The following is a 72089-nucleotide window of genomic DNA, read 5'->3' on the forward strand; positions in this document are numbered from 1 at the left end:
TTGTTAGCTTTCTTTTCTTTTTATTTATTTCCTTTTCTGTTTTATTTCAATTTAAATTATTTAGGCATTTTATCAAAATGTGTTTACTACACCATATTTACTTATGCAAAATATGGCACCTCCCAAACATTTTTGTTGTAAATTTTGAAAAACTTTTATTGTTGACATTAATTTGAATTTGAATTTTGAAACGGTTTGACCTAACGGCAGATTAGCAACAGTAACTGTGGTGACATGGCACCATTAGCGTGGGATTACTGTAGCATGATTATCCGGGCGTTACCATGATCGGGGCCAAGCGATGCACTGTGGTTTGCGCGTTTCTCTCATGTACGCGCGTGTGTGCGAGGCGTTGGCTAACTGAACCCGAGGGATCGCAGTAGCTACGTTACTAAACTTGAGCGATCGATCCCTTGGATGTTAACTAAACCCGAGCGATTCATTCGCTGCTGACTGAACCCGAGCGATTCATTCGTTGCTGACTGAACCCGAGCGATCCCTTGGAGATGATGAAGTTCTTCATCCCAAACTGACGATCCACCTTGCCAACTTCAACATTGCTACATGTCTGCTTTCGCACAAAATTGAAGTAAGCTTCTTCCACCACCTGTCTAGTCTTAAACCCTCTGTGGCTGCTGTGTTTGTACCCTGAAACTTGTTCATTGAAAGCTTCCCATGAACTATAAACTCTTGGAGCCCTCCCGATGAACACCGCATACCACTTATCCTAGCACTGCACGAGAGCAATAAGTTGAAGCAGCAAGCAATGGAACGCAATAAACCGCAAGTAATGAAGCACACAAGCAGCAAGCAATGGAGCACTCCAGGAGCAAGCAATGGAGCGCACAACCAACAAGCAATGGAGCACTCCAAGAGCAAGCAATTAAGCACACAAGCAGCATGCAATGGAGCAGAAGAACAATAGTAAGCATGCATGATCATACCGCATAGCAAGTTCAACCTAGCACTACTTTGGTGTCATCATACCACCACATCCAAAAGAGGGTGTAATCCTACCACCCGCAAGTTCATGATCATCATGAGGATCACCGTGAAGGGTTAGTATATACCACCTCACCAATATATATAGACCATAAGATTGTTTTCAAGCCGTAGCTACACAAAATATACGTCGTCATTGTCATCGTCGTCCTTGTCGCCATCGCCGTCAAGGATCATGCACGTCGTCGCCACCAGCAGAAGCAGCACTAGTAGTAGTGCTCGCCCTGTCAGGTCCTCAGCCAGACCACGCTGTGGGCATCTCGCAGGGCAACAAACCCAACACCCTAAGCTTTGTTGTCCAGCAGGTGGCTGAGAGCCGCCATGAGAGCCTCTGGGATGAAGCCACGTTGCTCCATGACGGCGCCGCAGAGGTCAGGGTGGACGTCGACCGTCTTGTTCTCCCTGATGGTGCTGGCCACCTCCTTCACTGCCCAAGTCATGCTGCTGAAGACGGTCAGCTCCTCCTCCATGAAGCCCCCCCGCTTCCTCTTCCTATCAAGCACAGGAAAATGCTCACCATCCTTCTTAGGAGCATCAACATTGATGGTGTCTGACTCATGGGTGTCTGGATACTCGGGCATCGGCGAACCCAGCGGCAGAACCAAGCCCGTGGCATGCTTGTCGGTTGTCAGCCGAAAGGAGAAGATATGTGGCATCTGTGTTGGGAAACATAGCATGCAATTTCAAAAAAATTCCTACGCTCACGCAAGATCTATCTAGGAGATGCATAGCAACGAGAGGGGGAGAGTGTGTCCACGTACCCTCGTAGACCCAAAGCGGAAGCGTTTGACAACGCGGTTGATGTAGTCCAACTTCTTCTTGTTCCGATCGATCAAGCACCAAATGTACGGCACCTCCGAGTTCTACACACGTTCAACTCGATGACGTCCCTCGAACTCTTGATCCAGCAAAGAGTCGAGGGAGAGTTCCGTCAGCACGATGGCGTGGTGACGGTGATGGTGAAGTGATCCGCGTAGTGCTTCGCCTAAGCACTACATGAATATGACCGGAGGCGTAAACTGTGGAGGGAGGCGCCGCACACGGCTAGGAATCAATGTCATGTGTTCTAGCGGTGCCCCCCACCCACATATATATAGGTGGGAGAGGGAGAGGGGCAGCAAGGGGTGACCCAAGTAGGAGTAATCCTACTTGGGCGCCTCCTCCAAGTCGGCCTCCCCCCTTCCATAAGTGTTGGTGGGGGAAGGAAAAAGAGTGGGGAGAAGGAAAGGGAGAGGCCGAATCCTCCCCTTTCCTTTCTCCCTTCCGCTCCTTCCTTCTCCTCCTATTCGGCCTATATGGGGGCACACCAGCCCACTAGGGGCTGGTCTGTCCGGCCCTAGGCCCAATAAGGCCCATATCTTTGCCGGGGGGTGCCCGGAACCCCTTCCGATACCCCGACACGTACCTGGTACCCCCGGAACACTTCTGGTGTCCGAATACTATCGTCCTATATATGAATCTTTACCTCTCGACCATTTCGAGACTCCTCGTCATGTCCGTGATCTCATCCGGGACTCCGAACAACATTCGGTCACCAAATCACATAACTCATATAATACAAAATCGTCATCAAACGTTAAGCATGCGGACCCTACGGGTTCGAGAACTATGTAGACATGACCGAGACACCTCTCCAGTCAATAACCAACACCGGAACGTGGTCGCTCATATTGGTTCCCACATATTCTACAAAGATCTTTATCGGCCGTACCGTAATGACCGCATATGTTATTCCCTTTGTCATTGGTATGTTACTTGCCCGAGATTCGATAGTTGGTATCTTCATACCTAGTTCAATCTCGTTACTGGAAAGTCTCTTTACTCGTTCCGTAATACATCATCCCGCAACTAACTCATTAGTCACATTGCTTGCAAGGCTTCTTATGATGTGTATTACCGAGAGGGCCTAGAGATACCTCTCCGATACTCGGAGTGACAAATCCTAATCTCGATCTATGCCAACCCAACGAACACCTTTGGAGATACCTGTAGAGTATCTTTATAATCACCCAGTTAGGTTGTGATGTTTGATAGCACATAAGGCATTCCTCCGGTATCCGGGAGTTGCACAGTCTCATAGTTGAAGGAATATGTATTTGACATGAAGAAAGCAATAGCAATAAAACTAAACGATCAATATGCTAAGCTAACGGATGGGTATTGTCCATCACATCATTCTCATAATGATGTGATCCCGTTCATCAAATGACAACACATGTCTATGGTTAGGAAACTTAACCATCTTTGATTAACGAGCTAGTCTAGTAGAGGCTTACTAGGGACACTATGTTTTGTCTATGTATCCACACATGTATCAAGTTTCTGGTTAATACAATTCTAGCATGAATAATAAACATTTATCATGATATAAGGAAATATAAATAACAACTTTATTATTGCCTCTAGGGCATATTTCCTTCAGTCTCCCACTTGCACTAGAGTCAATAATCTAGTTCACATCGCCATGTGACCAACACTCAAAGGGTTTACTAGAGTCAATAATCTAGTTCACATCGCTATGTGATTAACACGCCAAGAGTACTAAGGTGTGATCATTTTTTGCTTGTGAGAGAAGTTTAGTCAACGGGCCTGTCACATTCAGATCCATATGTATTTTGCAAATCTTTATGTCTACAATGCTCTGCATGAGCTACTCTAGCTAATTGCTCCCACTTTCAATATGTATCCAGATTGAGACTCAGAGTCATCCGGATCAGTGTCAAAGCTTGCATCGACGTAACTCTTTATGATGATCTCTTTGTCACCTCCATAACCGAGAAACATTTCCTTAGTCCTCTTTAGGTACCTAAGGATAATTTTGACCGTTGTCCAGTGATCTACTCCTGGATCACTATTGTACCCTCTTGCCAAATTCATGGCATGGTACACAATAGGTCTGGTATACATCATGACATACTTTATAGAACCTATGGCTGAGGCATAGGGAATGACTTTCATTCTCTCTCTATCTTCTGTCGTGGTCGGGTATTGAGTCTTACTCAACTTCATACCTTACAACTGAGGCAAGAACTCCTTCTTTGGCTGATCCATTTTGAAATCCTTCAAAACCTTATCAAGGTATATGCTCATCGAAAGTCTTATCAAGCGTCATGGTCTATCTCTATAGATCTTGATGCCCAATATGTAAGCAACTTGACTGAGGTCTTTATTTGAAAAACTCCATTCAAACACTCCTTTATGCTTTCCAGAAAATTCTACATCATTTCCGATCAACAATATGTCTTTCACATATACTTATCAGAAAGGCTGTAGTGCTCCCACTCACTTTCTTGTAAATACGGGCTTCACCGCAAGTCTGTATAAAACTATATGTTTTGATCACCTCATCAAAGCGTATATTCCAACTCCGAGATGCATGCACCAGTCCATAAATAGATCGCTGGAGCTTGCACTCTTTATTAGCACCTTTAGGATCAACAAAACCTTCTGGTTGCATCATATACAACTATTCTTTAAGAAATCCATTAAGGAATGCAGTTTTGACGTCCATTTGCCAGATTTCATATAAAATGCGACAATTGCTAACATGATTCGGACAGACATAAGCATCGCTACGGGTGAGAAGGTCTCATCGTAGTCAACTCCTTGAACTTGTCGAAAACCTTTCACGACAAGTCGAGCTTTGTAGACAGTAACATTACCATCAGCGTTAGTCTTCTTCTTGAAGATCCATTTATTCTCTATGGCTTGCCGATCATCGAGCAAGTCAACCAAAGTCCATACTTTGTTCTCATACATGGATCCCATCTCAGATTTCATGGCCTCAAGCCATTTTGCGGAATCTGGGCTCATCATCGCTTCCTCATAGTTCATAGGTTCATCATGGTCTAGTAATATGACTTCCAGAACAGGATTACCGTACCACTCTGGTGCAGAACGTGCTCTGGTTGACCTACAAGGTTCAGTAGTAACTTGATTCGAAGTTTCATGATCATTATCATTAGCTTCCTCACTAGTTGGTGTAGGCATCATGGGAACGGTTTTCTGTGATGAACTACTTTCCAATTCGAGAGAAGGTATAATTACCTCATCAAGTTCTACTTTCCTCCCACTCACTTCTTTCGAGAAAACTCCTTCTCTAGAAAGGATCCTTTCTTAGCAACAAAGATCTTGCCTTCAGATCTGTGATAGAAGGTGTACCCAACAGTTTCTTTTGGGTATCCTATGAAGACGCACTTCTTCGATTTGGGTTCGAGCTTATCAGGTTGAAGCTTTTTCACATAAGCATAGCAACCCCAAACTTTAAGAAATGACAGCTTGGGTTTCTTGCCAAACCACAGTTCATACAGTGTCGTCTCAACGGATTTAGACGGTGCCCTATTTCAAGTGAATGCATCTGTCTCTAATGCATAACCCCAAAACGATAGTGGTAAATCGGTAAGAGACATATAGATCGCACCATATCTAATAAAGTACGGTTATGACGTTCGGACACACCATTACGCTTTGGTCTTCTAGGTTGTGTGAGTTGTGAAACTATTCCACATTGTTTTAAATGAAGGCCAAACTCGTAATTCAAATATTCGCCTCTGCGATCAGATCATAGAAACTTTATTTTCTTGTTACAATGATTCTCCACTTCACTCTGAAATTCTTTGAACTTTTCAAATGTTTCAGACTTGTGTTTCATTAAGTAGATATACCCATATCTGCTCAAATCATCTGTGAAGGTCAAAAAATAACGATACCCTCCGCGAGCCTCAATACTCATTGGACCGCACACATAGGTATGTATTATTTCCAATAAGTTAGTAGCTCGCTCCATTATTCCGGAGAACGGAGTTTTAGTCATCTTGCTCATGAGGCATGGTTCGCAAGCATCAAATGATTCATAATCAAGTGATTCCAAAAGTCCATCTGCATGGAGTTTCTTCATGTGTTTTACACCAATATGACATAAACGGCAGTGCCACAAATATGTTGCACTGTCATTATCAACTTTGCATCTTTTGGCATCAATATTATGAATTTGTGTATCACTACGATCGAGCTTCAATAAACCATTTACATTGGATGTATGACCATAGAAGGTTTTATTCATTTAAACAGAACAGCAATTATTCTCTAATTTAAATGAATAACGGTATCGCAATAAACATGATCCAATCATATTCATGCTCAACGCAAACACCAAATAACATTTATTTAGGTCCAACACTAATCCCGAAGGTAGAGGGAGTGTGCGATGGTGATCTTATCAACCTTGGAATTACTTTCAACACACATCGTCACCTTGCCCTTGACTAGTCTCTATTCATTTTGCAACTCCTGTTTCGAGTTACTAATCTTAGCAACTAAACCGGTATCAAATACCCTGGGGTTACTATGAACACTAGTAAAGTACACATCAATAACATGTATATCAAATATACCTTTGTTCACTTTGCCATCCTTCTTATCCGCCAAGTATTTGGGGCAGTTCCGCTTCCAGTGACCATTCCTTTTGTAGTAGAAGCACTCAGTTTCAGGCTTAGGTCTAGCTTTGGGCTTCTTCTCGGGAGTGACAACTTGCTTGTCATTCTTCTTGAAGTTCCCTTTCTTTTCCTTTGCCCTTTTTCTTGAAACTAGTGGTCTTGTTAACCATCAACATTTGATGCTCTTTCTTGATTTCTACCTTCGCCGATTTTAGTATCACAAAGAGCTCGGGAATCGTTTTCGTCATCCCTTGCATATTATAGTTCATCACGAAGTTCTAGTAGCTTGGTGATAGTTACTAGAGAACTATGTCAATCACTATCTTATCTGGAAGATTAACTCCCACATGATTCAAGCGATTGTAGCACCCAGACATTCTGAGCACATGCTCACTGGCTGAGATATTCTCCTCCATCTTGTAGGCAAAGTACTTGTCAGAGGTCTCATACCTCTCAACACGGGCATGAGTCTAAAATACCAATTTCAGCTCATGGAACATCTCATCTGCTCTGTGGCGTTCAAAACGTTTTTGAAGTCCCGGTTCTAAGCCGTAAAGCATGGTGCACTAAACTATCAAGTAGTCATCACACCGAGCTTGTCAAACGTTCATAACGTCTACATCTACTCCTGCAATCGGTCTGTCACCTAGCGGTGCATCAAGGACATAATTCTTCTGTCCAGCTATGAGGATAATCCTCATGTTTCGGACCCAGTCCGTGTAGTTGCTGCTAGCATCTTTCAACTTATTTTTCTCTAGGAACATATCAAAAATAAACGGGGAGCTACATCGCGAGCTATTGATCTACAACATAATTTGCAAATACTATCAGGACTAAGTTCATGATAAATTAAGTTCAATTAATCAAATTACTTAAGAACTCCCACTTAGATAGACATCCCTCAAGTCATCTAAATGATATGTGATCCAAATCAACTAAACCATGTCCGATCATCACGTGAGATGGAGTAGTCATCAATGGTGAAAATCTCTATGTTGATCATATCTACTATATGATTCACGTTTGACCTTTCGGTCTCTAGTGTTCTGAGGCCATGCCTGTACATGCTAGGCTCGTCAAGTTTAACCCGAGTATTCCGCATGTGCAAAACTGTCTTGCACCCATTGTATGTGAACGTAGAGCCTATCACACCCGACCATCACGTGGTGTCTCAGCACGAAGAACTTTCGCAACGGTGCATACTCAGGGAGAACACTTATACCTTGAAATTTAGTTAAGGGATCGTCTTATAATGCTAGCGCCGTACTAAGCAAAATAAGATGCATATAAAAGATAAACATCACATGCAATCAAAATATGTGACATGATATGGCCATCATCATCTTGTGCCTTTGATCTCCATTTCCAAAGCACCGTCATGATTTCCATCGTCGCCGGCTTGACACCTTCATCTCCATCGTAGCGTCGTTGTCGTCTCGCCAACTATAGCTTCTACAACTATCGCTAACGCATAGTGATAAAGTAAAGCAATTACATGGCGATTGCATTTCATACAATAAAGCAACAACCATAAGGTTCCTGCCAGTTGCCGATAACTTTTACAAAACATGATCGTCTCATACAACAATGTATATGACATCATGTCTTGACCATATCACATCACAACATGCCCTGCAAAAACAAGTTATACGTCCTCTACTTTGTTGTAGCAAGTTTTACGTGGCTGCTACAGGCTTCTAGCAAGAACCGTTCTTACCTACGCATCAAAACCACAACGGTGTTTCGTCAAGTTTGTTGTTTTAACTTTCAACAAGGACCGGCCGTAGTCAAATTCGATTCAACTAAAGTTGGAGAAACAGACACCCGCCAGCCACCTTTATAAAAAACTAGTTGCATGTCTGTCAGTGGAACCGGTCTCATGAACATGGTCATGTAAGGTTGGTCCGGGCCGCTTCATCCAACAATACCGCCGAATCAAAATAAGACATTGGTGGTAAGCAGTATGACTATCACCGCCCACAACTCTTTGTGTTTTTTTCTACTCGCGCATATCATCTACGCATAGACCTGGCTCTGATACCACTGTTGGGAAACGTAGCATGCAATTTCGAAAAAATCCTACACTCACGCAAGATCTATCTAGGAGATGCATAGCAACGAGCGGGGGAGAGTGTGTCCACGTACCCTCGTAGACCGAAAGCGGAAGCGTTTGACAACGCGGTTGATGTAGTCGAACTTCTTCCCGTTCCGACCGATCAAGCACCGAATGTATGGCACCTCTGAATTCTGCACACGTTCAGCTCGATGACGTCCCTCGAACTCTTGATCCAATAAAGTGTCGAGGGAGAGTTCCGTCAGCACGACGGCATGGTGACGGTGATGGTGAAGTGATCCGCGCAGGGCTTCGCCTAAGCACTACATGAATATGACCGGAGGCGTAAACTGTGGAGGGGGGCACCGCACACGGCTAGGAGTCAATGTTCTGTGTTCTAGCGGTGCCCCCCCCCACACACACACACACACACACACATATATATATATATATATATATATATATATATATATATATATATATATATATATATATATATATATATATAGGTGGGAGAGGGAGAGGGGCAGCAAGGGGTGACCCAAGTAGGAGTAATCCTACTTGGGCGCCTCCTCCAAGTCGGCCTCCCCCCTTCCATAAGTGTTGGAGGGGGAAGGAAAAAGAGGGGGGGGGGGGAGAAGGAAAGGGGGAGGCCGAATCCTCCCCTTTCCTTTCTCCCTTCCCCTCCTTCCTTCTCCTCCTATTCGACCTATATGGGGGTGCACCAGCCCACTAGGGGCTGGTCTGTCCCGCCCTAGGCCCAATAAGGCCCATATCTTTGCCGGGGGTGCTCGGAACCCCTTCCGGTGCCCCTATACGTACCCGGTACCCCCGAAACACTTCCGGTTTTCCAATACTATCGTCGTATATATGAATCTTTAGCTCTCGACCATTTCGAGACTCGTCGTCATGTCCGTGATCTCATCCGGGACTCCGAACAACATTCGATCACCAAATCACATAACTCATATAATACAAAATCGTCATCGAACGTTAAGCGAGCGGACCCTACAGGTTTGAGAACTATGTAGACATGACCGAGACACCTCTCTGGTCAATAACCAACAGTGGAACCTGGATGCTCATATTGGTTCCGACATATTATACGAAGTTCTTTATCGGTTGTACCGTAATGACAACATACGTTATTCCCTTTGTCATCGGTATGTTACTTGCCCGAGATTTGATAGTTGGTATCTTCATACCTAGTTCAATCTCGTTACCAGAAAGTCTCTTTACTCGTTCTGTAATACATCATACCGCAACTAACTCATTAGTCACATTGCTTGCAAGGCTTCTTATGATGTGTATTACCGAGAGGGCCCAGAGATACCTCTCCGATACTCGGAGTGACAAATCCTAATCTCGATCTATGCCAACCCATACTGGTGCGCGTCGATCCTAAACAAACGGTTTAAAACCCCTTTCCGCGACGGCATCTGGAACTGTCGCCAAGTGAGTGTGGGCGATAGGGGGGTCCTTCCCACACGACCCAAAAACCGTCGGGGATATGCCCTCCTGGCACACACGTTCGACAAAATGAGGTCGTGTGCGACCGGCGAGCGCTCAAATACGAAAATACGTACAATACAGCTAAAAAATACAATTATACGACGAAATTGTTTCCAGTCGCAAGTACATCCCACAAAGTCAGTCCCCGCTAAACGTTTACGTTTGTATGTACATTCCACACAGTCGCTCCAAGGAAAACGTTTCCATTCACAGGTACATCACACACAATTTTTCCCGTTAAATCGTTTGTGATAGCGTTGCCATTGCACACGATATTAATAATTTCATCTTTGCATTATTGAATGCATCACACATGGTGCGTAGAAAGAAACTGTGTGGCAAAGGCTGTCCATCACACACACTTTTTATGTGATAAACGTTTGTGCAAGGTGGCCTAACGCAAACAGTTTTCTAGAGAAAGTCGTGTGTGCAGTGGAGATTGATTGCACACGTAGTGGATCCTAGAAACGTTTCTGATCTCCACATATATCACAGACGTTTCGCTTTCGCAAACCGTGTGCAGTGTAATCCCTATTTAATCCATAATTAATCCAATTAATCCCTAATTTAAAAATCACATGTTATGAATTTGAAAGTAGGCAATCACTTATTTCATATCCAACCATGTTTATTACAAATATAGGTTCACCAACGAATCCATAATTCAATGCACATATACATATACTAAAGAACTACAGAAGCACCAAGTAAATAATGATGAACCAAAGTTGTACTAAAGACTGTAAAGAGAGAGGCGAAAGACATTCTGGTTGCTGGAGAAGGTGAAGCGGAATGCCCATATTGTGCCCTTCTCCATGCGTAAGGCGCGCACGACTCTAGGGCAACCCCTTGTGATGGCTGCCCGTCCATCCTTCACTGTCTTCATTAGGACTTCTCGATGCTCATTGTAGTCTGGATGAAATACTTTAACCTTCATTGCGTGTCCACCAATCATGTACTTTGCGAGCTAATCTTGAGTGAACTGCTTCGGGAACCACTGTGAACAAAAAAGATTCAGACATTGTTGTCTAACAACTCATTATGGGCAGTAAAAAGAGAAGGCTGCAGAGTTTGTAGTTACCATCCTATAGCTCACTATTGTGTTAGATAGAGCATAAACAAATAATTTGCTTGCCACCATTCATATCTTTTAGCTAATAATCCTCATCAGTTTCCTCACTTCATGCTTGTTCATCAATATCTCATTGCCCCATACGCAAAAAGGGTCGATGCGTGGATCCTTGCCAAGGGCATATGTACCTACAAGCAACAAGTCAATATTAGAAGCTAACTAGTGTCCAGGCCTGGATCTATATGCAGTACATTATGGAACGACGGGGGAGTACAAGCCGAGGGATGAAGCTAACCTCGGCGGAAAATGGTGGTCACTCCCGTTGTTGTCCTGCATAAGTAGTGGAAAGGCATGACAAGTACATCAATCTTAACATCAAACAAATATAGCAAAGGTAAACAACATCATCTCCAAATGATAGCTTGAATGTGTTGGTTTAAGCATGCTGTTAAAGCAGATATAAAATGGAAGGCAATGTTACCGACAGCAGGCTTAACAGCCATCAAATATTGCAATTCAAACTGGTATTGTTGAAAATGAATAGAACGTAGGTAATGCTTAAACATCACACTGGATAAATGTATAAAACTGAAAATAAAGGGCATGTGTTAACTACACCAGGAATAACTGGAACCAAATGTAGCCGTTCAAACTGGTATTGATGTAGTCGAGCGGCACAGTTCTGGCTTGCACATAATGAACCACACATTGTGAATGATTGAAATAAACAAGGCATAAATGACCAGTATAACAACCAAATATAGCAATTGAAAATTGGACAGAGTCTCACTGCAACCAACCTAACAAGCAAATACGGATAAATAGGACATATGCTTGAAAACTAGACAAATGCTCACTGCAACCAACCTAACAAGCAGATAAAGATAAACAAGGCATCTGCTTGATAACTGGAGAAATGCTAAAAAAGCAACCTAACAACCAAATACAGATAAACAAGGCATCTTCTTGATAACTGGACAAATGCTAAAAAAGCAACCTATCAACCAAATACAGATAAACAAGGCATCTGCTTGATAACTGGACAAATACTCACTTCAACCAAACTAATAACCAAATACAGATAAATAAGGCATCCGCTTGATAACTGGAAAAATGCTCACTCCAACCAACCTAACAACCAAATACAGATAAACAAGGCATCTACTCACTATAAACGACCAAATATAGCCATTCGTGAAACTAAAGTGGACAATTCATACTTAAACATCACATACACCTATTGAACAATACAATTTTGCATAACTGAAATAATTAAACACGGCACAGTTAAAGCACCACACGGCAAATGCTACTACAACAAAGGGTACGGGTTGGCAAGCTAGAAAAGGAAATATTTGCTGATAGAATGTTGCCTCACATTTCATGGACGGGATCCTTCCAGTTGGAAGAGCACAGACCCATGGTGTGCTCTCTGATGTCACAGATGGGCTGTTTCACCTTGGAAGAACCTTTGTGGGTGCCCTCCTCGTGGTCGTGGTCGATGAGATCTGACTTGGCAATTGAGGATCCCAAGCCGCCGCCGTAGAACGTGTCCTTCAGAAGTGACAAAATGGGCTCGATGGCATATAAAGCTCGCAAATCCTTGACCGCTTGGCGGAGGAGATCAGCGGCAGGGCCGTCGAAGAGATCGACGGCGGTTGAAACAGAGGGGTTGGGGATGGACCACTTAACCTGTGACATGGCCCACGTGAAGCCGTCGGTGTGGACGAGCTTGATGTCGTAGCCAGCTGTCCCGAGATACAGTAATACGCTAGCGCGTTGACATGAAGCCTTCGGCATGGCAACGTAGTCAACGTCTTCGCTGGCTTCTGCGGCGACGTGTTGCTCTGGGATCGACAGGTCGGGGCGAACGGCGGCCACCTCGCCAACGTCCGCCGGAGAGGCCATGATAAACCTCTTGTTGGTCGAACGCTCGTCGGGCTCCCCGGGATACGTGGTTGAGCTTAGGCTGCGACATTCTGGAGCAGGGGATGTGGATGTGGCGGGGAAGGACACCGCAGGCCTCATCTAAAAACTCAAGGGAGTGGGGCGACGGTATGGGAATCGTTGGATAACCTGAACTTTATTATCTAAGCTAGGAGGAACGGGCAGACCGGCAGGGTCGGTGGCGGCGCCGGTGGGGGCCGCGAGCTAGGGTTCGAAGGGGGAGGGGGGCGGGTGGGGGACTGTGGAAGGGGGGTGGTGTTTGAGGATACTCCGCGGCTACTGAAAATTTTAGTAATGGTAGGTGGAGATGGTGGTGGACGAGGGAGGGCGACGGTTCAAATGCCTCGGCTGCTAAAATTTTACTATAAGGTCGGTGCTGGAGGAGTGTGGGCAACGGTCGAAGTACGGCGGCTACTAAAATTTGGGTAAAGGAATTGATGCGGGCCGGGAGTGCCCAAGATCGCGCACGGTCCAATAACAATATGCGTGTATGATAATAAGGAAAAGTGGGGCGGATCCGCCGATTTTTGCAACGCTCAAGGCGGGTAGTTTGTTTTTTATATTTCTAGCTAGCTGGTCTATCGCACACGAAGTTTAGCTGGACTATCACTCACACCTATCGCACACGATTGTAGTTTTTTTTTCTTCAGATTTTCATGAAACTTTAAAATATGGTTTCCACGAAGTTTTCATTGAATATCGGCTTTCGTGAGTGAACCGTGTGCTATTTTAAAACATTTCGTGAGAAGAATCTCGGTTTTTAAATCCCCGTCAATCCAAAACTAAGCTGAAAATCATGAAACCTGCCATGGTGTCACGACATCGCACTTATATGTCGAGGAATTTTTTTCGTCCATTGTGGCGCAAGTTTTATTACAAGACTCTTACAAACCGGAGCTTCTCTCAAAGAAGCCTCGTGGTTCCGACAGGGAAACGTGTCCCCCTTGTGCGTGAAATGTAATCAGTGCCTCTTTTCACCTTGTATTTTCTTCGACGGGCAACATGGAACGACAGGATATTCGTGCTAAAATTTAAACTTATTCAGGGTTCGTTTGGCCTTTTTATACACTAATTGAGTTTCCTAGGCATTTAATGTCCATAATTCAAATCTGAACTACAAATACATGCTCCAGTTCACCAAAATGGCTAGAAAAATTATACATGTGTCCTTGGGTGCATGTTTAGGTCCCATGCTAGGAATGGGAATGAATTACAACCGTACTGGTGTCATGGCTCGTACTCAAACATTTCGAATCTCGGTTTTTAAATCCCCATAAAGCCTAAACTCACCAGAAAGTCATCAAAGGTGGCATGGTGTCACGTCATGGCACATATATGTCATGGTAAAAACATTTTCCAATTTGGGCCAAGCTTTATTACAAACCTCTTACAAAAAACTAGAGCTTCTCTCAAAGAAGCCTCGTGGTTCTGATAGGGAAACGTGTTCCCCTTGTGGGCGAAACATAATCACTGCCTCTTTCCGCCTTGTATTTTCTTCCACGGGCAACATGGAACCACAGGATATCCGTGCTGAAATTTAAACTTATTCAGGGTTCATTTGGCCTTTTCATACACTAATTGAGTTTCCTAGGCATTTATTGTCCATAATTCAAATCTGAACTACAAATACATGCTCCAGTTCACCAAAATGGCTAGAAAAATTATACATGTGTCCTTGGGTGCATGTTTAGGTCTCATGCCAGGAATGGGAACGAATTACAACCGTACCGGTCCTGGCTCTTCCTCAAACATTTTGAATCTCGGTTTTTAAGTCCCCATAAATCCTAAACTCACCAGAAAGTCATCAAAGGTGGCAAGGTGTCATGTCATGGCACATATATGTCGTGGTAAAAACATTGCCAATTTGGGCCAAGCTTTATTATAAACCTCTTACAAACCGGAGCCTATCGCAAGAACCCTCGTGGTTTCGATAGGGAAACGTGTCCCCTTGTGGGCCAAACGATAATCGCTCCCTCTTCTAGCCTCGTATTTTCTTGTACACGCGACACAGAACAAGTGGAGATTCGGGCTAAACTTTGAAATTATTCAGGGTTCGTTTCACCTTTTTTATTCATTAATTGAGTTTTCTAGGCATTTAATGTCCATCATTCAAGTCCGAACTACAAATACATGCTCCAGTGCATCAAAATGGCTATAAAAATGTACATGTTTCCTTGGGGTGCATGTTTAGGTCCCATGGAACGAATGGGAACGAATTCAACCGTCTCGCCGTCCTGGCCTGGCCACAAACATTGAGAATTGATAATCCCCAAGTGCAGGGAATCATCGTAGCAATTCCCAATGGTGGAAGTGATAAATATGGAGTGTCGAACCCACAAGGAGCTAAAGGTAAGATCAATATTCTCTCAAGTCCTATCTGCCACTGATACGACTCTACGTACACCGAACGTTTGCTTCCAACTAGAAACGAGAAATAAAACTATGTTGTGGGTATGAAGAGGATAAATTTGCATGATATCGGAGAGCTAAAACATAAAAGTAGGTGCTGTTATCATAAAGTTAGAATATATTAATAAATATTATAAATAGCGGTGTGGAATAATGATGGGTCGGTGTGCGGAATTATCCTAGGCAATCGTTAACAAGACCGGTAGTCGTCATTGCAATTTCATATGAGGGAGAGGCATAAGCTAACATACTTTCTCTTCTTGGATCATATGCACTTATGATTGGAACTCTAGCAAGCATCCGCAACTACTAAAGATCATTAAGGTAAAACCCAACCATAGCATTAACATATCAAGTCCCCTTTATCCCATACGCAACAACCCCCTTACTCGGGTTTATGCTTCTGTCAGTCAAGCAACCCACTATAAGCGAATCATTAACGTATTGCAACACCCTACAGCGGGAATCCCTCACGCTTGCGCGACACGGAGGACACAATAGGACAGCATGAAAATAAAACATACAACTCGTACCAATCTAGATCATCAATCAACCCAAAGACAAAGGATATCTACTCAAAACATCATAGGATAGCAACACATCATTGGATCATAATATGTGGCATAAAGCACCATATTCAAGTAGGGATTACAGTGGGGTGCGCGAGAGTGGACCGCGTAAAATAGATGAGGATGGTGATGATGATGGTGATGTTGATGAAGACGATCACCGCGGTGATGATTCCCCTCCCGATGGCACTCCGGCGCCACCGAGAGAGAGGAGGAGAGGTTCTCCCCCTTGTGCTTCCTCCTCCATGGCCTCTCCCTTGGATGGGGAGAGGTTCTCCCTCTGGTCCTTGGCCTTCATGGCGATGATAGCCCCTCCGAGATCCTCCTCCATGGCCTCCGGTGATGATGGCCCCCTCCGACAGGGTGCCAGAGAGGGCCTAGATTGATTTCTCATGGCTACAGAGGCTTGCGGCGGCGGAACTTCCGATCTAGGTTATTTTCTGGAGGTTTTTGTATTTATAGGAATTTTTGGCGTCGGTTTCACGTCAGCAGGGTCTTCGAGTCATCCACGAGATAGGGGGCGCGCCCAGGGGGGTAGGGCGCGCCCTCCACCATCGTGGACGGCTCGGGACTCTTATGGTCCATCTCCGATGCTCCGTGGGCTTCTTCTGGTCCATAAAAAAGTCAAAAATTGGCACGTTAATTGGAATCCGTTTGGTATTCCTTTTCTGTAAAACTCAAAAACAAGGAAAAAACTAAAACTGGCACGGGGCTCTAGGTTAATAGTTTAGTCCTAAAAATCATATAAAATAGCATATAAATGCATATAAAACATCTAAGATGGATAATATAATAGCATGAATACTTCATAAATTATAGATACGTTGAAGACGTATCACGAATCTCGGTTTTTAAATGTCTGTAAATCCAAAACTCACCAGGAAATCATGAAACTTGGTATGGTGTCACTACATGGTATATATAATTGTCCAATTTGAGCAAAGCTATATTGCAATCCTTTTACAAGCCGGAGCCTGTCGCAACCCTCGTGGTTCCGGTAGGGAAACATGCCCCTCTTGTGGGTGAAACGATAATCGATGCCTCTTCTCGCCTTGAACTTTGTTTTCTACACGCAACATAGAATAACCGGAGTGTCAGGCTAAAATTTGAAACTGTTCAGGGTTCGTTTGGCCATTGTTTATATATATTACTAATTACTAAGTTTTCTATGCATTTAATGTAGTCCATAATTCAAATTTGAACTACAACCACATGCTCCAGTGAAGCAAAATGGGTGGGAAATCGTACATGTGTCATTGGGTGCATGTTTAGGTCTCGTTTTAGGAATGAGAATGAATTACAAACTTGTCGTCGTCCTGAAACAATGAGAATCTCGGTTTTTAAATCCTAGTAAATAAAAAGTCACCCAAAAAACATGAAACTTGGCATGGTTTCATGACATGGCACATGTATGCTGTGGTAAGAAAAATCGTCCAGTTTGAGAAGAGGCGCACACATTAGTAGCCAACGAAGTCCTTTTTTGAAAAAAAGCTGACACGTTAATATCGCAAACGGTTGTATTATACTTACCGTGTCGAAATTTAACCATACTCGGTGGCGTGCTTGCAGCTGTTTGATTAGACGGGACGAGCGCGAGAAGTCCGACGTGCAGCTTCGACGGGACGCGTGCGAGCAGTCCGCCGCGCAGGCTCGACAGGACGCGTGCATCCTGTCCACCTCGCAGGCTCGACGGGACACGCGCGAGCAGCAAGGCCGCCCATGCTCATCGGGAAGCGAGCTCTTTGACCTCCATGCACCAGCTGCCGCCTGCCTCGCTCATAACTTCTCCATTAATGGGTTAATTAAAGCACCTGGACGGAGGGTGTTTGCTTGTGATCCCATGGCAGCATTTGCTTTGTTCATGTTTTCAACTAGTATTCCGCCCTAATTTAAATTGCCACACAGGGCAACGGAGAATACGACCACAAATAAAATGGCAACGGATAATACGATGACAAATTTACAATGGCGCACATAATAATTGTCTTACATATTCCGGATAATTTAAAATGCGACATGCGGAAAAGCCCGGAAGACACGGGGGCAAGAGAAGAAGGAAATTGCAGACAATGATCTGGGTCGCTACAGTCTCTACTCGTCGATGGGTCGCCGGGCGGTGAAATCCTCCAGCTCCTTCTTCAATTCCTCACGACTTTGCTTGAAAGCAGCCACGGATTCCTCCACCTCCTGCTCGCGCTCGATCCGGAGCTTCCTCAAGCCACCCATCAGTTCCTCGACGACCGCTTTCAGCGTCATCTCCAAGGCACTGCTCTGCTCATGCAGCATCTTCCATCCGGTGGCTTCCTCCTCCTTCTCGGCGACCAACTTGAGGAGCTTCGCATTATCATCCATGAGTTGCTCGATGAGGCCGGTCGCCTTGTCAACCGAGGCATCGCTGATCTTGAGCAGCTTCATCAAGCCGGCGACCAGCTCCTGCTGCGTAGTGACGCCAGCGAGAATGTCGTCGTCGCCGGCGAAGGACTTCAAGAACGCCGGCTCGTCACGATGGCCGACGCCGTGAATGCGCTTGTGAGAGCCCTCGCGTTCCCGTGAGAGCTTGTTCGAGGGCTCCGCGGCGCGCCCGGACATCTCTGATGCGGCTGCGGCTTCGCGGCGGGACCTCTCTAGTGCTTCGGCGGCCTTGGTCTTTGCTGCCTGGTTATATGTCCACCCTATACTCCTCCTACCGGTCACGGCTGAACGACTTGACAGAGAAAACCAGTTTTGTGGGTGATGAGGAGAGGAACTGTGAAGTAATTTTCGAGTGGGTAGTTTTTGTAGCCCGGTGCTAAGTGTGAACACATATTAGTTTGAGAGGTGTGAACAGATTTGCAATTACTTATTGCATTGTAATCAGCAATGTGACGAGAAACAAGGTCAAAATTTATTGATGGCAGAAGGTTGACAATGTGGTTGCTCGCCGTTGAGGCGGCCGCGGCACGGTCCGCTCTGGCATCCCTGCGCGCGCTCTCCTCGCCGTTGAGGCAAAGTTACAATGGCAACTGTTAATAATTCTTAATAATTGTCTTATATATTCAGGATAATTTAAAATGCCAAATGCGGCAAGGCCCAGAACACTCACGACCTACATATGCATACAATTATAATAAAATATAAGCTAAAAGGCTGAGCTGGCGGCCTTCCGACGATGGTCTTCTTGGACTCCACGATCAGCATAGCACCCTTGCGGCCGTTCACTCCGAGTGTCCCGACCCGCCTCCGCCTACGGAGCTGCTGGCGCTGATGGAAGGCTCTTCGGGCTGCTGGGCCTCTTCCAGAAGAGCTTGACAGCGTGCAATCGCGCGCATGACAACTCCGCGGAACCGCTCCATTTCCATGTCTCTGGCCTGGTAGCAAAATCCGTCGATCACCTGCATCCTCAAGATATCACGTTGGCGATGTTCTACTTCGTCGAGGACGTCACCTCCGCCAAGGATACGCTCGAGCCTGGCCACCACATCATCGGGATCGAGGTTGACACGGCCGCCGCGAGCAATGATGAAGCCGCAGGCTGCCTTTGTCTTGACTGAATCGCAGAGGTCCTGTGCCCATTCCTTGCGGGGCATCAGGCTCTCGATGAGCACTGGTGACGGTGGTTCTTCGGGTGGGTCGTCGATCATGTTGCCGAGCAGCTCTGGATCTTTTGCACGTTGGATGGCAAACTGCTCATCACACCCTCTCTGCAATATGTCGATTGTGCTCCCAAGGACTGTGACGCCGATATCCCTGTCGATGGGCCATGGTGCCTGCACCGGCCGATGAAGCTCTTGCTCCCCGACCTGCTCCGGCTCGTTCTCCTCGCCGAAGATGTAACGCAGGTAGGCGTCGATGTCGAAGCTTTGGTCGTTGCCTGGCATGCTTAGAATAACTAATGGTAGATGGGTGAGGATAGATCTTCACAGAGTGTCGCGGCGGTGCGTTGCCGCCTGGGTTATATGCAGCAAGCCATTAGCTGGTGGCGGGAAACTGGTGAGGGAATAGGCGTGGATTTTACAATTCACCCATGTGGAGCGCGGGAAGCATTCGCTGGAGCACGGGAAGACTAAGTGGAGCACACACACAACCCGAATACCGTAGCCGGTGCCACGTGTTATTTATCACACAAGTTTTAACATAAGGAAATGCATGTGTAACTTACTTATCATCGCACACGAGTACTCGCAGACGCATCATGTGCGATACTCCTAGCCACCGCAAGCAACTAGTTTGCATTTTTCAAAAAAAATTGTACACACAGAATCGCACACGAACTAACTGTGTTAACCGTCTGTGTTGTAAATTCTCATCGCAAACAGTTCATCCGAGTCGGCTGTTTGCCACGTATCACACACATCTTTTTAAGTTGAACCGTTTCTGTTGCGTTCGCTAATCGAAAATGGTTCGTCCGAGTGAACCGTATGCCCTATATCACACACACCTCGATGTGGCTAACCATTTATGTTGCACTCCCTAATAGAAAATGGTTCATCAGAGCGAACTGTATGCCGTATATCGCACACACATTGATATGGCTGCCCTATTCTGTTGTTCTGCCTCATCGTAAACAGTTCGAACGGGTTAACCATGTGGCCTGAATCGCACACGCAACTAAAATCTGAACCGTGTTTGATGCATCCTCCATCGCAAATGTTTTGCACCTTTTTTGACGGTTTTCATACACCACCATTTGCGATTACTGCATCGCACACAGTTTCTTGAAGGGTCTCTGATCGTAGTGTCGCGTTAGCAGCATCCTGCAGTAGTGCCAACAAACACTTTTGGAGATACCTGTAGAGTATCTTTATAATCCCCTAGTTACGTTGTGACATTTGATAGCACACAAGGCATTCCTCCGGTATCCGGGAGTTGCAATAAAACTAAACGATCAATATGCTAAGCTAACGGATGGGTCTTGTCCATCACATCATTCTCCTAATGATGTGATCCCGTTCATCAAATGACAACACATGTCTATGGTTAGGAAACTTAACCATCTTTGGTTAACGAGCTAGTCTAGTAGAGGCTTACTAGGGACACTATGTTTTGTCTATGTATCCACACATGTATCAAGTTTCCGGTTAATACAATTCTAGCATGAATAATAAACATTTATCATGATATAAGGAAATATAAATAACAATTTTATTATTGCCTCTAGGGCATATTTCCTTCAATCTGGTGGTAGTTTTGGATAGTTGTGTTGAGGAACTCTGCGTCCTTGGACTGAGCCTCAGAAGGAAACAGGGCAGGGTGGTTTGTTAGTATGGTAGTTGTTCATAGGCTTAAACAGTTGGTTAGTTAGAATGGCATGGTTTGTGAGCTGACCGCGATGTGGCCTTGGTAGTGCTCTGCCTCCAAAAGGATGATCTTGGACGCGGTGATCCACCTTGCTCTCCACTTCCTCAGGTGGTTGTAGACCTGGGTCTATGTGACCTCCTGCCGACAGAACTCGAACACTTGTTTTGCAGTAGCGCTCAAGTGCACCTCCTTGAGTAAGTCCTAACCCCACTAGCTATGATCTCACACATCTTGTTAAGCGCAAAAGTGGAGAGGAACGGCTGCCATTTCATGTTGTTCCCCCTGCCCTCCTTCTTCTCCTTTGCAGCTGTATTTTGGGCAACAGTAGGCAGCACAAATGGAGATGACTACAACATTGGGCTGAGCTAGCACAAATAGAGGTACTGTAGGCGGCACCTCGAAATCATCTGAATCAGGAGGCATCTGGTCGATGTGAGTCTGGGAGTCTTCAATGTAGGACGCCGTGATTTGGCTCTCCAACAGCACGATGGCCTGACTAAACTCTTGTGTGCTCATATCCTACAAGCGTAAGCGTCATCAACACCATAACACACTACACATCGACAGTAGGAACTACCAGTAAACATGAACAGGTTGAACTAGCAGTAACACATGCACGCATGGATGATCTAGTGCAAGAGAGCACTACCAAATCCATCAAAGCATACCACAACACAGCACAACAGAACACATCACTAATCATGGACACATGGACAATCTAGTTCAACACTAGTTCAAAGCATACCACACATCTAAGCATACTACCAATCCATCCATGACCGCTAGTTATCAATCCTTGCCGACATGGAAACAACCCCTAGCATGCTTCAAATCCATCACAACTATCTACTACAACATCAGGGTCACACAAATCAGAAGATCTAACCCTACCAAATCAATAGATCTAGCTAGAACTAATAGAGAGAAAATAGTGATTGAACTCACAGACGCCATCGGAGGAGCCGTGGAGGAGGTGCTGGACGTGTTGGAGAAGAGGAGCAGTTGATTTGTCGCCTCCGTAAACCGGTCGCCGGAGTAGTTGAGCCGCTTACCTCGTTGTCAATGTCGAACCGCGCCAGAGGGAAAGCTCGCGGGGGGGATAGTGGCAGGAGTTTTACCGCTGCGGTCGCCCTGGCTATATAGGGCGACTGAATCAAGGAATGGTGCTGTGAAATCGTCCCGCCGCTTTCTCGAAGACATGCGCGAGCTCCCACCATCTCTCTGCTCGCAGCTGCTCAGCGTTGCGTTCTCCTCCCCTGCATCGCTCGAGCCTGTCTCGCTGGAAGTTGCCGATTCGAGTGTTCCTAGTGGGCCTGGCGGAGTACTAATTTAAGGTTTGTGCAGGCCAGGCAACTAAACAGGCCGAAAACTGCCAGCGCGGACCGGACTAGGCCTAATGCGAGCAACCAAACACATCCATTGTTGCTCCACCGCACGTAAATGTTCTATGATTCCCTAAAAAAGGTTCCATTTCATTTTTTGCGAGGAAATAAAAGTTCCATGATTCCATAATATAAGTCCTTGCAACAATGTCAACATGCGGTTCGATGGATAGGAGGACAATAGTATTCCCAACCCATTAGTGTATAAGTCCTGGACTCAGCGATGCTCGCATGCACTTTCATAGATTTCTTTCAGGTCTTACGCAATGTGCATTCAATGAGAGCAGACGTTTCCGTCGAGTATGAAGATGCCTGTGATGACTTCATGATTCTCAAAATGATATATCGGCTCAGTCTCTGAAAGATGCTTATAGTTATAGGGATAGGATGTGCGTACGTACATTCATAAAAACGTGGTTAAATGGGGAAGCTCCCTCCTTTAACTTTACGTTGTTAGGTAGAAGTGAGTCCTCGAACCTGGGTTGGTAGGTTCACACATTCATAAGAATGAGTTCATATGCATATGTATGAGTCTGCATCAATAATATTTGTTCAAGGAAAAAAAACAATACCATGGTTATTTCCATTTCGCCGCTTAGTGCAGCAGATTGCCGGCATAGTGCACAAGATGTGTGCAAGCTGTGCCGGCCTAATTTCACCAGCTTTCCCTTTTCTTTTCTTCATTTTATTTATTATTTTTTCTTTGGGTGTTTAAATTCTTTTTTTCTAGTTTTGCCTCCTTTTACAAGCACAAGTTTTTTGTACATATTACTTCATTACGAACGGCAGTTAGCGCATCTCCAACGTCATCCATTAAAATGGAGACCCAAACGTTTGCTATTTTTTGAATAATACTTTTTTATTAATTTACAGAAATATTATGCCGCATTTTTTGCAAAGATAATACACCGTCAGTCTGTAGTAGGCTGACTGGGTCTTGTCCGCCCGTAGTAGGCCGACTGGACTCTGTCCGCCAACCGTTGTCCGACAGGTGGCTGGTCGGCCACGTGCCGGCCGATAAGTGGCTAGGCCACGTCGCGGGGTGGCCTATCGGGCACGGGCGTGATGACCCGCAAGTATAGGGGATCTATCATAGTCCTTTAGATAAGTATGAGTGTCGAACCCAACGAGGAGCTGAAGGAAATGACAAGCGGTTTTCAGCAAGGTATTCTCTGCAAGTACTGAAATTATCGGTAACAGATAGTTGTGTGATAAGATAATTCGTAACGGGTAACAAGTAACAAGAGTAAATAAGGTGCAACAAGGTGGCCCAATCCTTTTTGTAGCAAAGTACATGCCTGGACAAACTCTTATATAAAGCAAAGCGCTCCCGAGGTCACATGGGAATTACTTTCAAGTTAGTTTTCATCATGCTCATATGATTCACGTTCGTTACTTTGATAGTTTGATATGTGGGTGGACTAGTGCTTGGGTGCTGCCCTTCCTTTGTCAAGCCTCCCACTTATGATTAGCCCCTCTCGCAAGCATCCGCAACTACGAAATAAGATTTAAGATAAAACTAACCATAGCATGAAACATATGGATCCAAATCAGCCCCTTACGAAGCAACACATAAACTAGGGTTTAAGCTTCTGTCACTCTAGCAACCCATCATCTACTTATTACTTCCTAATGCCTTCCCCTAGGCCCAAACAATGGTGAAGTGTCATGTAGTCGACGTTCACATAACACCACTAGAGGAGAGACAACATACATCTCATCAAAATATCGAACATACCAAATTCACATGATTACTTATAACAAGACTTCTCCCATGTCCTCAGGAACAAACGTAACTACTCACAAAGCATATTCGTTATAATCAGAGGAGTATTAATTATCATTAAGGACCTAAACATATGATCTTCCACTGAATAAACTAGCTAGCATCAATTACAAGGAGTAATCAACACTACTAGCAACCCACATGTACCAATCTGAGGTTTTGAGACAAAGATCGGATATAAGAGATGAACTAGGGTTTGAGAGGAGATGGTGCTGGTGAAGATGTTGATGAAGATTTACCCCCTCTCGATGAGAGGATCGTTGGCGATGACGATGGCTTCGATTTCCCCCTCCCGGAGGGCAGTTTCCCCGGCAAAACAGCTCCACCAGAGCCCTAGATTGGTTCTCCCAGGTTCCGCCTCGAGACAGCGGCGCTTCGTCCCGAAAGCTTCATCTTCATTTTTTCCAGGTGAAAACGCACCATATAGCAGAAGATGGGCACCAGAGGCCTGACAGGAGGCCCACAAGGTAGGAGGCGCGCCCTGGGGGGTAGGGCGCGCCCCCCACCCTTGTGGATGGTTGGTGGCCCCCCTCTGGTTCTTTCTTCACCCAATATTTTTTATATATTCCAAAATAATTCTCCGTGAAGTTTCAGGACTTTTGGAGTTGTGCAAAATAGGTCTCTAATATTTGCTCCTTTTCTAGTCCAGAATTCCAGCTGTCGGCATTCTCCCTCTTCATGTAAACCTTATAAAATAAGAGAGAAAAGGCACAAGTATTGTGATATAATGTGTAATAACAGCCCATAATGCAATAAATAACGATATAAAAGCATGATGCAAAATGGACGTATCAACTCCCCCAAGCTTAGACCTCTCTTGTCCTCAAGCGAAAGCCGATATCAAAAAATATGTCCACATGTTTAGAGATAGAGCTGTCGATGAAATAAAATACGAACATGAGGGCATCATGATCATCTTTAGAACAGCAACATACATTGTCATATAATTTCTTATGCTAAAGTAACAATTCATTCACAAGGTAAAGTATAAATCAGAAACTTTATTGAAAACTAACAAACTATGATCTCAGTCATTCAAGCAATTGCAATTTATCATAACATCGGAAAGAGTTAGTATAAGGGCTTTTCAGCAAGTCCACATACTCAACTATCATTTAGTTTTTCACAATTGCTAACACTCACGCGATACTTATGGGTACAAAGTTTCAATCGGACACAGAGAAAGATAGGGGCTTATAGTTTCGCCTCCCAACCTTTTACCTCAAGGTTAATTTCAACAATAATACTTTATGATAACTTACATCTGAGTGGATATATATATATATATCTAGATCTCTCCAACACATAGTGCTTGCCAAAAGAAAAAGTGTAAAAAGGAAAGGTGAAGATCACCATGACTCTTGTATAAGGGTAGAGGATAAAAGTAAAAGATAGGCCCTTCGCAGAGGGAAGCAGAGGTTGTCATGTGCTTTTATGGTTGGAATTATAAAACCTTAGTGCAAAGAATGTCACTTTATATTGCCGCTTGTGATAAAGACCTTTATTATGCAGTCCGTCACTTTTATTTCTTCCATATCACAAGTTCGTATAAAGCTTATTTTATTCACACTAATAGATCATACATATTTAGAGAGAGCAATTTTTATTTCTTGCACTGATGACAACTTACTTGAAGTATCTTACTCAATCCATAGGTAGGTATGGTGGACTCTCATGGCAAAAACTGGTTTAAGGGATATTTGGAAGCACAAGTAGTATCTCTACTTAGTGCAAAGAATTTGGCTAGCATGAGAGGGAAAAGCAAGCTCAACATGTTGGAGGATCCATGACAATATAACTTCTATTCAGATATAAGCAAACATAACCTATTATGTTGTCTTCCTTGTCCAACATCAACTTTTTAGCATGTCATATTTTAATGAGTGCTCACAATTGCAAAAGATGTCCAAGAGTATATTTATATGTGAAGCCCCTCTTTCTTTATTACTTCCTATTAATTACAACAATGACCAAAACTATGTTTGTAAACTTTCAACAAATTTTATTCATCATACTCTTTATATGTGAAGTCATTACTCTCCATAAGATCATTATATGATATTTTTATTTCTTTCTTTTCTCTAATTCTCTCCAGATCATAGCAAGATAGCAAAGCCCTCAACTCAAAACTACTCTTTATTATATAAACTCACGGACTCGATTACATAGATAGATCTCGAAACAAAACTCAAAGATAGATCATACTAAAACTTTATTCTACTAGATCAAGATATAACCAAAAGGATCGAACTAAGAAAAACGATAAAGGTAAAGGTGTGATGGTGATACGATACCGGGGCACCTCCCCCAAGCTTGCAGTTGCCAAGGGGAGTGCCCATACCCATGTATTTATGTCTCTTGTGGTGATGTGATATTCTTGGCGATGATGCCCCTTAGGATGCAATTCTCTTCCTCGAGCTTATTATTTTGCTGCTTAAGATCCATTACTTCCTTGCGAAGTTTACCCATGACGGCTAGAGCTCCAATCACCCATGGATGTTTCATAGCTGCGGGAGAAAAGGCAACACTTTTTTTCATATTTTCATAAGAGAGAAATCTAGCATCGGGAGGAATGACCGAATTTATTGTTGAGCTCTAAAGTTCCTCCAGCATGAATCCAGTTTGAAGACGAGAGGTAACTTCTTGATCCTCCTCCATGGCATCCACCCTTTTCAAGTCGGCCTCCATATCTTCCTCCGTTGATTTCCCGAAGTGGTCAACTTCGCTGTTTGCTCTTGGGCCCGGTGTCAGATGAGAAACATGACTCTCCCCGGCTGACTCTTGCGAAGACATCTTGCTCCAAATCTGCTGCAGAAATAACTCAAAATGAAAACAGAGGATTTTGCCATGGTACGGTGGTCAAAACCTTCGGGAGATTATATAATGATTTTTTACCGACCAAAAGAAGTATTGTGCAAGAAAACGGAGTCCAGAGGGCACACGAGGTGGCCATAAGGCAAGGGGCATGCCCAGGGGGTAGGGCGCGCCCTCCACCCATATGGTCTCCTCGTGCATCTTTCGAACTACTTTTAATTTTCCTAATTTTTTAAATATTCCAAAACGGAGAAAAATTACCATTGGAAACGTTTTGGAGTCGGTTTACTTACCGTACCGCATACCTATTCCTTTTCGAAGTCTGAAACGTTCTGGAAAGTATCCCTTATGTACTCGTCCGGTGTTATGGTATTAATTATATTGGTCTCAACATTTATGGGAGTACCTGAGATATAATGTTTGATTCTTTGACCGTGTACCACCTTCGGATTTGTGCCTTCGGCGTTGTTGATCTTGATGGCACCGGAACGATAGACCTCCTCGATAATGCAAGGACCTTCCCATTGAGAGAAAAGTTTTCCTGCAAAAAATCTTAAGCGAGTGTTGTATAGCAAAACATGATCACGTACGTTAAACTCACGCTTTTGTATCCTCTTGTCATGCCATCTTTTAACCTTTTCTTTAAACAATTTGGCATTCTCACATGCTTGGGTTCTCCATTCATCAAGCGAGCTAATGTCAAATAACCTCTTCTCACCGGCAAGTTTGAAATCATAGTTGATCTCTTTGATTGCCCAATAAGCTTGATGTTCTAGTTCAAGAGGTAAGTGACATGCTTTTCCATAAACCATTTTATGCGGAGACATACCCATAGGGTTCTTATAAGCAGTTTTATAAGCCCATAATGCATCATCAAGTTTCTTAGACCAATTCTTTCTAGATATATTAACAGTCTTTTGCAAAATCAATTTAATCTCTCTATTGCTCAATTCTACTTGACCACTAGACTGAGGATGATATGGAGATGCAATTCTATGGTTAACATGATACTTAGCAAGTAATTTACGGGAAGCACCATGAATAACATGTGAACCACCATCAGTCATTAAATATCTAGGGACTCCAAACCTAGGAAAAATAACTTCTTTAAGCATTTAATAGAAGTGTTGTGATCAGCACTACTAGTTGGAATAGCTTCTACCCACTTAGTAATGTAATCAACATCAACTAAAATATGTGTATACCCATTAGAGGAAGGAGAAGGTCCCATATAATCAAAGCCCCAAACATCAAATGGTTCAAGAATAATTCATAGGCATTTCCTGAAGTCTACTAATATTGCCAATTCTCTGACATTAATCACAAGACAAGACAAACTTACGAGCATCCTTGAAGAGAGTAGGCCAATACAACCCGATTGCAATACCTTATGTGCAGTTCTATCTCCAGCGTGGTGTCCTCCGTAAGACTCGGAGTGGCACCTGCGTAGGATCTATTCCTGTTCATGCTTAGGTACACAACGTCTAATAACACCATCTACTCCTTCTTTATAAAGGTGTGGGTCAGCCCAAAAGTAATATCTTAAATCATATAAAAACTTTTTCTTTTGCTGGTATGTGAAACTAGGTGGTACAAATTTACCAACAATGTAATTACCATAATCAGCATACCATGGAGTATTGCGAGAAGCATTTATGATAGTTAATTGCTCATCGGGAAAGCTATCATCAATAGGCAGTGGGTCATCAAGAACATTTTCTAACCTAGACAAGTTGTCTGCAACGGGGTTCTCAGCTCCCTTTCTATCAATAATATGCAAATAAAATTCTTGTAGTAAGAGAACCGACCTAATAAGTCTAGGCTTAGCATCTTTCTTTCCCATAAGGTATTTAATAGTAGCATGATCAGTGTTAACAGTTACTTTGGAATCAACAATATAAGATCTGAACTTATCACAAGCAAAAACAACTGCTAAAAAATGTTTTTTCAGTAGTAGCATAATTTCTCTAGGCACTGTCTAGAGTTTTACTAGCATAATGAATAACATTCAATTTCTTATCAACTCTTTGACCTAGAACAGCACCAACAGCATAATCACTAGCATCACACATAATCTCAAAGGGTAAATTCGAATCAGGTGGCTGAACAATAGGTGCATAAATAAAGGATTTCTTAAGTATTTCAAATGCTTCTACCCAATCATTATAAAAAACAAGAGGAACATCTTTTTGCAAGAGATTAGTGAGAGGCCTAGAAATTTTAGAGAAGTCTTTAATAAACCTCCTATAGAAACCAGCATGACCAAGGAAACTTCTTATACCTTTGACATCTTTAGGACACGACATCTTTTCAATAGCATCTACTTTAGCTTTATCAACTTCAATACCTCTTTCAGAAATTTTATGCCCCAAGACGATACCTTCACTAACCATAAAGTGGCACTTCTCCCAATTCAAGACAAGGTTAGTTTCTTCACATCTCTGCAAAACTCGATCAAGGTTGCTTAAGCAATCATCAAAAGAAGTTCTGTAAATGAAGAAATCATCCATGAAAACCTCAAAAATATTTTCACAAAAGTCAGAGAATATAGCAGTCATACATCTTTGAAAGGTAGCAGGTGTTAGAAGTATAATTGGGTTTAAGTTAGAGATAAGGAGATAGAGATAGAATATGTTTAAACCGTGTAACTTGTTGATACGTCTCCAACGTATCTATAATTTTTTATTGTTCCATGCTGTTTATTTATCAATCTTGGATGTTTTATAATCATTTTATAGTCATTTTATATAATTTTTTGGTACTAACCTATTGACATAGTGCCAAGTGCCAGTTGTTGTTTTTTCCATGTTTTTTACATCGTAGGAAATCAATATCAAATGGAGTCCAAATACCACGAAACTTCACGATGATTTTTTATGGGCCAAAAGGAAGCAGATGGGCCCTAGTTGCACCTGGGCAGAGTCCCGAGGAGGGGACAACCCACCAGGGCGTGCCAGGAGGCCTTGGCGCGCCCTGGTGGGTTGTGCCCACCTCGGGTGCCCCCTGGACCGCCTCTTTGCTCTATAAATACCCCAAAAATACCATAACCCTAGGAGAGTCGACGAAATATTCATCCAGCCGCCGCAGAGTCCAGAACCACCAGATCCAATCTAGACACCATCACGGAGGGGTTCACCACTTCCATTGGTGCCTCTCCGATGATGCGTGAGTAGTTCTTTGTAGACCTTCGGGTCCATAGTTAGTAGCTAGATGGATTTCTCTCTCGCGCACTGAATTCTCAATACAATGGTCTCTTGGAGATCCATATGATGTAACTCTTTGCGGTGTGTTTGTTGGGATCTGATGAACTTTGAGTTTATGATCAGTTATATCTTTTTATATCCATGAAAGTTATTTGAGTTTCTTTGATCTCTTATATGCATGATATCTTATAGCCTCGTATTTCTTCTCCGATGTTTGGGTTTTGTTTGGCCAACTTGACCTATTTATCTTGCAATGGGAAGAGGTGCCCGGTAGTGGGTTCGATCTTACGGTGCTCGATCCCAGTGACACAAAGGGAAATGACACGTATGTATCGTTGCTACTAAGGATAGAAAGATGAGATCTATATCTACCGCCATATAGATAAACGGATCTTGTCTACATCTTGTCATCGTTCTTATTGCATTACTCCGTTTTCCATGAACTTAATACACTAGATGCATGCTGGATAGCGGTCGATGTGTGGAGTAATAGTAGTAGATGCAGGCAGGAGTCGGTCTACTAATCTTTGATGTGATGCCTATGTAATGATCAATGCATGGATATCGTCATAATTATTTGAAGTTCTATCAATTGCCCAACAGTAATTTCTTTACCCATTGTTTGCTATTTTTCTCGAGAGAAGCCACTAGTGAAACCTACGGCCCCGGGTCTTCTTTCTCATATATTTGCCTTGCGATCTACTTTTCCTTTGCATTTTTATTCAGATCTATTAAACCAAAAAATATAAAAATACCTTGCTGCGTTTTATCTTTATTTATTTTATTTGGCGTTCGATCTATCAATCTACTACAATTTACCTCACGTCCGCTTGCCTATCTTGAGGCGTCGTACCCCGGAAGGGATTAACAACCCCTTTAACTCGTCGGGTTGCGAGGTGTTGTTGTTTGTGTGCAGGTGCTGTTTACGTTGTGAAGCCCCTACTGGTTCTCCTACTGGTTCGATACCTTGGTTTCATAACTGAGGGAAATACCTACTGTCGCTGTGCTACATCATCCCTCCCTCTCCGGGGAAATACCGACGTAGTTGCAGCTACCATCACTTGTCTTGTACTCCAAGCCTCTACTACTCATGTACTCTCTATATATATTCCCACGAGGGTCACATCAATACAACATACAACAACACAATATTAGCATCATATATTTTCCACATGGTATTAGAGCGGTTAGTCTCACGACGCCGATCCTAGGACGTTCCACCACTTCCGCAGCACGCCGGCCTCGGGAAGATTAATCTCCTCTCCCAGGGGGCGCGGCACCCGATTGATCAAAAGATCACATCGGTTACATAGATTAGATCACTTTCATAGATTAGGTCAATTCCAATTTTTGGTATTCAGTTAGATTGATTTCTTTTTTCAGTAGCCAGATAAATTTGTATTAGATTAATCCCGTCCGACGAAGAAAATCCTGCAGATCCGTGCAACTGGGACGGCGGCGCCGCCAACCTACTTCGGCAGCCGACGCATCGCCGAGCCATACAAGTCTACAGCCAGCCACGAGCCATCCGACCGAACTACATCGAGCGCCCGAGTCTTCCCCGAGCCGGCCCCGCAAGCTTCGTTGAGCAGACCAGATTCGTGTGGCTTCTCCGCGGCGACACGTGCATGATCCAGCAGGCGTGCACCAAACCTAGCCGCTGGAGAGCCGGCTTCAATCAGTGACGCCCTGCGGTGGCGCGGGACTCCGTCCAGCTCAGGCGCAAGTCAGCTTCGACCCGGCAGGCAACGTGCATGCAACCATCACTCGGCCACATATGCATGGATGTGAGACCTAAGAGATTACATGGTTGCATGAAGGTTATTCATCAATGCTAATTACTTAGGGTTTTCGACTGCGACCAGATGCAATCCTTGAACTCGCTGCACCTCCAACCGGCCTCCTGCGCACACGAACTCCATCAACTCCAGGCGGCGAGCTGCCCGCGTTAGGCGCAAACGCGGTTTAGCGCAAACATTATGAGCACCGGACACCATCGAGAGTTATGTTCCACGAGACCACGACGCAAGAGTTTGTCTCGGATCACGGGAGGGCACTATGCCAGCATCAGCCGCGGGCGCCCCAAGCACGCTACATCGACACGCCATCTGCATAGTTATTCTTCATCGAGCCCAACATCAACACCGGGTTGTACGACCACATTATAGAACATTGTCGAGTACATCTACGAGAAGCGACATCAACATGCATCATCCACATGCCAGGCCGGTGTGGAAAGCAACGCGATTCTTCATTGACTTCTCTAGCACGACACGGCATCGACACTTGGTCGCCGCGAGGGACGCCTTCAAGAGACACATTATCGTTGACACACCGCTGCAACGTCATCGCCGACACTTCATAGCCAATGTCTTCATCAACGTGGTCTTCATCACCATCATCGTCAACACACCGCCGCCACCTCGTCCACAAGATGGACACCTAGCATCCTTTGACAGACTTTTCTGCAAGACGCGACCTTGATGAAGGCGATGACCGCGTCATGAAGACGGCATCGACCACGTCATCCACGACGGCACGACTGCATTGACACGGTGTCACTACAATGGCGACCCTACACGGCCACATGGTTCTGGAAAAACCGATGTGTGCTCGATGGGCTTCCTCTGGTCTTGGCAAAACTGATGGACTCATCGCCGACGGCACCCTCTGACATCTGCAAGGTGTATCGTCCACGTCTGCAGCTCTGTCATAGCGCCTTTTTTGCGCCTCCGGCTCTATGCGGCTTCATCATCCACGACGGCTACATCACCGACCACGACTACATTGACCACGGCTACATCACCATGATCGGCTACCTCGACATCGACATTAATGGCTTGGTCTACAGCAACACATCGGCAACAACTCCAGTTAACAGCGTCCGCCTCGTCACTTGCGTCCATGACACTCCCGCTATGACTGCGGGAGGGAATAGAGGAGAAGACAGGGAAGGCACCAAAAGGGGACGCAGTCACCGTCCTAGGTGTCGACCCATCAGCCATCAGAGACGCAGTTGCTGATGGTGTGCGGAGAAGACGACGAAAGCGTAAGACTTCAAATTCAGTCGTAATCGTCTGCTTCACTCCTGCTACGACTGAGGGGGAATGTTAGAAGTATAATTGGGTTTAAGTTAGAGATAAGGAGATAGAGATAGAATATGTTTAAACAGTGTAACTTGTCTTGTACTCCAAGCCTCTACTCCTCATGTACTCTATATATATTCCCACGAGGGTCACATCAATACAACTCACAACAACACAATATTAGCATCATATATTTTCCACAGCAGGTGCATTGCATAAACCAAAAGGCATACGTCTATAAGACAAAGTACCGAAAGGGCAAGTAAAAGTGGTCTTTTCTTGGTCCTCTTTTGACACAGGTATTTGAGAGAAACCAGAATAACCATCTAGAAAGCAAAAATGTGTGTGTTTGGACAATCTTTCTAGCATTTGATCAGTAAAAGGTAGAGGGTAATGATCTTTTCTAGTAGCTTTGTTTAATTTGCAAAAATCAATTACCATTCTATAACCTGCAACAATTCTTTGTGGAATCAATTCATTCTTATCATTAGTGAAAGGATCGATATAGTTGATAGAGGGGGGGTGAATAGGCAACTAACATTTTTTAGCTTTTCTTTACCAAATTAAACTTTGCATCAAAGTAGGTTGTCTAGATATGCAACTAGGTGAGCAACCTATATGATGCAACAACAACAACCACACAAGCAAGCAAGGGATATAACACAAATAAGCTTGCACAAGTAAAGGCACGAGATAACCAAGAGTGGAGCCGGTGAAGACGAGGATGTGTTACCAAAGTTCCTTCCTTTTGAGGGGAAGTACGTCTCCGTTGGAGCGGTGTGGAGGCACAGTGCTCCCCAGGAAGACACTAGGGCCACCGTATTCTCCTCGCGCACTCACACAATGCGAGATGCGGTGATTCCACTATTGGTGTCCTTGGAGGCGGCGACCGGACCTTTACAAACAAGGTTGGGGCAATCTCCACAACTTAATTGGAGGCTCCCAACGACACCATGAAGCTTCACCACAATGGACTATGGCTCCGCGGTGACCTCAACCGTCTAGGGTGCTCAAACACCCAAGAGTAACAAGATCCGGATTAGTGGGGGGGGATCAAATTTCTCTTGGGGGAAGTGTAGATCGGGGGCTTCTCAACCAATCCCTAGAAAATCAACAAGCTTGATTGTCTAGGGAGAGAGATCGGGCGAAGATGGAGCTTGGAGCAACAATGGAGCTTAGAGTTGGAAGAGATGGTCAACTTGGGGAAGAAGACACCCCTTATATAGTGGTGGGACAAATCCAACCGTTATCCACCAACCCAGCATGCGCAGCGCGGTACTACCGCGCCAGGGCCGTGGTACTACCGCAAGGGCATGCGGTATTACCGCAGGGCCCCGCGGTACTACCGCCCGAGCAGCACAAACCTGGATAGCCCAAACGCACTGAAGCGGTGGGCAGTAGAACCGCTGGCACGGTACTACCGCTCCCCCTTGCGGTACTACCGCTCCCCCTTGCGGTACTACCGCAAGGCAGGGAAGTTCAAAATTTCGGGAAGGCACGGACATATAAAAATACATCCGTGGCAACTTCCGCTGAGTTGGGGTCAATGCAAAAATCCGACACGATAGTACTGCACATCAGGAGCGGTACTAGCGCGCGGTGGCTGAGCCAGGCTAGAGCGCACGGTACTACCGTGCACAGGGCACGGTACTACCGCGTAGGGCGCGGATGTAAAAAATTATATCCGCCCCTACTACTGCAGCCGCAGCAGCACCTGGCCTGGGGACCACGGTACTACAGCTCCAGAGGAGCGGTACTACCGTGTGCTCCTGCGGTACTACCGCACCGGGGTTCGGTACTACCGCAAGGGCCTGCGGTACTACCGCCCCAGGGAGCGGTACTACCGCAAGGCCAAGCTCAGCAAACAATTTGCATAGACGAGAAACGACGGAGGATGCTCCAAAGAGCCAAAGGAAAGGAGGTGCAAACGGAGTAGATGTGTACGTGAAGATTCCACCCAAACCTTTCCAAAGCGGACCCCCTCTTAATACTACGGCTTTCCTACCACTCAAATCCACTGAAAAGAAACGTAGAAAGAAACACCGTCTTCAATAGTCTTCGAGGGGCACCAAACCGTCTTGTGCCTAGTGATGAAATGTCTAAAATACTCATGGCACACGATTAGTCCGCAAACGCATTGTCATCAATCACGAAAACACCTTGGGGATAAATATGCCCTTAAAATCTCCCCCTTTTTGGTGGATTGATGACAATACGGGATTTGCACAAGGGAGAAAAAATATAGTATGAGCAAACCCCACATTTCTAAAATATAGACGGGCTCCCCCTAGATGTGTGCTATCTAGATAAGTGCTTTGGACTGCATGGCACACATACTAGGATCAACACTCCCCCTATATTTTATAGACAAGGCATATCTTGCAACGATAAGGCTAACACTAAGCAAGATAGTAAATATGAGCATAATATAAATAGCACAAGATATCGTAAGGTCAATAAGGTGCGATAGAGTGCATATGTCTTACACCATATGATAGATAAGTCTCACAAGCGCAAATCAAACCAAAGCAAACAAGGTTCAACGGAAACAAAGGCAAGCAAGGCAAACCAAGCACGACACACGACTCGCAAATCCCTACACTCTCTCCCCCTTTGGCATCAAGACGCCAAAAAGGCAGAGAGGACACCTACAACACAAGTGGTGGCTCAAGCGGAGTAGTCACTCGCACGCTCTTCGTCGGACTCGGCAGCGGGGATGGGCTCCTCCTCAGAGTCTGTCCACTTGTAGCCTTGTTTTGCCATCCACTCAGCCTCTGGAGTGATGTGCTCCTCGGAGCCGCCGGAGACTTCCTCGCCAAAAACCCTCATGATCTTCTTGTCGCGGCGGCGACTCTCCTTGGAGGCAACGTGAGTCCGGTACTGCCCCTTAGCTTGCATGCAGAACAAGGCCTTCATCTTGGCCTTCAGCTTCTTAGCCCATGAGGGCTCAGTGGAGGGAGGGGCATACCCAGCAGAGCGGTCCTCATCTGCATCCTCCGCCTCACTCTCCTCCCCATCAACAGCCATCTTAGCAGCCCCCGCCTCAGCACGAGTAGTAGTGTTAGCCCACTGGGGCTTGATGCGGAGTCTGATGGGGTCATGACGGATCCAGTCAGGGGCCAAAAACTCATCCTGAGGGAATAGCTTCTCCCACGTCTTCGAGATCAAAAGAAACAGGTAAGGTCCATAGATGGGAACCTTACGGTTGAATACCGCAAACCGAAGCTCGCACCACATGATGTGGGAGACGTCCAAAGGCTGAGTCTGAGAGAGACGCGCCTCCTCACAGAGAAGCAGCATGTCCACAAGATAAGCATGCACCTTGTCCTTGTCCCCAATGCGTGGGAAGAGAGAGTTGCGGAAGAAACGGTGCATGATGTCAAGGAAAGGGATCAGAACCCACGCCTTCTTGCCACTTGGAAGGAGCTTCTCAACATAATATTGCATGAGCTTGTTCTTGTTGGCAGACTCGGGGTTGGCATGAGGGCGAACTCCAACGGGCGTGTTGAGCCCCTCATCAGGTATACTGAGCAAAGCCATGAACTCCTTCCATGTAGCAGTCAGCTGACGTCCATTGGTCATCCAGGTCATCCTCCGTTCCTCCTCAGTGTGAAAGTATACCGAAGCAAAGAACTGGGCCACAAGCTCGGGATCAAAGTCCAGCTGAAAAGAGATCACATCCTCAATGGCAAACTGCTCCACGAGATCCAAGGCCTCTCCAAAGTAGGCACGGTGCTTCTCCTCCCTCATGTGATTCATATCAATCCAGTGCACGTCCACATAAGTGTTCTGCTAGCCCTTGATCAAATCCAAATAAATGAGATTCTGCTGCTTGGTCCAGAACAGATCATTGCCTCTGATGTTGGCACGAGGATTCACATAAGGGTTGATCTTCCTTCGAGAGATAAACTCTGCTAGTGGGATCTCATCCATGCCCATGGAGGGCTCCTTCTGCTTGGTGGCGGTGGTCTTGGTCCTGCGGTGGAGGCATTGGACCCCTCTGGGGCTTCATCTTGGTTGCGCAGACGCTTGGAACCCGTGTCACGGCTGGGATTGGAACGGCGAGAAGGGGCACCGGAGCCACCACCTAAGACACAGAACACAAAACACGCACGAGAAGCGAGAAGGATCAATGCAAAGACCATAGCAAAACAGGTGTAACAAGTAGAATGGGCACTTCGTAAAGAAGATTTGACAACAACGATAGTACTGCTTGTTCGCACGGTACTAAAATTTTAGTGCCGCTCCTAGTCGCGGTAGTACCGGCGGCGGCACGGTAGTACCGGGGCTCGGAGCGGCAATAGGATTTTAGTACCGCGGCTCGCGCGATAGTACCGCGCCTGAGGAGCGGTAGTACCGTACGAGCGGTAGTACCGCACCTGAGATGCGGTAGTACCGCATAGCGTCAGATCCGAACCAACTGAATCTGAGAACAACCGTGACAACGAGGCGGTACTACAGTTGATCAAATCTACCACAGGACAACATATCAAGTACAATTTCTACGCATCACTACTCTCCTACATCGTACTCTTGCAAAGATTTGGCCTAAAATCTCAAGAACAACATGCATCTCCCCAAAAACCTAGAAGCGAAAGAGCGAACAAAGGAGAGAGAGATTTGGGGAGAAACCTTGTTCCATGGCAAGAGGAGGTGGTGGGGAATGACCCCACCGGTCGGAATCCGAGGAGAGTGGCCGGAGACGGAGATCCGGCGAGGGTCTCCGGCGCCGTTCTTGAGTGAGAGAGAGAGAGAGAGACGGCGGGGAGAGAGACAGATGAATGGGTATGGGGGAGTTGGAACTCCCCCTGCCCGCTCTTAACCCCCACGCTCCCTTGGCCGTGCGGTAGTACCGCACGTCATCGCGGTAGTACTGCTCGGGCGGAAGTACCGCACCGTGGCGGTAGTACTGCTCCCCCGGGCGGCAGTAAAAAATTACTGTCGCGTTGGGTGCAGAAGTACCGTGCGCTCCTCACGAGGTAGTACCGTGGCAGGCCGCGATAGTACCATGAGCTCAAGAAGATGCAAGTTTCAAGAAAGGGAAAACGAAGTCTTTGCAAGGCAACCTTCAAGCGAACGGACACACGAGACAACTCAAACAAGATCGACACGACGAAAGGAAGACAAGAGACAACAAGGACTAAGACACTAAACAAAACCTCTCTAAAGAGAGGGCGGTGGCCGGAGCCACCTATGTTTGAGTCAATTGGTATGGCACCGCGAAGAATTATCCTTGGGCCCATGACCAAAGCTCGTCTTTGAAGCATAAGTACCATCAAAAATGGCTAATGTGAAAGAGTTGATCAATTTATGCATAATAGGGGGAGGGAGAGTTCATTGAGAGAACAACACTCCCCGTTTGTCCATGCCTACACCTAAACAAGATAACAAGTTGAGTATGGTGGGATGTGCAAGGGTTCAAGCAACATTGCTCGAATCAAGGATATTTAGCTCATGCCTTAACTCGCGAAATCTTGCTTCATCCAAGGGCTTCATGAAAATATCTACAAGGTTATCATGAGTGTTGACGTAGTTGAGCTCGATCTCCCCTCACCTAATGTGATCCCGGATGAACTGATACCGAATCTCAATATGCTTCGTCTTGAAGTGTTGCACCGGGTTGAGAGAAATCTTGATGGCACTTTCATTGTCACACCAAAGAGGCACTTTGTCACAAATGACACCGTAATCCTTTAAAGTTTGCCTCATCCATAGAAGTTGTGCACAACAACTACCGGCCGCCACATACTCCGCTTCGGTGGATGAGAGAGACACACAACTTTGCTTCTTAGAAGACCAACTTACCAAAGAGCAACCAAGGAATTGGCACCCTCCGGAAGTGGACTTCCTATCCACTTTGTCTCCCGCCCAATCCGAGTCCGAATAACCTACAAGCTTGAAGTTCGCTCCTCTTGGGTACCATAAGCCAAAGTTTGGGATATGAGCCAAATATCGAAAGATTCGCTTGACCACCAAAAAGTGACTTTCCTTAGGTGCGGCTTGAAACCGTGCACAAATTCCCACACTCAACATGATATTTGGTCTAGATGCACAAAGGTAAAGCAAGGAGCCAATCATGGAGCGATATACCTTTTGATCCACCGCTTTACCATTGGGATCAATGTCAAGTTGGCACTTGGTGGGCAATGGAGTGGAAGCCGGCTTGACATCACTTAGCTTGAATCTCTTTAGCATGTCTTGAGTGTATTTGGCTTGATTGATGAAGGTTCCTTCTCTTCTTTGTTTGACTTTGAAACCAAGGAAGAACTTCAACTCTCCCATCGACAACATATTGAACTTAGAGGTCATGAGAGCGGCAAATTCCTCATTGAAAGCTTTGTTAGGGGAACTGTTGGGGATATTACCACTGGGCGTAAACCGGCCAGGAGAGGCCGGGTTAACCCCATAAGTAGTTCAGCTGTATCTGAAGTCCATGAAGATAGACGGTGACGCTTTATGGAGGCCCAGGGCCCAAAGCCGGTTTAAGGTCTGTAGACATAAACCGACATTGATATGTAAACTTATGTTGTAAGATAGAAGTAGCAGAGACCGAGCCGGACACGATTATGAGCCGGCCTCGGGATTCTGTAAACCGACGGGCGTCAACCCATGTATATAAGGGGACGACCCGGCGGCGGTTCAAGGACAACAGACAACAACTCGAGACTCAGGCAAAGCGTATTCGCTCCCTGGTCATCGAAACCCCAGCAATTCCATCACAACTAGACGTAGGCTTTTACCTTCATCGTAAGGGGCCAAACTAGTATAAATTCTCTTGCGTCCCTTGTCCACTTTAACCCCTTTAAGTTAACCCGTAGCGATGGCTCCACGACTAAGTCCTTTCTCTAGGACATCTGCCGTGACAAAACCACGACAGTTGGCGCCCACCATGGGGCTATCGCACGATGGTTTCAAGTTCTTGGCGGGCAACTTCGAAGGACTCAAGACGCTGTGGTCCAGATGACCAAGAGTCGTCGCGGCAAGCTCTACATCGACGATGCAGGCTGGGGCCCCGAGGCCGGCTCAATCGAGTACGGGTACCAGGTCCCCTTTGGTGGCATACACGTTTTCATTGGCAAGATCGGCGAACCGGGCCCTGAGCCGGACATCTGCACCGACCTCGTCGAAATGGCTCAGCGTGCAAGATCTGCCCGGGTCAAGCCTGTCATGAAGCGTGCCTTCGTGGCAGTTATCCATGGAGGGGAATCTGGGGATATATCGGAATCAGGTGGTGAGACCGTTGTTTATTCCGGCGACGAGTCATCGACCGGAGAGACCGAGTTGTTATATCAGTTACAAGATGGCCGGATTGGGGGCTGTTCCGATGGCGACAGTATTCCGGACCCCTTTGATCTGCCAAACTGGGTTGCGATCTTCATGGCCGGCACGCAACCGGCGCTCCACTCTTCGACCGCAGCGACGATGATTTCCGGATCGGCAGTGGCAACAATGGCCGGGGCAGGAGGCCATGTGCGACCGCCAGCTCAGGTTCTATCTGATTTGTTTGACGCGTTGGCAACGCTGATGGCGGAGGTTAACCCGGCGGATCAGGATGCACACAATGCGGAAATCGCGAAAGTGAAAGATCAGATCACCCAGGCCAAGCCGACTTAGCAGCTGAGGATACCAGGATAGTCGTGGAGCGGGCCGCTTTGGATGCACAAGCTTACCGGATTATGCTGGATCAGAGTGCGTCGAACGAAGTCCTGAAGAGGAGGCACCGATCTCACCTGCCGCTGGTTTATGACGCCAGAAATCTCTTTAACACCCCAGGAGCAGGGACCAGTAATCCGCCGGTGGTAAACCGGGTGGAGGCACCTGGAGCAGGGGCGCTGGTTCAGCCACGTTTGGTGGATCCGCCTCATCAGAACAACATTGTAACACCGCATGTCCCCATGCTACCGGGTCATTACTCTAACCCGATGGACAACATTGTCGCTGCCGCTTCACGACTGGCGGCCATCCCGATCGAAGGCGATTCTCCGGCGGCGGTCGAGACGCGTCGGGTTAAGGAGCTTCTTCAGACAGCCTTGGTTCAACAAGAGGCTTATTCATATAGTCGCGATCGGATTCATTCCACTCCCCGTCCAAGCCGGAGTTACAGCAGGTGTATGGATGAACCGGCAGTGTCAAGCAATGCACGGAACCGTGATCTGCCCCGTGGCAATAACCCGGCGGGTGGTGCTGGTGATGCTCAGGAGGTGGTGGACCGGGCTCGGGCACGCAGAGAGGCCGAGTTAGCGGCGCAGCATGAAGCCCGTCAACTTACTCCGGTTCGTCCAACCACATCGGTGGAACCAGGAGTTACCTCTAGTTCTTTGGGAGTGCCGTGTCTCGTCCCGGCATTGCGCAATGTGCGCCTGCCCAAGGATTTCAAGGGCCCGCGCAAGGTGCCGGATTACACCGCCGATTTTATCCCCGGAAACATGGGTCGAAAGCTATGAGATGGCCATGGAGATGCTGGATGTGGATGATGATGCATGTGAGAAATACTTCACCATGATGCTAGAAGGGACAGCCCACACTTGGTTAAAGAGCTTACCGGCTAATTCTATCAAGTCATGGGCCGAGTTGAGAGCCCGGTTTATTCAGAATTTCAAGGATACATGCAAGCAGCCCATGTCAATTGTGGACTTAGCTGCATGTGTCCAGGAGGAAGGAGAGTCAACAACCCATTGGGTGCGCCGGGTTTCGGAGATTTTGCATTCATCGGACCGCATCAACGCTGACACCGCAGTTTTAACATTGGAAGGCAATTGCCGGTTTGAACCCCTGAAGTTGAAGTTGGGACGGCTCAAACGTCATTGTAATGATATGGGAACCCTCATGGCTGCACTGGTGAAGTATGCCGACTTTGATAGTACCAAGGATCCCGAGTCTGACGATGATAAGACAGGGAAGGGCAAAAAGAGCGGCAACGCCAAGTGGCAGCACCACAACCCATCGGGTCATGGAAACGGCGGCAAGCGTAAGGCGGACCACGGTTTAGACTTTGTGGCTAATACTAAAACACATGACAAGGGCCAGCGGCGTAAGGGTAAACCGCCCCAGCGCGGTGGAAGGCCAAGTCCTAATCCGGACCGTTTGTCTTATCTGTTGAACCAGCCCTGTCCAAAGCATGGGACGAAGGAGGACCCGTCCACGCACCTCTGGAAAGATTGTTACATCATTCAAGAATTCAAAATTTTGATTCTTTCCGGTATGATCATGGACCAAGAGGCGGTTTGGGCCCTGGGTCTCATGGGCCAGGTTATGGTGGAGGAAATTCCGGTTCAGGTTTCCATGGTAATCAGGGCGGACATAACAATCAAAGTAATCAGGGTAACCAAGGTGGCTATAATCATCAGGGCAATCAGCAGCAGCAGCAGTCGGGTTACCAGAGCAACCTGAAGCAATTGAATAGCGGACAGTATCATGTCTTCACCACTAGCTTGGACAAGCGCGATCAGAAGCTTCATAAAAGGGCGGTGAATGCCGCTGAACCGGTGGTGCCCCGTTACTTGCGCTGGTCCGAGCAGCCGATTGTATGGAGTAGAGAAGATCATCCACCCCAGGTTGACAATCCGGGTCATCTGGCTCTGGTTGTGGCACCTCAGGTGGGAGGTTATAAGTTCACAAAGGTACTCATGGATGGAGGGAGTAGTATCAATATCCTTTATCATGAAACTTTCCGTCGCATGGGGTTAACAGATAAAAATCTTAAACCGTCCAACACGGTGTTCCATGGTGTGGTGCCTGGTAAATCAGCGTATCCTATTGGTAAGATAGCTCTGGAGGTGGCTTTTGGAGATGAGCATGACTCAAGATCAGAAACTTTGACCTTTGAAGTGGTGAAAATCAAAAGCCCGTATCATGCCCTATTTGGACGGCCAGCTTATGCTAAGTTTATGGCATGGCCTTGTTATGTCCATCTGCAGCTCAAGATGCCGGGTCACAAGGGAACTATAACCGTGCATGGGAGCCGCAAGATTGCTCTAGAGTGTGAAGAAGGTGATGCGGCTTATGCTGAGTCGGTTTGTGCAACAGAAGAGTTGAAGTTTTACAAGGACAATGTTGATCCGGCAGATATGACTTCGTTGAAGAAACCAACTACAGAGCATGATCCGGCCCTGAAGTTTAAATCGGCTGATGAGACTAAGCTTGTTGACTTCGTGCCTGGCGATTCATCCAAGCAGTTTAGCATTAGCGCTAACTTGGATCCAAAATAGGAAAGCGCGCTCATCGAGTTCATCCGTGAGAATCGGGACATCTTTGCATGGAAGCCTTCTAACATGCCAGGTGTACCGAGAGAACTCGCTGAGCACACTCTCAATGTTGATCCCAAGTATAAACCGGTCAAGCAGTTTCTCTGCCGGTTCAATGAAGAAAGATGCAAAGCTATTGGAGAAGAAGTAGCCAGGCTCTTGGCGGCTGGATTTATAGTTGAAGTATTCCATCCTGAGTGGTTGGCTAATCCGGTGCTGGTCCTTAAAAAGAACGGCACTTGGCGTATGTGTGTGGACTACACAGATCTCAACAAAGCTTGTCCAGCAGATCCTTTTGCCCTCCCCCGTATTGATCAAGTTATTGATGCTACGGCGGTTGTGAGCGTTTAAGTTTTTTGGATGCATATTCTGGTTATCATCAGATCAAAATGGCAGTTAAGGACCAGGAGAAGACAGCCTTCATAACTCCCTTTGGAGCCTTCTGCTATGTGTCCATGCCCTTTGGCCTCAAGAGTGCCCAGGCAACTTATCAACGGTGTGTGCAGAATTGTCTTCATAAACAGATCGGCCGCAATGTTCACGCCTATGTGGATGATATTGTGGTAAAATCAAGGAAGAAGGAGACATTGATTGATGACTTGAAGGAAACCTTTGATAACCTGCGGGTTTATAAAATGATGCTTAATCCGGCCAAGTGTGTCTTTGGTGTACCTGCAGGCAAGCTCTTGGGCTTTTTGGTGTCTAACAGGGGCATTGAAGCTAATCCGGAAAAGATCAAATCCATCACCTCCTTGGCTAAACCGAAGTGTATCAATGATGTTCAATGCCTGGCAGGCCGGATTGCCGTGTTGAGCCGGTTTGTCAGTCGCCTTGGCGAGAAGGCCATCCCTTTGTATCAGATGCTGAAGAAAACGGATAACTTCGTCTGGAGTGACGCCGCTAATGAAGCATTTGAGGACTTAAAGCGGCAGCTGGCTAATCCGCCGGTTCTCGCTGCTCCGGTTTACAAAAAGCCATTGTTGCTATATGTGGCAGCTAACGCCCGGGCTGTTAGTGTGGCTATTGTGGTGGAGCACAAGGAGGCCGGAAAGGAATATCCGGTTCAACGGCCGGTCTACTATATCAGTGAGGTACTTATTGAGTCCAAGCAGAGGTACCCGCATTGGCAAAATTTGGTGTATGGGGTTTTTATGGCAAGCCGGAAGCTTAAGCAATATTTCCAAGGTCATCCCATCACAGTGGTCAGCTCTGCTCCATTGGGAGATATAATCCAGAACAGGGCAGCAACTGGTCAGATTGCTAAGTGGGCTATAGAGCTCGGGCCTCACGGGTTGAAATACATTCCCCGAACGGCGATCAAATCTCAGGCACTTGTGGATTTCATCAATGATTGGACAGAACTACAAGCGCCAGAAGAGAAGCCGGATCATACTTATTAGACTATTCATTTTTATGGGTCCAGGCAATTGGAGGGCTCGGGGGCTGGAGTCGTATTAACTTCCCCACGAGGTGATAAGTTTTGTTATGTTCTTCGTTTAATGTTCCCTTGCACTAACAATGCAGTTGAATATGAGGCTTTACTCCATGGTCTTCGGATGGCTAAGGAGATGAACCTAAGCCAAGTTAAGTGCTTCGGTGACTCGGATCTGGTGGCTCAACAAGTGTCCGACACTTGGGATTCCAAGGACCCACTCATGGCAGCATATCGTCGTGAGGTGGATATTGTTGCAGGTCACTTTAAAGGTTATCAGGTGGATCATGTGGACCGGCGGAAGAATGAAGCGGCGGACGCTTTAAGCCGCCTGGGTTCCCAACATAAATCGGTTCCACCTAATGTCTTCCTGGATGTTCTGCATAATCCGTCCGTCAAGCTCCCTAGTGAAGAGGATTTGGCCGTTCCTGATCCGGAAGCTCAGTTGGTGGCAGCTCTTCATGTTATCCCGGATTGGACGGTTCCATATCTGGCGTATATGAACCGGGGCGAGTTACCAGAGGATGAAACTTTGGCCAGGAAGATAATCCTGCGGTCCAAGTCCATGACTATTATCAATGGAGAGTTACATCATTGTAGTGTGACAGGGGCGTTTCAACGCTGTGTGTCTCCTGAGGAAGGCCGTGAAATTTTGCGTGAGATCCATGAAGGAGATTGTGGTCACCACATCGGTTCAAAATCTTTGGTGGCCAAGGCGTTTCATCACAGTTTCTATTGGTTGACAGCTCATGCTGATGCCGAGGACTTGGTCAAAAGATGTGATGGCTGTCAGAAATTCTCAAGGCGCGCTCATGTACCGGCCCAAGAATTGAGGATGATTCCAATCACCTGGCCGTTTGCAACTTGGGGGCTGGATATGGTTGGGCCTTTCAAGAGGTCCAAGGACAAGAAGACCCACCTTTTGGTGGCGGTTGATAAGTTCACGAAGTGGGTGGAGGCAGAGCCAGTTAGTAAGTGTGACGCAGCCACGGCGGTTCAATTCATCAAAAAGGTGATCTTCCGGTTCGGCTTTCCACACAGCATTATAACAACAATGGTACCAATCTGTCAAAAGGTGCCATGAAGGAGTTCTGTCAACGTGAGCACATCCGGCTTGACGTGTCATCAGTGGCTCACCCACAGTCTAATGGTCAAGCGGAGAGGGCCAATCAAGAGATCTTGAGAGGCATCAAACCCCGGCTTATGGTTCCTTTGCAACGAACGCCGGGTTGTAGGGTTGAGGAGTTACCTTCTGTGTTGTGGAGCATCAATACCACACCCAACAGATCGACAGGATACACACCATTCTTCATGGTTTATGGAGCGGAAGCAGTTCTTCCTAGTGACATCCATCATGACTCGCCTCGTGTAGCGGCATATGTTGAAGCTGACAATGAGAAGGCACGGCAGGAAGCTCTTGACCTGTTAGATGAGGAACGTGACATGGCGACAGCCCGTTCGGCGATTTATCAACAAGATCTGCGTCGTTATCATAGCCGCCGGGTTAGAACCAGAACCTTTCAAGAAGGTGATTTGGTGCTTTGGCTCATCCAGGATCAGACGAATATGCACAAGCTATCCCCCCTTGGGAAGGACCCTTTGTGGTCAGCAAGAATCTACACAGCAGGTCGTACTACGTAATCGATGTTCGAGAGCGTAAAGACTCACGTAAATCAGAGGAGGAGACCAACCGGCCGTGGAATATTGCTCATCTTCGGCCTTACTATACTTGAGCTATCGGCTCTGCTTATGTACATATTATGACAATGTATATATTATGATCAATGTAATAAACCGGAACCTCGGCTAAAGCGGGGTATCTGTTGTTTTTCTTACATCATGTGTGGTTACATGGAGCTTACAAAGCGGCGTCCGGTTTACCCCTTGATTTAGCTTCTCTAAGCTTCATATTGCATCACTTGGGGGCTTGGTCGTATCCGAACCATAGCTACACCTCTTGATCGGCGCAATTCCACAACATCACTTGGGGGCTTGGTCGTACCCGAACCATAGCTACACCTCTTGATCGGCGCAATGCCACAGCATCACTTGGGGGCTTGGTCGTATCCGAACCATAGCTACACCTCTTGATCGGCGCAATGCCACAGCATCACTTGGGGGCTTGGTCATATCCGAACCATAGCTACACCTCTTGATCGGCGCAATGCCACTACATCACTTGGGGGCTTGGTCGTACCCGAACCATAGCTACACTTCTTGATCGGCGCAATGCCACAGCATCACTTGGGGCTTGGTCGTATTCGAACCACAGTCACACCTCTTGATCGGCTCAAAGCCACATCAATCCGGGGCCAAAGAGAGTGTTGTAAAACAACAACTCAAACATAGGCACCCACTGAGCACAGCTCACAATGTTGCTTGGGGATTCTTTGCTGTCGAATTTAGGGCCTGGCAGCCCGTGAAAGGCCTCGACTACAACGGTTTTATTTGCCTTTTGCTAAGTTTCTCTTTCTTTTGATAAGATTTGTGATGTTTTCAAACGGTGTTTATCAACCTGGTTAGGCTGTCAACTACAAGTTGTCAGTACATGATCAAGTTATAATCCGGAGACTATCAGCCCGGTCTGGTTTTGACTCAAAGTCACCAGTATGGGATAAACCGGTGTTTATCACAACCCAGAACGGTTTTATTGTAAACTGGAATCATATAACAGGAGTTACTTCTACTCCGGGCTAGGGTTATTACCCTCATTACAAAGTTGGTCAGCCAACACTATGCCTAACGGTCACATGTATCATATATTTCCATATTTGGTTATCTTTTACAACCTTGGTCATATATATATTTGGGTATCATGACCCGCCCGGTGGTAAACCGCCAGGGCGCTTTAAGCTTCTTATCTGCAGGAACAACTTGAATAAATAGCTATGGACTATGAACATCATATCTTAAGCATGGCGGATTAACACGCATTAGTTGCAGATAAATATGCACGAAGGCATAACAGACCAAGTGTTTTAACTAGCCTATTACAAGGCGTTTCAGTGCCCAAAGGGATAATTGTTTCTCAATAAGCATTGCAGCGTCGAAGACTAAACCGGCCCCCGGATTATGATTGCTTATCAGCTTGACCTGACGGCTGCGGATCGTCTTGCACCGGTTCATCTTCTTCGTCTCTACCCAGCGGCTGGAAGTCAACAGTTGTCTAGTCGATCCCAGTTAAAGCTTGGAACACAACTTCGTCGCTTATAAGGGTTGACGGTTCAATATCAGGGGCATAAGTGTGCTTACGGATTGGAGGGATCAGATTTTGCGCTTCTGGAATTGGTGCAGCAATCCGTCAGTTCTTGTCATCATAACTTGCCTGATAGTATGAGAGATCAGCTTATTCAGCCAATTGACAAGCCAGTGGACGTACTTCCCGGTTTATGGCGCGGAGATCCTCCTGGCCAAATTCTGATCCGTCTTCTTTTAAGCTTGGTGTGACGCCCCCGATTCAATCATACACTAATCATGCACGCAAATGTGTACGATCAAGATCAGGGACTCACGGGAAGATATCACAACACAACTCTACAACATAAATAAGCCATACAAGCATCATAATACAAGCCAGGGGCCTCGAGGGCTCGAATACAGGTGCTCGATCATAGACGAGTCAGCGGAAGCAAAAATATCTGAGTACAGACATAAGTTAAACAAGATTGCCTTAAGAAGGCTAGCACAAAAGTAGCAACGATCGAAAAGGCAAGGCCTCCTGCCTGGGACCTCCTAACTACTCCTCGAAGCCGAATTCCATGTAGAATCATCCTCGGGATCTCTAGCTCCTGGACTCCAGCATCTGGTTGCGACAACCAGGTATAGAAAGGGGAAAAGAGGGAGAAAAGCAACCGTGAGTACTCATCCAAAGTACTCGCAAGCAAGGAGCTACACTACATATGCATGGCTATATGTGTAAAGGGCCATATCAGTGGACTGAACTGCAGAATGCCAGAATAAGAGGGGGATAGCTAATCCTGTCGAAGACTACGCTTCTGGCAGCCTCCATCTTGCAGCATGTAGAAGAGAGTAGATTGAAGTCCTCCAAGTAGCATCGTATAGCATAATCCTACCCGGCGATCCCCTCCTCGTCGCCCTGTTAGAGAGCGATCACCGGGTTAAATCTGGCACTTGGAAGGGTGTGTTTTATTAAGTATCCAGTTCTAGTTGTCATAAGGTCAAGGTACAACTCCGGGTCGTCCTTTTACCGAGGGACACGGCTATTCGAATAGATAAACTTCCCTGCAGGGGTGCACCACATAACCCAACACGCTTGATCCCATTTGGTCGGACACACTTTCCTGGGTCATGTCCGGCCTCGGAAGATCAACACGTCGCAGCCCCACCTAGGCTCAACAGAGAGGTCAACACGTCGGTCTAAATCCTATGCGCGCAGGGGTCTGGGCGCATCGCCATTGCACACCTGCACGTTGTGAGGGCGGCCGGAAGCAGACCTAGCCTAGCAGGCGTTCCAGTCCAATCCGGCGCGCGTCGCTCCATCGCTGACGTCAAAAAGAGCTTCGGCTGATACCACGACGTCGAGTGCCCATAACTGTTCCCGCGTAGTTGGTTAGTGCATATAGACCAAATGGCCAGACTCAGATCAAATACCAAGATCTCGTTAAGCGTGTTAAGTATCCGCGAACGCCGACCAGGGCCAGGCCCACCTCTCTCCTAGGTGGTCTAAACCTGCCCTGTCGCTCCGCCACAAAGTAACAGTCGGGGGCCGTCAGGAACCTAGGCCCACCTCTACCGGGATGGAGCCACCTGTCCTTTCAGCCCCCTCATCAAAATCACTTGCGGGTACTCAACGAGCCGACCCGACTTTAGTCACCACATGTGTCATGTATATAAAGTATATAGTATATACCCGTGATCACCTCCCGAAGTGATCACGGCCCAGTAGTATAGCATGGCAGACGGACAAGAGAGTAGGGCCACTGATGGAACACTAGCATCCTATTCTAAGCAGTAGGATAGCAGGTAAGGGTAACAACTATAGCAACAATGACAGGCTATGCAGCAGAATAGGATTAACCGAAAGCAGTAACATGCTACACTACTCTAATGCAAGCTGTATAGAGAAGAATAGGCGATATCTGGTGATCAAGGGGGGGCTTGCCTGATTGCTCTGGCAAGAAGGAGGGGTCGTCAACACCGTAGTCGATCGGGGTACCAGCAGCAGCGTCAGTCTCGTAGTCTAGCGGAGAGAAGAGGGGGAAGAAACAATGAATACAATGCAAACAGATGCATATCGATGCATGACATAACAAGTAGCGGTGCCAAGTGTGCCCTAATGCGGTAGGAGGTGATACCGGCGAAGGGGGGAAACATCCGGGAAAGTATTCCCGGTGTTTCGCGTTTTCGGACAGATGAACCAGAGGGGGAAAGTTGCGTGTTTGCTATGCTAGGGATGTGTGGAGGACAAAAGGGCTGCGTATCCGGATTCGTCTCGTCGTTCTGAGCAACTTTCATGTACAAAGTTTTTCCATCCGAGCTACGGTTTATTTTATATGATTTTTCAAAGTTTTAAAATATTTTCTGAAATTAATATTAAATCTAAAACGGATCTATTGCAACAGCATGACTTCATCATGACATCAGCGGGGTCAACAGTCAACTTTGACCGAGTTGACTGGTCAAAGGGGCAGTGGGGCCCAATTGTCATTGTCTAGTTTAATTAAGCAGGTTCAATTAGACTAAATATGTTCATTAGGCTAATTAATCAAAGTTAATTAAGATAATTAACTAATTATCTAATTAATTAACAATTTTAAACATCCCTTTTTCATTTTTATTTTCCTTTTCATTTTAACAGGGGGCGGGCCCCACTCGTAAGTGGCCCAGGGGGGCCAGCCGGGTTAACAGGAGCAAAGGGGGCAGGCGAACGGAGCCCCAGGGGCGTCGGGCCCGGGCGGCACCACGGGGCAGCAGCAGGTCGGCGGGGAGCGGCTGGGGTGAGCGGGCTCATCGCCGACGAGGGCTCGCAAGGCGCGCGCGGGGTGCACGCGCAGCTTTGGTGCGACCGGACTGCGACGCAGCCCGTGTGGGCACGCGCGGCGGCAGCAGCAAAGGGGGGGCGGCGGCTAGAGCCAGCAGGGCAGGGGAGGCGCCCGGGACGCGGGGTTGCACGTCTCGGCGCGGCAAGGCACGCGGCCAAGGGCGGGAGCGCGACGACTGCGGTCGAGCGCGACGACGACCGCCAGTGACAGTGGCGAACGAGCTAGGGGAGGGGAGGCCGGAGCACAGGGGAAAGAGGAGGGCGCGGGCCTCATAGTGAGCCGGAAGGGGATGGCAGCGGGCTCGTGGTGGTGCTTGAGGCAGCGAGGTCAGGGCGGAGATGGCGATGGTGACGCGAATCCCGACGAGGTCGGGGAGGCGGCAGCAGCGAGCTTCAGGACGAAGCTCCAGGCGGCGGCATGTTGCTCCTCGGGCAGCGAGGCGACACAGGAGGATGAACTTGGCGCCGGGGACGACATGGATGCAGCCGGATCCATGCGGGAACAGGAAGGGGCGGCGGAGGCCGGCCGGACTTGCTCGTTGGTGCGGCGGAGGTCGGGGCCGAAGGACGTGGAGGCGCGAATCCGGCCAAGTCTTGGGCGGGCATGGTGGCGCAAGGACGGGGAGGAGTAGCTGTGGGCGGAGGCGGCGGTTCCTCGGGGCGGGCGCACCGACGGGGGTAGGGCTCCTGCGCGGGGTGCGTGGCGGCGCTGGAGAAACGAGAGGGAGTGGGGAGGGGATCGTGCAGGAGGAGTGGGGGTCGGTTAGGGTTCCAGGGGTGGGGAGGGCCATATAGGCCAGGGGCGACTGGGCCGGCCAGCTGGGCCGAATGGCCCAGTGGAGGGGGGGCCTTTTCAAACTTTGTTTTGTTTTGTTTTAATTCTGTTGAGTCATTTCTTTTTATTTCTTTTTCCCTTTATTGTTTTATTTTTAGTCCCATCTTATCTAAGTTTTAAAAAAAACATAAAAGTTGTACGAAAATCGGTATTACTAATTATACCGCTGATACTAGAGCTTAAACCCCTAAATAAAATATTTTAACATTTTATAATAACAAAAGGCATTTATTAAATTGGTTAAGTTGTTTCATTCCCATTTGAGCATTTAAACATTTTATGAAAGTGTGGTTTCTCCACCATAATTACCTATGCATTATTTAGCTCACTCCGAACATTTTACTTTTAATATTTAAAAACTTTCATTGTTTGCCTTGATTTTGAATTTGAATTTTGAATCAGTTTTTGAACTAACTCGAGATTAACTACAGTGACAGAGGTGACGTGGCATCATTAACGGGGGATTACTGTAGCCTAATTATCCGGGCGTCACACTTGGGAAGCCTTTAGCCACGTCCACCGGATCAAGATCAGGCACCCACGCCTTTGCCCGGGTTAGAGCGGTCAGAGCTCCGGCCCTTGCCGCAGCTTTCTTTAGTTCTTCAACCCGGGCAGGCAGCATGGATAGCCTTTCTAAGGTGTCCTTGATCAATGTTGGAGGAGGTTTATTGTGTGAAGCGGTGCAGATGATCCGCTGCGCACCGGTATACAGCTGCTCTATCAGAGTATAGGCCGCTTTCAATTTCTTCTATACGTCAGAGCCCAGATGGCTAATACGAGTTCCTGCATCATTATAAACGTCAGTAAACCAGTAACACATGGGAAGATATGTTGACAGTATAAAGCAAGAATGCTTACCAAATACAGCAGCGGTCATAGCATGTACTTGCCGCTTTACACCAGTCAGCTCATCTACCACCGGTTTGAGAGCTGCTTCTGCGTCTTCAGCTCTTTTCTGCAAAGCGGATTTCTCTGTCTTCCAATCCGCCCGCTCCTTGTTGAAGTTCTCCTTTGGCTTTTCCATAGCGGATAAGGCGCTCATCAGCTCATCTTTTGCCTTGGAAGTTTCGGCCTATTGGGACTTGATATTTTCTTGCAGATCAGCGGTTTGGCTTTCCTTCTTGCTCAGTTCAGCCTATAAAGAGACAGATATATAATGAGTTGACAGTACATATTTGAAGTACCAAGCACATAACAAGTTATGCCCTTAGTACTTGGGGGCTAATGCATATTTGCTCTTTATCAGAAATTTTTACAAGTCCCAAGCACAATACAAGTATTAAGCTTGGCACTTGGGGGCTAATGTGTATATGCTCATAAAATCCTGGTATGGGAATTATTCTACAAAGTCCCGGTTCATCTTTATGAAGTTAAACCAGCCCTTGGGGGCTACATCAGTGAAGTTAAGATGCATTGTTGCAAACATGAAATTGTTACTAAGTCCCGGTTTAAATTGGTATCTTAAACCGTCACTTGGAGGCTACTGGAGTTGATAAGCTGCAATTAAATATAAGAGAGAAACACTTATGAAGTTACCTCATATCGCTCCTTCATCATATTTACCAAACCGGCTTCATAGTCACGGCTGGTGTACAGACGGTTCAGGAAGCCAGAGTGAAGGTCTTGAACATTCGGATGGGCATAATTTGACAAATCGGCATTCCATTTGCCTTTGCCAATTGCAGAGAGCTCATCTTTGGCAGTATGGTTTGACCAAGCGACAAGATTGCCCGGAGCGGTATGGCCAGTGCCAGTAATCATAATGTTATCATCTTTGTCATCAGCAGCCATTACTGGGGTTGGCGGTTTATCAGTATTTTTAACTGGACTTGCCGGTTTATTGTCAGTTCGGACAGGGCTGGTTGGCTGGTCAGCATAGCTTGTGGTGTCAACTTCTGCCTGCTCAGCAACGAAGTCATGATCTTGAGGCGGTGGGTCATTCAGTATGGCATCAATGTTGGTCTCTTCAGGATCTGGAGTTTTCTCCGGTTCAACAGCCACGTCTTCATCAGCCGGTTTATTCAACCGAGCTTTCTTGCTGGGTCTGGGCTTGGCGCTAAGAAAAATAAACATGAGGATCAGTACAGTATATTAAAAAGCAACATTAAGGATAACAACAAGTGTATAGCTCACCCAAGAACCATTTTCAGGGGTGGAAGTTTTGTGGCTGACGACTCGCCAGAAGATGAGTGAGAAGTACCCTGATAATTCGAATCAGACGGGTTAAGAGGCTGGCGGAAACAACCTGCTTTGGGGCATGAAGTATCAATGGGATAAGAGACCTCTGATCGGCGTTTCCGAACCGCATTGTTCGGTAAACCGGCGGAGGTAACTACCTGGCCGCTGTGCAGGGTTGTGCGGCGAGCCTCGTGCTGCTGTGTCTTCAAAAGAAAGTTTGGGTCCAAGTAAGCAAGGGGGTGAGAAAATTTTACTTTCCGGTTTGCTCGACGGATTTTTGATGTCGGCAGAGGATCTGAATCGGAGGAAAGAATGATTACCTCTACATCATCAACATGACTGCCTTCAGCGTCGTCCTGATAATAATCATTGTCAATGAGGTGTACGAAAAATGAACCAAGAGAGTCAAGTTCTACCTCTGGTTCCGGAGTACCCACATCGTCATCAGCTGGTAGATCGGAGGATGCAGTGGTCCTTTTCTTGGCAGGTTTTTTAACAACCTTGGTCTTTGGACAAACTGGCTTGACCGGTTTGTCTTGCGGCTTCGCCGGTTTGCCTTGTGATGGTTTCTTGTTCCAGAACGGATCATCACCCTGTCAGAAAATAATCACACTTTCAGAGAATATTTGGACAGAAGCGACTTCAGATAAAAAGATTATATGATTCTTACAGCTGGTGGTTTATTGAAACTGCAAAAAGGGAGTAGTCCGGTTTGGGCACAGACAGCCTCCAGTTCGTTCAGTATCTTTTTTACAGCCTCAGTGACTTCTGCATCTATAAGATGAATGTCAATGTGCCGCTAAGCATCCTTCAAACTCCCCGTATACTCACACATCAAACCGGAGCGCCGGCTTAAGGGTAGAATACTCCAGCTTATCCAACAACAAGCAAGATCAACTCCTGTCAAACCGTTTGCCATGAAGGCTCTGAGCTTTGATAATTGAGGAGCATAGTTGGCCCTTTTCTCTTGCAGTCAACCTCTGAGGAAAAGGATGTGTGTTGCTCAGGAGTTCAGGGCGGTAACCCGGCAGGGGGTTTTCATCAGGTTTCTTGGTTATGTGTTGACGGATGGATACAGCTGGATCTAGGGATTGCTAGTTTGTGTGATATATTTTGTGTCCCCTATATCCCCTACACCAGATTGCATAACCAGAAAGTTTCGGCAGTTTATAAGTGGGAATTCAAGTAGCCTTAGGATATCTTTCCGACAGACGCATGATATGAGATTGGGGTTCGACGTCTAGTGGTCCGCCTGTACACGGTTGGTTTTACAGTGGTCTCGTAGTGTCTTAAAGAGTCCATGGCTATGCCGACTCGGGGACGCTTCGTATGTCATGTGCACAGCCTTGTACATGATGGTGCTGTACGATCTTTATATCGATTTCGACCGAAATCATCTCATCTTTCCAGTGGCATGCTTGGTTTGACAAGTTACTGCCATGTTCATCTTTTTCCTTCCGAAGCATGCATATGCATCGCATATCATATCTCGCATATCATACATGTTTTGCATCATGTTGCTTGTGCATTTCTCGTGGTTGATTGTGGTTCCGTTGCTTGTGTTCTTGTATTGGGTAGAGCCGGGAGACGAGTTCGTGAACGAGGAACCTGTTGAGTACGCTTACGAGGATCAAGCTTTCGACAACTCTGAGAACCTTGCAGGCAAGATGACCACCCCTCGAAATCACTTCTATCTTTGCTTTGCTAGTTGTTCGCTCTATTGCCATGCTACGCTACCTATCACTTGCTATTTCATGCCTCCCATATTGCCATGTCAGCCTCTAACCATCCTTTCCTAGCAAACCGTTGTTTGGCTAAGTTACTGCTTTTGCTCAGCCCTTCTTATAGCGTTGCTAGTTGCAGGTGAAGTTGAAGTTTGTTCCATGTTGGAACATGGATATGTTGGGATATCACAATATCTCTTATTTAATTAATGCATCTATATATATTTGGTAAAGGGTGGAAGGCTCGGCCTTATGCCGGGTGTTTTGTTCCACTCTTGCCGCCCTAGTACTGATATACCGGGATTATGTTCCTTGAGTTTGCGTTCCTTACGCGGTCGGGTGATTTATGGGACCCCCTTGACAGTTCGCCTTGAATAAAACTCCTCCAGCAAGGCCCAACCTTGGTTTTACCATTTGCCACCTAAGCCTTTTTCCCCGGGTTTTCGCGAGCCCGAGGGTCATCTTTATTTTAACCCCCCCGGGCCAGTGCTCCTTCGAGTGTTGGTCCGAACTGAGTAGACTGCGGGGCCCCCTCCTGGAAACTCGAGGTCTAGTTTTACTCGTAGGATGTCTCATCCGGTGTGCCCTGAGAACGAGATATGTGCAGCTCCTATCGGGATTTGTCGGCGCATCGGGCGGCTTTGCTGGTCTTGTTTTACCATTGTCGAAATGTCTTGTAAACCGGGATTCCGAGACTGATCGGGTCTTTCCGGGAGAAGGTTTATCCTTCGTTCACCGTGAGAGCTTATGATGGGCTAAGTTGGGACACCCCTGCAGGGTATTATCTTTCGAAAGCCGTGCCCGCGGTTATGAGGCAGATGGGAATTTGTTAATGTCCGGTTGTAGAGAACTTGTCACTTGACCCCAATTAAAATACATCAACTGCGTGTGTAGCCGTGATGGTCTCTTCTCGGCGGAGTCCGGGAAGTGAACACGGTCTGAGTTATGTATGACGTAAGTAGGAGTTCAGGATCACTTCTTGGTCATTGCTAGATGACGACCGCTCCGTTGCTTCTCTTCTCGCTCTCTCTTGCGTATGTTAGCCACCATATATGCTTATTGCCGCTGCAGCTCCACCTCATTACACCATCCTTTCCTATAAGCTTAAATAGTCTTGATCTCGCGGGTGTGAGATTGCTGAGTCCCCGTGACTCACAGATTCTACCAAAACAGTTGCAGGTGCCGACGATGCCAGTGCAGATGATGGGGTCGATCTCAAGTGGGAGTTCGACGAGGAACGTGGTCGTTACTATGTGTCTTTTCCTGATGATCAGTAGTGGAGCCCAGTTGGGACGATCGGGGATCTAGCATTTGGGGTTGTCTTATTTTCATCTGGATTTTGACCGTAGTCGGTCTATATGTTTGTATTTCGGATGATGTATGATTTATATTCATGTATTGTGTGAAGTGGCGATTGTAAGCCAACTCTTTATCCCATTCTTGTTCATTACATGGGATTGTGTGAAGATGACCCTTTTGCGACAAAACCACTATGCGGTTATGCCTCTAAGTCGTGCCTCGACATGTGGGAGATATAGCCGCATCGTGGGCGTTACAAGCTGGTAATCAGAGCCATCCCCGACTTAGGAGCCCCTGCTTGATCGAATCGCTGGCGTTGTTGAGTCTAGAACAAAAATGTTTTGAGTCTTAGGATTATATATATCGGAGAGTAGGATTCTTTTTACTCCTCAGTCCCTTCGTCGCTTTTGTGAGGTCTCCTGACGTAGAAGTTTTGACTATTCTCTCCTCAAATTTCACTAAAAAAAATTTAGGATCACGCGGGTATATTGGAATCGTTCTGATGGTTTTGTGACGAGAACATTGTTCTTGCTACCTCCTGTCATTTAGGGGTTGTGGCAGTGTCCCGGGGAGTTGAGCTCCGAGGTGTTGTCGTCACAATTTTATCGTTGCAGTTCTGGAATACCTGAGTTTCGCCGACATCGAAATCTCTTTTATGCAGTTGTTGGTGAGATCACCTCGACGCCACCCAGTACTGGGGCGGGAGTTCGGGAGTATTGCCATAACTTGTATAACGGATGTTTTTCGAAGGTTGAGGTAAACAATTTCTGAAGGTTTCTTGGTTATGTGTTGACGGATGGATACAGCTGGATCTAGGGATTGCTAGTTTGTGTGATATATTTTGTGTCCCCTGTATCCCCTACACCAGATTGCATAACCAGAAAGTTTCGGGAGTTTATAAGTGGGAATTCAAGTAGCCTTAGGATATCTTTCCGACAGACGCATGATATGAGATTGGGGTTCGACGTCTAGTGGTCCGCCTGTACACGGTTGGTTTTACAGTGGTCTCGTAGTGTCTTAAAGAGTCCATGGCTATGCCGACTCAGGGACGCTTCGTATGTCATGTGCACAGCCTTGTACATGATGGTGATGTACGATTGAGCACGTGTGGGCCCCACCACGAAAACTTCGGACGAAATATCTATCATATGTTTGTTCCGGCTTATTCTGCAAGCCAATACTTTGTTTTGTTTTGTATTGTGGTTTTCGAGTTGCTTCGAAGTCAGATGTTGATTCCATATCTTTTTCAAGTGGCTTCTCAACTTATGGAAGTGTGATGATTTACTACGGAATTCATTCGTTCATCTTCGTTCGAATGTTTATTGTGAAGACTATATGTTGCAATATCTATCCGTTGATTCTACTTATCTATTTGTCTATCAAGATGCTAACAGATGTCACCCTCTTCAGGATGGCTCCGCCAACGCGTCAGAATCCGGATCGCAATGAAGGGAGTCAAGCGAACCCTCCGCCACCACCTCCACCTCCGGAGGCATGGCAAGCTATCATGGCAGCCACCAACGCCAATGCTCAGATGATTCTGCAACTCTTGCAAGAACGTACTCAAGGGCAAGGCAATCAAGGTCAAGGCAACAATCAGTTTCACTTTGCTACTCTCAACCAGTTTCTCGCAAATCAGCCCAAGTCTTTCAGCTACTGTGCCGAGGCCACGGATGCCGATGATTGGCCCGTGGACATCAACAAGCATTTTGAATGTAGCAATGTCAGGCCTGAGGACTATGTCAAGTTCGCTTCTTTCCAGCTCAAGGACCAAGCTGCTGATTGGTATCAACAATACAAAGATTCCAGAGGAGGTCGTGTGATCACTTGGACTGACTTCTGTCGGGACTTCAAAGCGCACCACATTCCACAAAGTGTTGTTGAGAGCAAGCGTGAGGAGTTCCGCAATCTCAAGCAAGGCAACATGTCTGTGTATCAATACAACATCCAGTTTCAGAAACTTGCTCGCTTCGCTAAACAAGACGTTCCTGATGAAAAGAGCATGATCTATCACTTCAGAGGTGGCCTTAAAGAGGATCTGCAGTTAGCTCTCGTTCTTGTTGAGCCTACTCAGTTTGATCAATTCTATAATATGGCATTGAAGCAAGAGGCTGCTCAGCTCAAGTGTGAGGCTTCTAAGAAGAGAGTCAGAGACGCAGTTCAGTCTTCTTCTTCCTCACTTGTGACAGCTAAGCAACAGAAGTTCTGGTTGCCTCCTCCTCCTCCGTTTCGTCAGCCTTACCAGCAGAAGAACAAAGGTGGCCATGGTTCTTCCAACTCTTCCAACTCTGGCTATCAGAACAAGTCTCAGAATCAAGCTCCAAAGTCCAATGCTCCTTATCACCGTCCACTCTCAGAGGTGACTTGCAACAAGTGTCAGCAGAAAGGTCACTATGCTAACAAGTGCTTCAACCAAAGGCGTCTTCCTCCTCCTCCTCCTGTCATATCTTCCAACAATGCAGTGGTCAAGCATAATCCAAAGTCTGCAAAGGTGAACATGATGAATGCAGCTCAAGCGGAGGAATCTACTGATGTGATAATGGGTAATCTTCCTGTTAATGATATTCCTGCAAAAGTTCTTTTTGATACTGGTGCATCGCATTCTTTCTTGTCATACCCATTTGCATCGAAGCACAATGTTGACACAGAGATTTTATCCAAAGTTATGCAAGTTGTTTCTCCGGGAAAGCTTTTGTCTTCTAGTTTGGTTGCTCCCGATGTTTCCATTAAGATGGGCGACTATGAATTTCTGTCTTCTCCAGTTGTTCTTGGTGACTCGGATATTGATCTAATTCTCGGGATGGACTGGCTTTCTAAGCACAAGGCTCAACTTGATTGTGCTGCCAGGGAAATTCAATTGACACACTCTTCTGAGGATGTGATTATTTTTGCCGCTCGTGATGAAACCATTCGGTTTTTCTCTCTCAATGAGAAGGGCGAATTGAATGCCATCTCTCAAATTCCAGTCGTTTGTGAGTATCAAGATGTCTTTCCAGAAGAGCTCCCGGGTATGCCTCCTCATCGGCCAGTTGAGTTCGTTATCGAACTAGAGCCTGGCACTGAACCCGTTTGCAAGCGTCCATACAAGCTTGGACCCAACGAGCTGAAGGAATTGAAGAAACAGCTCGATGAACAAGAGCGTCTGGGTTTGATCAGACCGAGTTCTTCTCCATGGGGTTGTGGTGTTCTTTTTGTCAAGAAGAAGGATGGCACGGACCGACTTTGCGTCGACTACCATCCATTGAACAAGAAGACGATCAAGAACAAGTATCCACTTCCCAACATCAATGAGCTATTTGAGCAACTCAAAGGGGCTAAAGTATCCTCGAAGCTTGATCTTCGTATGGGTTATCATCAGATTCACATTCGTGAAGAAGATATTCCCAAGACAGCATTCAGAACGAGCTTTGGTTCTTATGAATATACTGTCGTGTCTTTCGGCCTTGTCAATGCTCCTCCAGTGTTCTCTCGGATGATGAATTTCATCTTCAACCCCTATACCAATGAATTCGTTCTGGTGTATCTCGATGATATCTTGGTCTTCTCCAAGAATAAGCAGGATCATGCCAAACATTTGCGATTGGTGCTCGACAAGCTCACAGAGTATCAATTCTATGCGAAGTTCTCAAAATGTGAGTTTTGGCTTGATGAAGTTCTTTTCCTTGGTCACATCATCTCTTCCAAGGGCATCGCTGTTAACCCCGGGAAGGTGTCCGCAATTGTGAATTGGGAACCTCCTCAGAATGTCAAGCAGCTCCGCAGTTTTCTTGGTCTTGCAAGCTATTGCCGAAGATTCGTTGAGAATTTCTCTAAGATTGCAAAGCCTCCTTCCAACCTCCTCCAGAAGCATGTGAAGTATGCCTGGTCTCCTGAGTGTGACGTTGCTTTCAACACTCTCAAAGAGAAACTAGTCACAGCTCCTGTCCTAACTCCTCCTGATGAATCCAAGCCGTTTGAAGTTTTCTGTGATGCTTCTCTCCAAGGTCTCGGTGCTGTGTTAATGCAAGAGAAGAAAGTTGTGGCCTATACCTCTCGTCAGTTGAAGCCCAACGAGAAGAACTACCCCACTCACGATCTTGAGTTGGCGGCAGTTGTCCATGCATTAATAACGTGGAGACATCTCTTGTTGGGAAGACAAGTGGACATATTCACCGATCACAAGAGTCTCAAGTACATCTTCACTCAGCCCAACCTCAACCTCAGGCAGACTCGATGGGTCGAGATGATTCAAGAGTACAATCCGAGTATTGAATATACTCCAGGCAAAGCAAATGTCATTGCAGATGCTTTAAGCAGGAAGGCTTATTGCAACAGCTTAATTCTCAAGCCTTTCCAACCGGATCTTTGTGAAGCTTTCCGCAAGCTGAATCTCCAAGTTGTTCCTCAAGGCTTTCTTGCCAACCTCATAGTCTCTCCTACTTTGGAAGATCAAATTCGTGAGGCACAACTCCTTGATGCCATGGTGAAGAAGGTGAAACGTGGCATCGACAAGGGTCTTTCCAAATACAAGTGCTATTGCATTGATGACAGAGACACTTTATTCTTCGAGGACCGGATTCTGGTTCCTAAAGGTGATCTAAGGAAAGTCATAATGAACGAGGCGCACAATTCTCTCCTGTCCATTCATCCTGGAAGTACGAAGATGTACCATGACCTCAAGCAGTCGTATTGGTGGACTCGAATGAAGCGAGAAATTGCTCAATTCGTGAATGAATGTGATGTCTGTCGAAGAGTGAAAGCAGAACACCAACGACCAGCTAGTCTCCTCCAACCTCTTGCTATCCCGGAATGGAAGTTTGATCATATCGAAATGGACTTCGTGACGGGTTTTCCAAAGTCCAAGCGCGGAAATGATGCTATCTTCGTTGTCATTGGCAAGCTTTCTAAAGTGGCTCATTTCCTTCCAATCAAAGAATCCATCACAGCAGCACAGCTGGCAGAGCTATACACCTCCAGAATTGTCTCCTTGCACGGCATTCCACAATTGATTTCTTCAGATCGTGGAAGCATCTTCACCTCCAAGTTCTGGGACTCCTTCCAGAAGGCCATGGGCACAAACATTCACTTCAGCACAGCTTTCCATCCTCAAACTAGTGGCCAAGTCGAGCGAGTCAATCAAATTCTTGAAGATATGCTCAGGGCTTGTGTCATTTCCTTTGGCATGAAATGGGAAGATTGTCTTCCATATGCCGAATTCTCCTACAACAACAGCTTCCAAGCGAGTTCGGGCAAGGCCCCATTCGAGATTCTCTATGGCAGAAAGTGCCGTACTCCTATCAATTGGTCAGAGACTGGTGAATGCCAACTTCTTGGCAATGACTTAATCACTGAAGCTGAAGAAATGTGTAAAGTCATCCGTGATAATCTCAAAGCCGCGCAATCGCGTCAGAAGAGTTACTATGATAGTAAGCATCGTGATTTGGCTTTCGAGATCGGAGACCATGTCTACCTCCGCGTCTCTCCAATGAAAGGCACTCGTCGCTTCGGTATCAAAGGGAAGCTTGCCCCTAGATACGTGGGTCCTTTCAAGATCATTGGCAAAAGAGGCGACCTCGCCTATCAACTTGAGCTTCCTTCCAACTTCGCGAACGTGCACGATGTGTTCCACGTGTCACAGCTCCGCAAGTGCTTCAAGACGCCTGAGCGCACTATCAACTTCGAAGAGATTGACCTCCAAGAAGATTTGTCATATCATGAGCACCCTGTTGCTATTCTTGAAGTAACTGAGCGCAAGACTCGCAACAAGTCAATCAAATTCCTGAAAGTGAAGTGGTCGCACCATTCCGACCGGGAAGCCACCTGGGAACGCGAGGACCATCTCCGTTCCGAATATCTGGAGTTCTTTCAGTCCTAGATCTCGGGACGAGATCCTCTCGTAGTGGTGGAGTGTTGTAACACCCCGCATGTAACTTGCCATATTTGTAACTCCGACTCTTGCCATTTTCGGCTATGTGTTATGATATTCCCTCCGTGGTCGGGTTTTGTTTTTCGTTTTGCATTTTGTTCATGTCATGCATTTTATATCATGTCATCATGTGCATTGCATTTGCATACGTGTTCGTCTCATGCATCCGAGCATTTTCCCCGTTGTCCGTTTTGCAATCCGGCGCTCCTATCTTCTCCGGTGCACCCCTCTTGTTTTATTTCGTGTGCGGGTGTCAAACTTTTTCGGAATGGACCGAGGCTTGTCAAGTGGCCTTAATATACCACCCGGAGACTACCGGTCAAGTTTCGTTCCATTTGGAGGTCGTTTGGTACTCCAACGGTTAACCAGGCATCCGCAAAGTCCATTTGAGTGTCCAGCAAAAACCCCCTCAAAAACCAGCCCAAAACCCACCAAACTCTCTTCCATGCTCTAGGTCGTTCGATCACGATCGTGTGGGCGAAAACCGCACCTCATTTGGACTCTCCTAGCTCCCTCTACCTATAAAACTCCATCCCCTCCCATATACATCTCAGTCCAAACCCTAGCTTCGTCCCTCTGCGCGCCGGACACGTCCGCCCGGCGCCGGACGAAATTCCCGCGAGTCCGCCGCCGCCACGTGTTGCCGTACGCCGCGGCCCGCTTGGCCCGCAGCTGGCCCGCGCGGCCCGCGCGCCCGCCGCCGCCCTCCTCCTCGCGCCCGAGGCCGCGCGCCTCCGGTCGCCGCCGCCGCCGGCGCCGCGCTCTCCGCCGCCGTGCTCGCCGGCTGGCCCCGCCGACCTCTGTCCCGCCGCCCGCGGCCGCCGCCTCCGCCTCCCGCCGCCGGCGCCGCCCCTCTGCCCCGCGTCGCCGTCCTCGCCTCCCCTCCGCGCCGGCCTCCTCTCCGTCTTCTTCCCCGTCACCGGCAAGCGCCGCTCGGCCCCTGTTCCGATCGGATCTGGTAAATCTCGAGCGTTGACTTTTCTCTTCCCCCCCCCCCCCCCCGAAACTGCAAAGTCCTCAAGTTTTCACAGCATATGCTCATGTTTCTCAGTGCGTAACTTCTTGCATGTAGCTCCGTTTCGCGCGTATAATATGTAAAATTGTTCGTCTCATGATGCTCTTAATTTTGTTCAATTGCACCATGTTCTTTAGAGGTCATCTTGATGCCCAAATCTCTGTTGGAAGAGGGCTAGTTGCTGTTATCTGCTGGTTCTTATCAGAACTTGGAGATTTGTCATTTTTGTATCTTTTATTCTGTGCATCTTATGGGCATGAGCTCTACATGTGTTTTGAAGTATGTCATGCCATCTTGCCATTGGTGCAGTCCATGTATTTTTGTGATCTCTGTGGTGACTAGCACAAGCATGCAAAGTAGGCTCCGTAATGTTTCTGATTTCAGGGACAGTGATTTCTCTAAGTCCTTGTCTGCTGTTATTTTGTTGCCATGTAAACTTGATGCTACAGAGAGATCCATGCATATTTTGGAGATGTTCAGTAAGGATGTTTTGTAGCTATAGTTGTAACTGAACCATTTCTACCCTTGTTTGCAATTATGGAGTACCATAGCATGACTCAATCTTACTCTACTTTTAGTATAAAATATTTCTGGCAGATTCTTAACATGATATGCAATTTTGCCAAGCTTATTGTAGTTGATCCATACATGCTATGCAATTGTTCTTACCATGGATAGCTTCATAAACATGCCATCTTGCTCTAGGTGTGCTTGGTTTGTAGTGCATTGCTCTGTAGGTAGTACATCAAGCTCACAAAGAGGCCTACATATTATTATTTCTGCCATGCTCTGTTTTCTGCCAAGTCTGAAACCTGATAACGAAACTTGCTATGTTTACATGCTTGCCATCATATCTTCTTGTCCTTTTTGGCTTATGGTCAGTAAGGGACTTTTGTTATATGCATTTAGTAGAACACTTCCATGCCTTGTTGTGCTATGTTAAGTTCCTGTAGCATGTTGATTTCGTGCTCTGAACATTGCTACCTGATGCTGTTTTCTGCCATGTCCAGTTTTTCACCAAGTCTGTGAACCTGTTATCTTTTTCACTTTTGCCATGCTTGTTTGAGCTTGATATGTTGTGAACTAGCCGTAGCTCAGTGTTCATCTTTTGTCAAGCATCTCCTGTAGATTACTTGCATATGCTTTGTTGCTATGTTGGAGTGCTGTAGCATTGTTGCTTGTTGCATTTTAAGTGCTATCATGCTGTTAATCGCAGATTCGTGTCATTCTTGTTTTGCTTGCCATTTGCAAACCGTGCATCCGTTTCCGGTGATCTTTATATCGATTTCGACCGAAATCATCTCATCTTTCCAGTGGCATGCTTGGTTTGACAAGTTACTGCCATGTTCATCTTTTTCCTTCCGGAGCACGCATATGCATCGCATATCATATCTCGCATATCATACATGTTTTGCATCATGTTGCTTGTGCATTTCTCGTGGTTGATTGTGGTTCCGTTGCTTGTGTTCTTGTATTGGGTAGAGCCGGGAGACGAGTTCGTGAACGAGGAACCTGTTGAGTACGCTTACGAGGATCAAGCTTTCGACAACTCTGAGAACCTTGCAGGCAAGATGACCACCCCTCGAAATCACTTCTATCTTTGCTTTGCTAGTTATTCGCTCTATTGCCATGCTACGCTACCTATAACTTGCTATTTCATGCCTCCCATATTGCCATGTCAGCCTCTAACCATCCTTTCCTAGCAAACCGTTGTTTGGCTAAGTTACCGCTTTTGCTCAGCCCTTCTTATAGCGTTGCTAGTTGCAGGTGAAGTTGAAGTTTGTTCCATGTTGGAACATGGATATGTTGGGATATCACAATATCTCTTATTTAAAAAATGCATCTATATATATTTGGTAAAGGGTCGAAGGCTCGGCCTTATGCCTGGTGTTTTGTTCCACTCTTGCCGCCCTAGTACTGATATACCGGGATTATGTTCCTTGAGTTTGCGTTCCTTACGCGGTCGGGTGATTTATGGGACCCCCTTGACAGTTCGCCTTGAATAAAACTACTCCAGCAAGGCCCAACCTTGGTTTTACCATTTGCCACCTAAGCCTTTTCCCCCGGGTTTTCGCGAGCCCGAGGGTCATCTTTATTTTAACCCCCCCCCCCCGGGCCAGTGCTCCTTCGAGTGTTGGTCCGAACTGAGTAGACTGCGGGGCCCCCTCCTGGAAACTCGAGGTCTAGTTTTACTCGTAGGATGTCTCATCCGGTGTGCCCTGAGAACAAGATATGTGCAGCTCCTATCGGGATTTGTCGGCGCATCGGGCGGCTTTGCTGGTCTTGTTTTACCATTGTCGAAATGTCTTGTAAACCGGGATTCCGAGACTGATCGGGTCTTTCCGGGAGAAGGTTTATCCTTCGTTCACCGTGAGAGCTTATGATGGGCTAAGTTGGGACACCCCTGCAGGGTATTATCTTTCGAAAGCCGCGCCCGCGGTTATGAGGCAGATGGGAATTTGTTAATGTCCGGTTGTAGAGAACTTGTCACTTGACCCCAATTAAAATACATCAACTGCGTGTGTAGCCGTGATGGTCTCTTCTCGGCGGAGTCCGGGAAGTGAACACGGTCTGAGTTATGTATGACGTAAGTAGGAGTTCAGGATCACTTCTTGGTCATTGCTAGATGACGACCGCTCCGTTGCTTCTCTTCTCGCTCTCTCTTGCGTATGTTAGCCACCATATATGCTTATTGCCGCTGCAGCTCCACCTCATTACACCATCCTTTCCTATAAGCTTAAATAGTCTTGATCTCGCGGGTGTGAGATTGCTGAGTCCCCGTGACTCACAGATTCTACCAAAACAGTTGCAGGTGCCGACGATGCCAGTGCAGATGATGGGGTCGATCTCAAGTGGGAGTTCGACGAGGAACGTGGTCGTTACTATGTGTCTTTTCCTGATGATCAGTAGTGGAGCCCAGTTGGGACGATCGGGGATCTAGCATTTGGGGTTGTCTTATTTTCATCTGGATTTTGACCGTAGTCGGTCTATATGTTTGTATTTCGGATGATGTATGATTTATATTCATGTATTGTGTGAAGTGGCGATTGTAAGCCAACTCTTTATCCCATTCTTGTTCATTACATGGGATTGTGTGAAGATGACCCTTTTGCGACAAAACCACTATGCGGTTATGCCTCTAAGTCGTGCCTCGACACGTGGGAGATATAGCCGCATCGTGGGCGTTACAAGCTGGTAATCAGAGCCATCCCTGACTTAGGAGCCCCTGCTTGATCGAATCGCTGGCGTTGTTGAGTCTAAAACAAAAATGTTTTGAGTCTTAGGATTATATATATCGGAGAGTAGGATTCTTTTTACTCCTCAGTCCCTTCGTCGCTCTGGTGAGGTCTCCTGACGTAGAAGTTTTGACTATTCTCTCCTCAAATTTCACTAAAAAAATTTAGGATCACGCGGGTATATTGGAATCGTTCTGATGGTTTTGTGATGAGAACATTGTTCTTGCTGCCTCCTGTCATTTAGGGGTTGTGGCAGTGTCCCGGGGAGTTGAGCTCCGAGGTGTTGTCGTCACAATTTTATCGTTGCAGTTCTGGAATACCTGAGTTTCGCCGACATCGAAATCTCTTTTATGCAGTTGTTGGTGAGATCACCTCGACGCCACCCAGTACTGGGGCGGGAGTTCGGGAGTATTGCCATAACTTGTATAACGGATGTTTTTCGAAGGTTGAGGTAAACGATTTCTGAAGGTTTCTTGGTTATGTGTTGACGGATGGATACAGCTGGATCTAGGGATTGCTAGTTTGTGTGATATATTTTGTGTCCCCTGTATCCCCTACACCAGATTGCATAACCAGAAAGTTTCGGGAATTTATAAGTGGGAATTCAAGTAGCCTTAGGATATCTTTCCGACAGACGCATGATATGAGATTGGGGTTCGACGTCTAGTGGTCCGCCTGTACACGGTTGGTTTTACAGTGGTCTCGTAGTGTCTTAAAGAGTCCATGGCTATGCCGACTCAGGGACGCTTCGTATGTCATGTGCACAGCCTTGTACATGATGGTGATGTACGATTGAGCCCGTGTGGGCCCCACCACGAAAACTTCGGACGAAATATCTATCATATGTTTGTTCCGGCTTATTCTGCAAGCCAATACTTTATTTTGTTTTGTATTGTGGTATTCGAGTTGCTTCGAAGTCAGATGTTGATTCCATATCTTTTTCAAGTGGCTTCTCAACTTATGGAAGTGTGATGATTTACTACGGAATTCATTCGTTCATCTTCGTTCGAATGTTTATTGTGAAGACTATATGTTGCAATATCTATCCGTTGATTCTACTTATCTATTCTGCCTGCTCAGCAACGAAGTCATGATCTTGAGGCGGTGGGTCATTCAGTATGGCATCAATGTTGGTCTCTTCAGGATCTGGAGTTTTCTCCGGTTCAACAGCCACGTCTTCATCAGCCGGTTTATTCAACCGAGCTTTCTTGCTGGGTCTGGGCTTGGCGCTGAGAAAAATAAACATGAGGATCAGTATAGTATATCAAAAAAGCAACATTAAGGATAACAACAAGTGTATAGCTCACCCAAGAACCATTTTGAGGGGTGGAAGTTTTGTGGCTGACGACTCGCCAGAAGATGAGTGAGAAGTACCCTGATAATTTGAATCAGACGGGTTAAGAGGCTGGCGAAAACAACCTGCTTTGGGGCATGAAGTATCAATGGGATAAGAGACCTCTGATCGGCGTTTCCGAACCGCATTGTTCGGTAAACCGGCGGAGGTAACTACCTGGTCGCTGTGCCGGGTTGTGGGGTGTAGCGACCAGACCTCAAATGGTCTGTGCTGCTGTGCACCAGTGTCATCCCTGGATCAGTAATGCTGACACGCACAGTACAAACGGAGGATTTATAACAGAGTAGCAATCACACACTTATTACATCGAATATCTCCGAGAGATTAAGTATGATAAACATGGCTTAAGGCCATCTAAAATCGATAACAGCGGAAGACTTGGAAGATAAGTGAGTCCATCAACTCCAGCGGCATCACTGAGTATAAGACCACGACCTAACGCACCTTACTCGTCGTCTGAAAAGTCTGCAACATGAAACGTTGCAGCCCGAGAATGGGTCAGCACATAGAATATGCTGGCAATGTAACACATAGAGAATAATGAACAAAAATAATGTTATACTACATGCATATATGGCTGGTGGAAAGCTCTATGGCTACAGTTTTGCGAAAAGCCAATTTTATCCTACTTCAAAGGAATAAATTTTATTTAACTATCATGGTGGTTGTGAAACATTGAGATGGTTGACAGCATCTCAATCCCAATTAAATGTCATCAATAATCCAACAAAATTAATTAGAAGTAACATGGTGATGAGATTCACATGATAATCCAAGTACTAGATACTCAAGTTGTCCATAACCGGGGACACGGCTAACCATGATTAGTTTGTACACTCTGCAGAGGTTTGTGCACTTTTCCCCACAAGACTCGATCTCCTCCGTTGGATTACTCGCACTACATGGTGTTTGAGTAACAGATGACCGAGACACAGTCTTTCAGAAGTGTTTGCACCTTACGTATGGGTAGACAGTTACACCTACTTTCCCCTACATCTGCTAGTCTACCACTGTAAGAGTTCACACAACTTAGTCAACTATGCTAGAGCCCATAATAGCTTGCGGCTGCACACGGAAGTTTCCAGCATGAATAATCTTATGATCCCTTTGAACCTGGGTGGCGGTCCAAAAGAAAAACAGGCAATCCTGGAATACCAAGGTACCTCAATCCACCCAGATGTGAGTTTTAGTTGCCACCTTAAGTAAACCATTAATTAACAATCTCACATCTGTCATGGAAATCTCTCAAACCCAATCCACGTCTACGAGCATAGCATGGCAATATAATAGCAAACGTAGAAGTAACTCCCAAAGGTTTGATAATAAACAGGTAATAGGTACTACCTCAACTACTTCCCAAAACCCACAATTTAATTAGATCCTAATCATGCAAGTGTTTGAGGAAAATAGATCTAATGCAATAGAAACTGGGTATGGAAGGTATATGATCAAAGTGTTACTTGCCTTGCTGATGATCCGCAAAACCTAGCGATTCTAAGTAACAAGCGGCACACTCCGGGTACTCTATCGCAAACAAACAAGCATACAATCAGTACTCATCTAATGCACAGGTAAAACTCGAATGAAAGATCCAACCAGATAGTTCAACTTAAGAACTCCGGTTTGCAAAAAGAATCAACTCGAAAGAAGCAACGAAAGTCAAACTGCGAAAGAAAGAAGCTCCGTTTACTAATCTGGATCTAGGTCAAATTTTACAGTAGCAAAAACTTGTTTGAGTGGGTTAAACGGAAAGAGAATTTCGAGACGAAACTCTAGGCGCTTGAATCGCCTGATTCCGATAAACGAGCGAGAAGTTAAACAGAAACGAAGATTCGATCAGAAATCGAATCTGAGAAAAATAGCGGAAAAATCCGACGAAAAAGAAAAACGGACGAACGGTTAAAGAATGGACGTTCGTTAACAGAGAAAAACCGACGAACGCGTTCGTTAAAACGAACGGTTCGGTGAACGCTCGCAAAATAATAAAACCGAAAAAAAAACAATCTAGGGTTTTTTTTAATGAATGGTTTTTTTTAAAGAAAACCGGCAAAACGAAGTGAGGCAGTACCTCGTCGGGGCGGGGCTCCGGTGGGGCTTGGCCGGCTCCGGCGAGCGGCGACGAGGGCGGCGGGGTGCTCGGGGAAGGGCGAGGGGCGGCGAGGGGCGGCGGCGGCTCCCGTGCGGCGGCGGCGGGGGTGAGGTGAGAGGAGGGGGGTGCGGGGGTTTATATAGGAGGGGAGGGGGGCTCCGGTGGCTTGGGGGAGGGGCAAGCCGGGCAGGGCGGCTCCCGTGTCCATGGCGGACACGGCGCGGCGGCGGGCGCTCGTGCGCGAGGAGGACGGCGCGGGCGGGCCGGCCTGCGGCTCGGCTGGGCTTGGCCCAGTCGGCGCGGCGCAGTTTTTTTTTAAATACGTTCCGCGGAAAATAATTCATAGAAAAATAAATAAAAGTCCAAAAAAAATATAATAAATTTTCCCCGTCTAGTTAGAAAATCTAGAATAGGGTGAACATTATTTTAACACAAAATAAATACTTTGAAAACTTGCAATATTTTTAATGCAATAAAAATTTCAAATAAATCCGAATAAAATCCAATAAATGATTTTAACATTTTTCCTCCAGTATTTCAATTGTTTTGGAGAAGTCATATTTTCTCCTCTCATTTATTTTGTTTAATGAAATATTTTTCCGGAGAGAAAATAATTAAAACCAAAATCCTCGTCTTATTATTTGATGAAAATCAAATATGAAAATTCGAGAAAATCCCCAACTCTCTCCGAGGGTCCTTGAGTTGCTTAGGATTTATCGAGGATTTGTCAAAATGCAATAAAACATGATATGCAATGATGATCTATGTATAACATACCAAATTGAAAATTTGGGATGTTACAAACCTACCCCCCCCCCTTAAGATGAATCTCGCCCTCGAGATTCGGGTTGGCTAGAAAACAGGTGGGAGTGGTCCTTCCGTAGATCTTCCTCTCGCTCCCAGGTGGCTTCATCCTCCGTGTGGTGACTCCACTGGACTTTGCAAAACTTGATAACCTTGTTGCGGGTAACTCGGCTGGCATACTCAAGAATCTTAACTGGTTTCTCCTCATAAGTCAAATCACTTTCCAGCTGAATTGCTTCCAGTGGCACAGTATCTTTCAGTGGTATCTCAGCCATCTCTGCGTGGCACTTCTTCAACTGGGAAACGTGAAATACATCATGAACTCCAGACAATCCTTCGGGCAATTCCAGCTTGTAGGCAACCTCTCCCATACGTTCCACAACTCTGTATGGTCCGATAAAACGGGGCGCTAACTTTCCCTTAACT

The sequence above is a fragment of the Aegilops tauschii genome, chromosome 5, assembly GCF_002575655.3.
Source record: "Aegilops tauschii subsp. strangulata cultivar AL8/78 chromosome 5, Aet v6.0, whole genome shotgun sequence".
Taxonomy (NCBI): Eukaryota; Viridiplantae; Streptophyta; class Magnoliopsida; order Poales; family Poaceae; genus Aegilops; species Aegilops tauschii.